At 40.0% G+C, this 72,089-nt stretch overlaps 1 long non-coding RNA gene across 1 annotated transcript; it reads left to right on the forward strand.

Moving 5' to 3' along the window:
• The first annotated feature begins 37,318 nt into the window (after positions 1–37,318).
• On the forward strand, positions 37,319–37,828 carry LOC121983011. The gene is made up of 3 exons (XR_006112360.1): positions 37,319–37,450; positions 37,553–37,619; positions 37,715–37,828. It is a non-coding gene; the product is annotated as an uncharacterized LOC121983011 (long non-coding RNA).
• The last annotated feature ends 34,261 nt before the right edge of the window (positions 37,829–72,089 follow it).

Raw genomic sequence — 72,089 nt, forward strand, 5'->3', positions numbered from 1 at the left:
GTTAAATCTAACTTTGATTATAAAAATAAATTAAATATTACCGACCAAAGTTTGAATGATTTGATAGCGGTTTATAGCAACATTTTACACAAAACGATATTAAAAGTATTCAGTATGAATGATTTGATAATTGTTCTTAAAAGTTAGAGCAATAAAAATGGTTAGTAGCAACATTTGGCATAGAATCATTGCTAAAATTACCCAATATTAGTAGTTTCAAGATTATTTCTAATATTTATATCATTAAGAGCGGTTTACAATGGTGGTTTATTCAAATTGATGTTAAAACTATATAATAGGAGCACTTTGAAAATTAATTCTAAAACAATGGAGCAATAAAAGCCTTTTATAATGGCACTTTACACAAAATGATGTTAAAAGTATTTAGTAGGAATATTTTGATAATTGTTCTTAGAAGTTAGAGCAATAGAAACTGTTACTAGCAGTGTTTGACATAAAATCATTGTTAAAGATACCCAATATCAGTAGCTTCAAGATTGTTTTTAAAAGTTATATCATTAAGAGTGGTTTATAGCAGCGGTTTAATCAAATTAGTGCTAAAGCTATTCAACAAGAGTGGGTGCAAAACCGTTCTGAAAAGGTAAGACAATAAAAATGGTTTAGTTCAAATTGATTCTATTGTTGGATTTCCAAGAACGGTGTTACAACCGCTCCTAATAAACCGCTTCTATATGAGTGTTTTTTTTTTTGTAGTGGATTCACCATCACCACCACTTGCTCCTACAAGTTATGGGCAAGATTCTCAATCGCTGTCTCCTCCACCACCTCTATATCCTCCATGGCCTCCACTGCCTCCTCCTCCTATATGTTTCGTATAAATGTTTCCATCACAACCACCATCTTCATTATAAGGTGTGTACAAAATTTACTAGTACCACCTCCGTTGCTACCACCACTACTGCCACCACAACCATAACCACCATCATCTCCTCTTATAAGTTGTGTCGAATATTTGCTACCCCCACCAACACCATCATCTAGTGCTTGTGTGTTATATCCATTTTTGTTTCCACCCTATGAATGTTGCAAAGAAGATCAACCAACGTCTCTATTTCAAGTGCACCTTCACCTTCACCTCTACCTCTTCTATCTAAAGGTTGTGTTCAACCTCGTCCCCCTCCCCCTCTTCCAAGAAGCTATAAAGAATCATCTTTACCCTTTAGCGGTTTGAAGGAAGCACCTTCACCATCCCCAAGTGAAGTTGGCCATACCACCCTTTTATCACCATCGCTTAAAAGTTTAAGGAAAGTGTTGGTGCAGTGATCACCAAACGATCGAACCTATATTTTGATAATAATAAAACATTCAAAATTAAGTTGTCTTATTATCTAACAAGTGTGATTGAGTTTGTAGGAAAGTCCTAAGTGTTTTTAGGAAAAAGTTCTAGTAGATAATGGGCAGGTGGAAAACTCTAGGGGGAGATAATCATAGGTGAAAACCCTAGGGGGAGGTAATCCTAGGTCCTGGGGGATGGTAACCCTAGGTTCTAGGGGGTGGTAACCCTAGGTTCTAGTGGGTGGTAACCCTAGGTAGAAAGTCTTAACGAGGTCGAGAACTTTGGGCGAAATCCTAGAGTCGGCGACTCTAGGTGAAAGTCTGGACAGGTCGTGGAACAGACGTCCAGCATGAAGACCTGAAGTCTCATGCATTAAGCAAAAGTCCAGTTGGTCTGGAGGACCGGTCTAGCAAAAGGTAAACTCTCCTAAGAGGAGTAGGTGAGGACGCGTTCCCCAAAGTAGGAATATATAGTAGGTGTCGGTTCGACCTAGGGTTTATGGTGAAATCCAAAAGTCAGAACCGGACAGTCCGAAGGTTGTCAAATGTCATATATTGCTTTTCTATTATTTGTTATTTGTCTAACTCTATTTTGCAGGGAAACTAATAATTGTGTAGGGTTAGTTTCGGTCTTGATCGGTCGACCGAATAGGGGATCGATCGACCAAATCTCCAAGCAAACAGATTGGATTTCCAGCGAGCTGATCGGGTTTAACCAAGGGATCGGTCGACCAAACCTGAGGTTCAGTCAACCAAACAAGTGGATAGGCGTCGATGTGGTCAAGCTGAGTTGATCGGACCAGATAAGTTGGGGATCAGTTGATCGAACGGTGGGATCGGTCGACCGAACGAAGACTTCTATTGGAGCAACATAACCTGGATGAGAAGTCAGGCTAATTCGGGTAGGATCGGTCGACCGATTCGGTGGATCAGTCGACCGATCAGAGTCGGGTCAAACCTGATCCCAAGATCAGTGGATTTGGATCATGTCTGAGGTGGCTATAAAAAGGGGTCTCGGCCAACACTTCTAGACAACCGAATTCAGAACTACTTACGCTCCTGAGTGCTGCTCCAAAGCGCTTCGACAACGTGCAATTGTTGCTCCAACAATCGATGAACCTTTAGTTACTCTTTTATTGTTGGTAACACAATTTCTTTTCATTGTTTTTAATATGTGCACTTGCATATTTATAAAGCCTTTATGAATTGATAGTAGATTGCCCAACGTAAGCGATCAATGATTGCAGGCCTTGGAGTAGGAGTCGTTACAAACTCCGAACTAAGTAAAACCAAAAGTGTCAACTTGGTGTTTGTTTTACTTGTTTTTTATTCTGCTCCGTTTACTTTGTGTTTTTCGAAACGAGTGAAAAATTCACGAGTATTATTCACCCCCTCCCTCTAGCACATCATCGATCCTACAAGAAGGCCCACCACCTCCTGGAGATTTTGGTTGCCTTCCTACACCACCACCTACCCCATGGATATTTTGAGCAAGTCCCACCACAGCCACCACCTTTTAGAGGATTCCCTAGAGGACTTCCTACCCCTTTACCATCACCCTTGTAAGAGCATCCACAATCGTTGGAGCTCTTAGAGGGCTCCTTCGTTACCATATCCGTGCTACGTGAAAAGTAAAAAAGTCCCATATCTCTCCACTATTAAAAATTTCTCAACAACTCCTTCATGGGTTCCACACTTTTCATTATATATATTTCTCATACCTCCTTTATATTTTATATTATATATAATTAATTTTTTATAAAATTTAAATTCATAAATTGCTAACATGAAATAATATTGATAATTAAAAAATTACATAAATATTACAGTACATCAAATAAAAAGATAAATTATAATAATATATAAAATAAATTTAAATACATATACACCAAGTCATATCTCTGTTTTATTTTTTCAATTATTTTCTCATGTATATGAAGTTGTCCGGTGTCATTTCACTAGTATCCTTCATAAAAATTTCATAATCCTTATGAAAGATCTCGGCTTTCCACAAAGTCATTATTTGCATGTGATATTCTTTAATATCTTGTCATTCTTTGTTCCATTGTGTTGCCTTCTATGATTTTGAATTTACCCTTCCTTTTCACTGTCTTTTGCCCTATTGGACAAATGCAGACTTTAGAGTCATCGATATCAACACTTGTATTTTGATTTGATGTTGAAATGTTCCCCCTGATTCGGATGTCCTTGCCTTCTTACTAGAGTAATGAGTAACTAATTGTGGAGCATATTTCTCGTACTCTCTGCGAACCCTCCACATATGCATATACTTGAAGTCCTTGTTATTGTTGTTGGCTTTCCACATTGTGTTCTCCAACAGATTCTCATCACTCCAACCGTTTTGACGAAGAGTATAAAAATTATTATAGGTTGTAGAAAATTCATTTACTATCGGTGCAAACCTATAGTAATATGATTTTAGCCGCTGATAAATTTTCGTCATAGATCTAGTGGGTTGATGCTTATTGTAGTAATCATCTATACGTTTTCAAAAAACTTGATCTTTCTAGTCATTACCAATGATTGCATTTTTTTTTTATAGTTGTCCATGACTTCGCAAGGACTACGTCTTCATCGAGAGATCAAAATCTTCATTTCGAATCATCTTTCTTTGGTTCAACTTCACACTCTTCTCCATCCAATAATTATCCCTTCCACCTTCTAGATGCTTTCTATGATTAAAGTCATATTCCTTCATTTGCTGGATAAGCTCCAGCTCATTTATTGCCAGGGAGGCATTTCTAATAGCTTGATCCTCGATTTCCTTCATCCAATGGCGTTTCTGGTGTTCCTTAGGAAAAATTATCTTCTTAGCAGTATCATGAATTAGGCCCTCATATTCTGTTAATAAGGGGAATTGAGTAGATTCCCCCAGACCTTCTTATGTCAGTACTGATACCGTCTCTTGATTTTCCATTAATCTGGACAAACTGTCTGCAAAAATGTTTAACTTGCCATCAATATGTTCGAAATTTACTTTTATCCGGTGCCTGTTATGAAATTTGTGAAGGCGATCCATCGTACTCTTGAAGGTTTATTTTGATAGATTTATTATGGAAGCTGATGATCATCTGACAATCTATTCTTAATGTGATCTCCTCTTTGTCCAGGAAATGAATTTTTAATGCGCTCATTGTCTCCATTGCAGTAAAGATTTCTGCATCAATTACAGATTTAATCGTAGGAAATTTACCATGGGCATAGGCGCATACCTTCTCCATACTTCTAGGATCAGCTTTCTTGGGCTTCCATTTGCACACTCCTCCCCACCCAATCATCGACCCATCTGTCTCTAGAATAATATAGGCCTTTTCAGGAGGAATCTCTAAGTCTGATAATTGTTGTACTTGAGCTTTAATCTGTTTTACAAGAGCCCAATCAGAAACTTTCATCCTTTTATCACCAGGAGGAGATGTCTTCTCATATAGTGGCCCAAGCTTTGAGCTTAGATTTGGTATATATGTCCTGGCGTAGTTTAAAACACTTAGCCATGACCTCATACCCTTCTTTTCCTTAAGCTTGTCATCGTGTACTTCAGTGATCTTTTTTTATGATATGTGGTTGTAACCATAACTTTCCTTCACCAATCTCTGCCCCAAGGAATTCAATTCTTGGTATTGCAATCTTGCATTTAGTTGGTGATAAAACCAACCCATGTTGCTGTTGGTTAGCCCTAAGAAAATTGTACCGGTTCCACTCTACAAAAAATTTTGTACAAGTGTCGAACCTTTCCTTAAATAACCTATTGTGTTCTTTATAAGTTAAATTAGGAATCGCAGACGGAACTTAACATCATTGATTCCAAATTTAACTTATCTGTTCTTAATGGTTTAGATTTGAATCGCAAGCGGAACTTAACACTATTGATTCAAATCTACCTAAGTTATTAATTCCATAAATATTAATTTCCAAAATTGGCTTCCAGGACTGCATGGCAAGGCACATGACCTTCTTGGATATGGGAGCAATCACCACCGCCTAGGCAAAGCCTTTTAAAGAAAGCTAATATTTATTTCCTTAAATAACTCTAGGTTAACCAAAAAGAACAATCAAATCACAAATTTGAAATAAAAAAACACAAACTCGAAAAAAAAACTATTTCGAAAACTCTAGAATCATATGCCTCTTGTGTGGTATTTCCATAAATAACTATACAAAGAAAACTAGTATGATGCGGAAAACAATTACTAGTTATACCTTTCTTTGTAAGCAAAATAACCTCTTGATCTTCTACCGTATTCCTCTTCTTATCTCGGACGTTGTGTGGGCAACGATCTTCCGAGATGAGAACCACCAAGCTCCTTATTCTCCAAGCTAGATTCGGCCACCAAGAATTCTCCATGAGAAGTAGAGGTCCGGCCACCACCACCAAGCTCCAAGGGATGCAAGGAACAAAACCTCCCTTCTCTCCTTCTTCTCCTAGCTAGAACCGGCCACCATCAAGAGCTCCAAGAGGGGATAAAACCGGCCACTAGAGAAGAAGAGAAGAGGAGAGGGAGAACCTCTAAGGGTCGGCCACACCAAGGAGAAAAAGAGAGGAAGAAAAGAATAGAGTTGTTCTCCATGAAGACACCTCTACCCCCACTTTTATAATCCTTAGTCTTAGCAAATAAGGAAATTTAAATAAAAATTTCCTTAATTCCTTTGCCATGAAAAAGAAAAATTATTTTAATTAAAACAAATTTCTTTTTTCAATTACAATGGTCGGCCACCTCTTTCCCAAAACAAGGAGAGTTTTAATTAAAACAAAAATTAAAACTTCCTAATTTATTTCCAGAAATTTATAAAAAATTTCTCTAATAATTTTTTCCTTCATGGTGGATTATATAAAGGAAATTTTATAAATTAAAATCTTTCTTTTAAACATGTGGATGATTTCCAAAAAGGAAAGTTATCTCTAAAAATTAAAATCTCCTTTCAATCTACAAATAAGGAAAGATATCAAATTTTTTCTTAATCTTTTGTAGAAACTTATAAAAGAAAATATTTAATTTTTAAACTCTCTTTTAAATCATGAACATGGTTCAAAAAGGAAAGTTTTTTCAAAATTAAAATTTCCTTTTAATCTACAAATAAGGAAAGATTTCAAATCTTTTCTTAATCTTTTGTAGAAAGCTATAAAAGAAAATATTTAAATTTTAAACTCTCTTTTAAAACCATGATATCCACATAAGAAATAATTTTAATTAAAAATAAATTCCCTTTTAATATGGTCGGCCAATCAAGCTTGGGCTCCAAGCTATGGCCGACCAATTAACTTGGCTCAACCTTTGGGTCTTGGCCGGCCCTAAGCTTAAGCTTCAAGCTTAGCTTGGCCGGCCCCTATAGGTTGGGTAAGAAGGTGGGTATGTGGTGGGTATAAATCTCTATATACAAGAGGCTACGATAGGGACCGAGAGGAGGAATTGGTTTTGGTCTCCCGATGAAATTAAGCTTCCCGTGTTCGCCCCGAACACACAACTTAATTCCATCAATAATAATTCATTCCACTAAAGAACTATTATTGAACTACCGCACCAATCCCAAATTACATTTTTGGGCTCCTTCTTATTATGAGTGCATGTGTTAGTCTCCCTGTGTTTAAGATGTCGGATGTCCACTAATTAAGTGAGTTACTGACAACTTATTTAATTAATATCTTAGTCCAAGAGTAGTACCACTCAACCTTATCGTCATTTCGGACTAAGTCCACCTGCAGGGTTTAACATGACAATCCTTATGAGCTCCTCTTGGGGACATTATCAACCTAGATCACAAGGACACAGTTTCCTTCTATAATCAACAACACACACTATAAGTGATATCATTTCCCAACTTATCGGGCTTATTGATTTATCGAACTAAATCTCACCCATTGATAAATTAAAGAAATAAATATCAAATATATGTACTTGTTATTATATTAGGATTAAGAGCACACACTTCCATAATAACTGAGGTCTTTGTTCCTTTATAAAATCAGTATAAAAAGAAACGACCTCTAATGGTCCTACTCAATACACTCTAAGTGTACTAGTATAATTATATAGTTAAGATAAACTAATACCTAATTACACTACGACCTTCCAATGGTTTGTTCCTTTCCAACTTGGTCGTGAGCTACTGTTCATAATTTATAAAGAACTGATAACACGATCTTCTTTGTGTGACACCACACAGTATGTTATCTATAATATAAATTAATTAAACATTTACATTTGGTATATATAAATGTAGACACTTGACCAATGTGATTCTTATAAATGTTTATACAAAAGCTAGACTTTTAGTATACACACCAACAATCTCCCACTTATACTAAAAGACTATGCTGCCATAAACGCTGCCATACACCTGATTCCCATCCATTCAACATGTCCATCAAAAGCTCTTGCCTTAAGGACCTTAGTGAAAAGATCTACAGGTTATCACTTGATGCAATCTAGGCGGCAACAACTTCTCCTCATTTATACGATTTCTCGTATTGGGTGGTACTTGCGCTCTATTGTGTTTACTAGCCTTATGGATTCATGGTTTCTTCGAGTTTGCTACTGCACCACTATTATTACAATAAATTGTAATAATCTTTGGAAAAACCAGAAATCATATCTAAGTCCATCTTGAGGTTAATGAGTCACTCAGCTTCTATGGTTGCCTCTAAAGCTGTCACATACTCAACTTCCATAGTGGAGTCTGAAAAGCACCTATGCTTATCACTCTTCCATAGTTATGACTTTACCTCCTAAAGTAAACACAAAACCCCGAGGTTGACTTACTATTGTCCCTTTCCGATTTGATGTTAAAATCCATGTAACCCATAGGGACCAAATTATCTGCCTTGTAAGCTAGCATATAATCTCTAATGCCTCTAAGGTACTTCAATATATGCTTTACCGCAGACCAATGTCCTTGTCCAGGGTTACTTTGATATCTGCTAACCATGCCCACGACAAAACAGATATCTAATCTCGTGCATAGCATACATTAGGCTTCCGATAGCCGAAGCATAAGGAACTGCCTTCATTTTCTCTATCTCCTTTGATGTTTTCGGAGACATCTCTTTAGAAAAAGCTACTCCATGCTGAAAAGGTAAGAAACCTTTCTTGGAGTTTTGCATGCTTAAAACGAGCAAGGATTGTTTCGATATATGAAGCTTGGGATAAGTAAAATATTCTTTTCTTGCGATCCCTTATTAGTTTGATCCCAAGAATATATACATTCTCCCAAGTCTTTCATATCGAATTGTTTGGACAACCATACCCTTACTTCTGACAATACTTTGATATTGTTTCCAACTACCAAAAATGTTATCTACGTATAGTACAAGAAATACCACCACGTTTCCATCACACTTTTTGTATACACAAGACTTATCCGGTTACTAAAAAATTCATAGGTTTGGATTACTTTGATAAACTGGATGTTCCAAGACCTTGAAGCTTTGCTTCAGTCCATAGACTGATTGAGCTTGCACACAGGATGCTCTTTGCCCTTTACAATGAACCCTTCTGGTTGCTTTATATGGATGCTTTCTTCAAGACTTCCATTAAGGAATGCTGTCTTGACATCCACTTGCCAAATAGATAAAAGAATCTGGATAAACTTAAGCATGGCTACCGATAAAATGTTTCCCTTTTTCAACAAGCCTTGCCTTGAAAGTTTCACTTTCCTGTCTATCCCTCTTTTCCTATTATAGTCTTATTTTCACCCAATGGCCTTTACACCATTTGGTGGTTCTACAAGCTCCCAGACTCTATTAGAATACATATATTCTAATTCTGTATTCATTGCTCTTTGCAAAGATGCTGCATCTTTATCTTGGAGTGCTTTGTCATATGTCCGGGGATCAGGTTCATGTCCACCAAGGATCAAGTCCAAAGACTCTCCCAAAACATGAATCTTTTAGGTTGTCTAACAACCCTCCCACTATGATGAGACACTTTTTGTATTATTTGTGATATGTGTTGTAGTTTCTTGTGATATTTCATCTTGTACAGTTGGTACTAGATTAGACGTGTCCTTTATTATTTTCTTAAGAACAAATTTACTTATGGGCTTGTGGTTCATTATATAGTCTTCTTCTAAAAATCGGTCATTGATGCTAACTATGACCTTCTAATTTTTAAGACTATAAACCTACTTTCGTTTATCTAGAATAACCCACAAACAAATGAACTCCTGTCCAACTTATCATTGTCTCTCTTCAACATATGTGTTGGACTACCCGAATCCGAATATGCTTCAAAATAGGCTTACACCTATTCAGCAATTTTATATGAGTAGAGAGTTCTGACTTGGAAGGTACTATGTTCACTTTTGTTTCCAGTGTATATCCTTAAAATGAATTTGGTAATTTTCTGAATAAATCATCATTGATCTAATTATTCCATAAGAGCCTTATACCTTATTTCTACTACACCATTCTGTTGGGGTGTACCAGGTGCAGTTAGTTGGGATTAAATCCTGTCTTCTGATAAGTGACTCCTAAACTCTCCTAAGAGGTACTCATTACTACGATTTCACCGTAGTGTCTTGATACTTTTACTTTGACGTTACTCCTCATCAGCCTAGTACTCTTTCAACTAATCAAAGCACTTAGACTTATGGCGAGTCAAGTAAATATATCCTTATCTCGAATAGTCGTTTATAAAAGAGACGAAATATTCGAAACAATCTCTTGCCTGGATAGTCAAAGGTCTACACAAATCAGAATGAACCAATTTCCAACATATCTTTGGCTCTATACCCCTTTAAAAGTTTCTTGGTTATTTTTCCTTCCAAGTAAGACTCGCAGGTTGGAAAGATTACCACTACCAATGAACTCAAGAGTTCATTGGTTATTATCCTTTGAATCCTACTCAAGTTAATATAACCTAGCCTTAGATGCCAAAAATATGATTGGTTCATTTCTGAATGTTACTTTCTCTTAAAGTTTAGAAAATGTGTTATTAATTTCCATTTATTGCATCGTGGGAGTTATTGGATTATAAATTGTCAACCAACGTACCAGAACAGATAACTTCCCTATTTTTCTTGATAACAAGTTTGTTATCAAAATAGAACATCTATTCTTTAATAGTTTAGAAACTGAAATCAGGTTCTTTCTAAACTTAGTACGTAAAGATAATTTCTAATAATCCATATTTTATTCCTATCAAAGGATAAACATCTCCCACTGCAACAGTTGCTATTTTACAGCAGTGCCCATGTGGACGGTGATTTATATAGTTGTCGGATTTCCTGGAACCCCTGCAATGAATTACAGACATAATTAGTGGTTCCTGTATCTACACACCAGGTACTGGTAGATAACACCACTAAATATGTTTCAACAACTAATAAAATACATCGTTATTGTTGTCAGTTTTGTGAGGACAGTCTACCTTAATGTCCAAGTTTTCCAATCATTACAATTGGGACTACTAAGTTTATTCTATAGTATAACAGCTAGGGGATTGATTAACATTTGAAAACCTAACAATCACAAAATTACTTGGTCAAGACCAACATTTCAAAATCCCCGTGAATTTTGTATGCCACGTTAGTGTGGACATATACAAATTCTAAAAAGAGATTTTATTGATTAATTTTATTATTTTGTCAACCTATGACAAATAAAATTAATAGTTGATCTGTGTTTGATCAAATATTTGGTCAAGACTCTAAATTTAAAATAATATTGATTCCTCTAATAATACTATTTAAATTTACCAACACCTCAAAACACCATGAATTTTGCATGCAACGTTAGTGTGGACGTATACAAAATCATCATTTGTAAGAGGAGGGTTTTACCCATTAACTATCTTGTCAACCTAACTTTATGACAAATAAAATTATCTCAAACATCGTTAATTTTGTATGTCACGTTAGTGTGGACGTATACAAAATCAATCATTTGTAAGAGGAATTTTAACCCATTAATTTTATTATCTTGTCACCCTAGTTTTATGACAAATTAATAGTTGGTCTCCCTTTGGTCACACAAGTGATAGCAGTGACTCCGTTGGGGAGGATACTATTAAATGTGTCTAAGTGTATACCATTACTTGATACTAAGTCCATTAAATAGAATTGTGCCCCTTCAGTTGGAGAAGATCACACACATCCTAAATAACTTCCTATAAACATCCATTAAGGAAGTTTGATCTAGTGATCCGCAAACAAACTCATCCGTTGTGGAGGGAGGCACTCAGAGCCAACACGTAAGCTTGTTGCATCACTTACAAACCAGTAATGGAGACCGTGGGATTAATATACTAATCCCTCTCCCACTTAGTTATTTAAGGTGAGGAATTTTAACCTATGCTAGCATATAACACATGCATACACACACATCACAGTAAATAAAAGCAATAAATATGGAAATTAATTTTCCAACTATTATGACATTTTCATCACTGTCCTCCGTGTGCTCTAACCCTAGCTGCTGCCATCTTTAGCCACCGTCATCGGGTCGAGTTGTCGCATCTATCTTGCTTCTTGTTCCACTGCGCCTCTGGTCCTCCGATAGCACCACGCCTCGCAAGAATACTTTCCACGACAAATATAGAATTATATATATATTGATCCTATATTCCATAAATGGAATGTACATGTAATCTAGATCGAAAAATAAAATCTAAAACCTAGGGCTAATATAGCTCCTGCTATATTAGTTATATACAATCATGCACACACAATTAAATGTCCTTGACATGTCCAAGGGTCCAATCACACACAATAAAAATATGTCATAATAGTTGGAGCCTGCAACCACAAAGTTAGCACATCCTACTATTATCCTGCCTAAACTATGTATGACATGTGTATAACCTATTTGAAAACCAAACACACAGAGGCAAACCCTAGCTCTGATACCAATTGTTGGTTAGTCCTAAGAAAATCGTACCGGTTCCACTGTATAAAAAATTTTGTACAAGTGTCGAACCTTTCCTTAAATAACATATTGTGTTCTTTACAAGTTAAATTAGGAACCGTAGACGGAACTTAACACCATTGATTCCAAATTTAACTTATCTGTTCTTAATGGTTTAGATTTGAATTACAAGCGGAACTTAACACTATTGATTCAAATCTACCTAAGTTATTAATTCCATAAATATTAATTTCCAAAATTTGCTTCCAGGACTGCATGGCGAGGCACATGGCCTTCTTGGATATGGGAGCAACCACCACCGCCTAGGCAAAGCCTTTTAAGGAAAGCTAATATTTATTTCCTTAAATAACTCTAGGTTAACCAAAAAGAACAATCGAATCACAAATTCGAAATAAAAAAACACAAACTCGAAAAAAAAACTATTTCGAAAACTCTAGAATCATATGCCTCTTGTGTTTGGTATTTCCATAAATAACTATACAAAGAAAACTAGTATGATGCAGAAAACAATTACTAGTTATACCTTTCTTTGTAAGCAAAATAACCTCTTGATCTTCTACCGTATTCCTCTTCTTATTTCGGACGTTATGTGGGCAACGATCTTCCGAGACGAGAACCACCAAGCTCCTTCTTCTCCAAGCTAGATTCGACCACCAAGAATTCTCCATGAGAAGTAGAGGTCCGGCCACCACCACCAAGCTCCAAGGGATGTAAGGAACAAAACCTCCTTTCTCTCCTTCTTCTCCTAGCTAGAACCAGCCACCATCAAGAGCTCCAAGAGGGGATAAAATCGACCACTAGAGAAGAAGAGAAGAGGAGAGGGAGAACCTCTAAGGGCCGGCCACACCAAGGAGAAAAAGAGAGGAAGAAAAGAATAGAGTTGTTCTCCATGAAGGCACCTCTACCCCCTCTTTTATAATCTTTGGTCTTGGCAAATAAGGAAATTTAAATAAAAATTTCCTTAATTCCTTTGCCATGAAAAAGAAAAATTATTTTAATTAAAATAATTTTCTTTTTTCAATTACAATGGCCGGCCACCTCTTTCCCAAAACAAGGAGAGTTTTAATTAAAATAAAAATTAAAACTTCCTAATTTGTTTCCAGAAATTTATAAAAAATTTCTCCAATAATTTTTCCCTTCATGGTGGATTATATAAAGGAAATTTTATAAATTAAAATCTTTCTTTTAAACATGTGGATGATTTCCAAAAAGGAAAGTTATCTCTAAAAATTAAAATCTCTTTTCAATCTACAAATAAGGAAAGATATCAAATCTTTTCTTAATCTTTTGTAGAAACTTATAAAAGAGAATATTTAATTTTTAAACTCTCTTTTAAATCATGAACATGGTTCAAAAAGGAAAGGTTTTTCAAAATTAAAATTTTCTTTTAATCTACAAATAAGGAAAGATTTCAAATCTTTTCTTAATCTTTTGTAGAAAGCTATAAAAGGAAAATTTTAAATTTTAAACTCTCTTTTAAAACCATGATATCCACATAAAAAATAATTTTAATTAAAAATAAATTCTCTTTTAATATGGTCGGCCAATCAAGCTTGGGCTCCAAGCTATGGTCGACCAATTAACTTGGCTCAACCTTTGGGTCTTGGTCGGCCCTAAGCTTAAGATTCAAGCTTAGCTTGGCCGGCCCCTATAGGTTGGGTAAGAAGGTGGGTATGTGGTGGGTATAAATCTCTATATACAAGAGGCTACGATAGGGATCGAGAGGAGGAATTTGCTTCCCGTGTTCTTCCCGAACACACAACTTAATTCCATCATAATAATTCATTCCACTAAAGAACTATTATTGAACTACCAATCCAAAATTATGGGCTCCTTCTTATTATGAGTGTGTTAGTCTCCCTGTGTTTAAGATGTCGGATGTCCACTAATTAAGTGAGTTACTGACAACTCATTTAATTAATATCTTAGTCCAAGAGTAGTACCACTCAACCTTATCGTCATTTCGGACTAAGTCCACCTGCAGGGTTTAACAGGACAATCCTTATGAGCTCCGCTTGGGGACATTATCAACCTAGATCACAAGGACACAGTTTCCTTCTATAATCAACAACACACACTATAAGTTATATCATTTCCTAACTTATCGGGCTTATTGATTTATCGAACTAAATCTCACCCATTGATAAATTAAAGAAATAAATATCAAATATATGTACTTGTTATTATATTAGGATTAAGAGCACACACTTCCATAATAACTGAGGTCTTTGTTCCTTTATAAAATCAGTATAAAAAGAAACGAACTCTAATGGTCCTACTCAATACACTCTAAGTGTACTAGTGTAATTATATAGTTAAGATAAACTAATACCTAATTACACTATGACCTTCCAATGATTTGTTCCTTTCCATCTTGGTCGTGAGCTACTGTTTATAATTTATAAAGAACCGATAACACGATCTTCTTTGTGTGACACCACACACTATGTTATTTACAATATAAATTAATTGAACATATACATTTGGTATATATAAATGTAGACACTTGACCAATGTGATTCTTATAAATGTTTGTACAAAAGCTAGGCTTTTAGTATACACACCAACAGTTGCTCACATATGTTGAGCATAATTTCTAGATGCTTAATATGCTCCTTTTCTGTTTCTAAGAAAACCAAAATATCATCAATATAAACAGCTATAAATTCTTCCATACCTTTAAAGCAGAAATCTATCTTCCTTTGGAAAACCGCCGGAGCATTCTTTAAGTCGAATGACATTACCACCCATTCATACAACCCAAAGGGGCAAATAAAAGTTGTCCACTCGATTGATGCTGGATCCATAGTGTTGGAGTGTATACTAAAAGCCTAGCTTTTGTAAACATTTATTTAAAATAAAAGAATCACATTGGTCAAAATCTATATTTATTTGTTAAATGTAATTGTTCAATTAATTTATATAAGTAGATAACATGGTGTGTGGTGTCACACTCAGAAGATCATGTTGTCGGTTCTTTATAAATTATAAACAGTTGCTCACGACTAAGATGGAAAGGAACAAACCATCGGAATAGTTATAGTGTAATTAAGTATTAGTTTATCTTGATTAATAAATTACACTAGTACACTCTAAGTGTATTGATTAGGACCATTTAGGTAAGTTCTTTTTGTACTGATTTAATAAAATAACTAGACCTTAGTTATTTTGGAAGTGTGTGCTCTTAATCCTAATATAATAACAAGCACATATATTTAATATTTATTTTTTTGACTTATCAAAGGGTGAGGTTTAGCTCGATAAATCAATATGCCCGATAAGTTGGGAAACGATATTACTTATAGTGTGTGTTGTTGATTATAGAAGGAATTTGAGTCCTAGTTATCTAGGTTGAGAATGTCTCCAAGAGGAGCTCATAAGGATTGTCATGTTAAACCCTGCAGGTGGACTTAGTCCGACATGACAATAAAGTTGAGTGGTACTATTCTTGGAGCTAGATATTAATTAAGTGAGTTGTCAGTAACTTACTTAATTAGTGAACATTCGTTAACTTAAACACAGGGAGACTAACATACTCATGATAAGAAGGAGCCCATAATGTAATTTGGGATTGGTAATAACTCTCTGGTGGAATGAGTTATTATTAATCGTGCACGGGATACTCAAGCTCATCGGAGGCCAAAACCAATTTCTCCTCTAGGTTCCTGTCGTAGCCTCATTAGAGCCTCAAGTCCATCCAAAAGACTCATCTTGGTGTCCAAGAAGGGTCGGTCCATTGCTTGGTGGCCGGCCACATCTCCTCTTAAAGGGCCGACCCTATTGCTTGGTGACCAAGCTAGTAGGGGCCGGCCATAATAATTCAAAAAGGGAGGGTTGTTTTGAATTTTTAAAATATTCTCTTTGTAGAAAACTATAAGTTTTAAAAGAGATATTTTAATTTTTAAAATTTTCCTTATTTGAATTAGGTCACATGTTTTAATAGAGAGTTTTAAAAGTTTTAAAACTTTCCTTTTTTAACCATCCTCATGGTTTAAGAAAAAAAAAAGGAAGAGAAGTTTTAAAATTTAAATTTTCTATCATCATGTTAAAAAAGAAAATTTTATAAGAGAAGTTTTAAATTTTAAAACATGGTTTTAATTTTTGAAACTTTCCTTTTTTAACATCCACTTTAGGAAAGAGAGCTTGTAAATTTTTATGAGAGGTTTTCTTCTTGTAAAAATTTTATAAAAAAAAATTAATATTCTTTCCTATAAGTGGTCGGCCACCTTGCTTGGTGCCCAAGCAAGGGGCCGACCAATAGAATTAAACCAAATCCATGATTTGGTAATTGATTCAATCAAGAGGAAAGAATAGGAAAAATAAAAAGGGAAAAGGAAAAACTAGAGGAAGATTTTAATTTTTGTAAAAATTCTTCCCTTATTTGCCTTGGGCAAGTATTATAAAAGAAGGGGTGAGGAGGCTTCATGAGATACAACTCCTATTCTCTTGGTGGAGACTCTTTTGGTGGCCGGCCCTCTCCCTTCTCTTTTCCCTTTGCTCTCTTCTCCTTGGCGGTGGCGGTGGCCGGATTTTAGAGGAAGAGGAAGGAAGCTTTTGGGTGGTGTTCATCTTGGAGGATCGTCACCCACATGACGTCCAAGGCGAGGCGAGGAATACGGCAGAAGATCTCGAGGTCATTAGTTTACAAAGAGAAGGTATAATTAGCAATTGTTTTCCGCATCATGCTAGTTATTTCTTTTCGTAAGAATTCCGAACACATGATGCATTAGATCTAGTTTTTCGAATTAGTTTTTCGAGTTTGTGTTTTCTTCTTTTTCGAATTTGTGATTCGATTATTCCTTTTGGTTAACCTAGAGTTATTTAAGGAAATTAAATATTAGCTTTCCTTAAAAAGCTTTGTCTAGGTGGTGGTGGTTGCTCCCATATCCAAGAAGGCCACGTGCCTCGCCATGCAGTCCTGGAAGCCAATTTTGAAAATTAATATTTAATGGAATTAATAACATAGGTGGATTTGAATCAATAGTGTTAAGTTCCGCTTGCGATTCAAATCTAAACCATTGAAAACAGATAAGTTAAATTTGGAATCAATGATGTTAAGTTCCGTCTGCGATTCCTAATTTAACTTATAAAGAACACAATAGGTTATTTAAGGAAAGGTTCGACACTTGACCAAAAATTTTTGTACAGTGGAACCAGTACGTTTTCCTAGGACTAACCAACAATTGGTATCAGAGCTAGGGTTTGCCTCTGTATGTTTTGGTTTTCAAATTAATTATGCACATGTCATACATAATTTAGGCAGGATAATAGTAGGATGTGCTAACTTTGTGGTTGCAGACTCCAACTATTATGGCATTTAGATATTGTGTGTGATTGGACCCTTGGACATGTCAAGGGCATTATTTTGTGTGCATGATTGTATGTATCAAATACAGCAGGAGATGTATTATTTTTGGAATTTTATTTTTTCGATCTAGAATACATGTACATTCCTTTATGGAATATAGGATCGATATATGTAAAATTCTATATTTGTCGTGGATCGTATCTTTGCGAGGCATGGTACTATTGGAGGACCAGAGACGCAGCAGAATAAGAGGCAAGATAGATGCGACAACTCGACCCGATGGCGGTGGCTAAAGATGGCAGCAGCTAGGGTTGGAGCATACTGAAGACAATGATGGAAAAAGGCCATAATAGTTGGAAAATAAATTTTCGTATTTATTGCTTTTATTTACTGTGATGTGTGTGTATGCATGTGATGTATGTTAGGATAGTTTAAAATTCCTCACTTTAAATAACTTAGTTGGAGAGGGATTTATTTTAATAAATTCCACGGTCTCCATTACTAGTTTGTAAGTGATGCAAACAAACTTGCGCGTTGGCTCTGAGTGTCTTCCTCCATATCGGATGAGTTTGTTTGCGAATCACTAGATCAAACTTCCATTTTGGATGACTATAGGAAATTAATTAAGAGCGTGTGATCTTCCCCATCGGAAGGGGCACAATCTTATTAATGGACTTAGGGTCAAGTAATGGTATACACTTAGGCACGTCTAATAGTATCCTCCCCATCGGAGTAACTGGTATTATTTGTGTGACCAAAGGAAAACCAACTATTAATTTTATTTGTCATAAAGTTAGGTTGATAAGAATAAAATTAATGGGTAAAACCTCCTCTTACAAATGTTTGATTTTGTATACGTCCACACTATCGTGGCATGCAAAATTCACGGTGATTTGAGGTGTTGGTTAATTTAAAATAGTATTGTTTGAGGAATCAATATTATTCTAAATTTAGAGTCTTGACCAAAGTTTATTTTTATGATTCTTAGGATGACTTTCAACCCACTAGCCATTATACTGAAAGAGAACAAACTTACTGGTCCCAACTATATAGATTGGAAAAGGAACCTGGACATTGTTCTTACTACTGAAAGCTATAAGTTTGTACTGACTGAGACTTGCCCTGATACACCTGACGGTGACTCTACCCTAGAGGAGATTGAGTATCATAAAAAATGGGTAAAAGATGATGAGATTGCGCGGTGTTACATTTTGGCATCAATGTCAAATGTATTGCAACATCAACATCAAGACTTACCAACAGCTTATGATATAATGAACAATCTCAAAGAACTCTTTGGGCACCAGAGTCGGACTGCTAGGCAAGAGGCAATGAGAAAATTAATGACAACCACCATGTTTGAGGGGACACCCGTAAGGGATCATATCCTCAAAATGATGACCTATCTGAACGAAATACAAGTTCTTGGAGGAGAAATCGATGGGGAAACCCAGGTTGATATAATTCTCTAAACGCTACCCAGAAGTTTTGAGCAGTTCCGCCTGAACTATAACATGAACAAAAGAGAGTATACGTTGGCGGAACTTTTGACAGAACTACAGGCAGCAGAAGGAATAAGTTCTACTTCTAAGCCGAAAGGCAAGAATAAGAAGAAACAGGTCTTTTCAGCAAAGAGAGTGAATAACCCTCAGGGACAAAAAGCTGGAATGAAGAAGCCGAAGGGCAAGTGCTTCATCTGTAAGCAGTCAGGACAATGGAAGGCGGCTAGTCCTCGTAGGAATCAGAACAATAAAGGTATATCTCATGCTCCAGTAGTTGAAACATGTTTAGCGGTGTTATCTACCAACACCTGTGTGTAGATACGGGAGCCACTGATCATGTCTGTAATTCTTTGCAGGGGTTCCAGGAAACCCGACGACTATTTGACTGTCTACATGGGCAATGCTACTAAGGTGGCTGCTGTTGCAGTGGGAGACGTCTACTTATCTTTTGATAGGAATAGAAGTTTGATTTTAAGAAATTATCTTTATGTACCCAGTTTTAGAAAAAATTTAATTTCAGTTTCTAAACTGTATTTGGATAGATATTCTGTTTCCTTTAGTAACAATGTTGTTATAAAGAGAAATAAGGTGATTATCTGTTCTGGTGCATTGGTTGGCAATTTATATACTTTAAATCCAATTTCTCTCACAAAGCAAAATATGGAAATTAATAACACATCTTCTAACTCTAATAAGAGAAAAGAACCTTCGGAGATGAACCAAACGTATCTTTGGCATCTAAGGCTTAGTCATATTAATTTAAGTAGGATTCAAAGACTCATAGCTGATGGACTCTTGGGTCCATTGGAGTTGGAAAATTTTTCAACCTGTGAATCTTGCTTGGAAGGTAAGATGACCAAGAGACCTTTTAAGGCCAAGGGGTATAGAGCCAAAAAAGCGTTAGAATTGGTTCATTCTGATCGGTGTGGTCCTATGTCTAGGACCATTGGAGTTGGAAAATTTTTCAACCTGTGAATCTTGCTTGGAAGGTAAGATGACCAAGAGACCTTTTAAGGCCAAGGGGTATAGAGCCAAAAAAGCGTTAGAATTGGTTCATTCTGATCGGTGTGGTCCTATGTCTATCCAGGCAAGAGGTGGTTTTGAATATTTTGTCTCTTTTATAGACAATTATTCAAGATACGGATACATTTACCTGATGTGCCGCAAGTCTGAGTGCTTTGATAAATTCAAAGAGTACAAGGCTGATGTGGAGAAACGTCTTGGTAGAAGTATCAAGACACTACGGTCTGATCGTAGTAGCGAATACCTCTTAGGAGAGTTTAGGAATTACTTATCAGAGGTCGGGATTCAATCCCAGTTGTCCGCACATGGTACACCCCAATAGAATGGTGTGGCAGAACGAAGGAATAAGACTCTTATGGAGATGGTTAGATCGATGATGAGTTATTCAGAATTACCAAATTCATTTTGGGGATACGCTCTAGAAACGACAGCGCACATTCTGAACTTAGTACCTTCTAAATCAGTATCCTCTACTCCCACAGAATTGTGGAATGGGCGAAAGCCTAGTCTAAGACATATTCGGATTTGGGGTAGTCCAGCACATGTGCTAAATCCGAATGCTGATAAGTTAGAATCTCATACAAAAGTGCGCGTGTTTGTGGGTTATCCCAGAGGAACGAAAGTTGGTTTATTTTATAGTCCTAAAGATCAGAAGGTCATTGTTAGCACCAATGCCCAGTTTTTAGAAGAAAACTATATAATGGACCACAAGCCCAGTAGCAAAATTGTTCTAGAAGAACTTAGAGAGGACACGTCTACTTTAGTACCAACAGTACAATATGAAGTACCACAAGAGACTGCAACACGTGTCACACATGATACACAAGCACCAACAATGCCTCGTCGTAGTGAGAGAGTTGTAAGGTAACCTGAGAGATTCATGTTTTTGGGAGAGTCTTCAGACTTGATCCCGGGCAAACATGAACCTGATCCCCGGACATATGACGAAGCACTCCAAGATATAGATGCAGTATCTTGGCAAAAGGCAATGAATTCAGAAATAGAATCTATGTATTCTAATAAGGTCTGGGAGCTTGTAGAACCACCTGATGGTGTAAAAGTCGTTGGATGCAAGTGGATCTACAAAAGGAAAAGAGGGACAGATGGAAAGGTAGAAACTTTCAAAGCAAGGCTTGTTGTGAAAGGGTACACTCAGAGAGAGGGAATCGATTATGAGGAGACCTTTTCGCCAGTAGCCATGCTTAAGTCTATCCGGATACTCTTATCCATTGTTGCTCATATGGATTATGAGATTAGGCAAATGAATGTCAAGACAGCTTTCCTTAATGGAAGTCTTGAAGAAAACATCCATATAAAGCAACCAGAAGGGTTCATTGAAAAGGGCAAAGAGCATCTAGTGTGCAAGCTCAATCGGTCCATTTATGGTTCAAGATCTTGGAACATCTGGTTTAACGAAGTAATCCAGTCATATGGATTTATTCAGTGCCCGGATGAGTCTTGTGTATACAAGAAGTGTAACGGAAACGTGGTGGTATTTCTTATACTATACATAGATGATATTTTGCTAATTGACAACAATGTCAAGGTATTATCGGACGTAAGGGTATGGTTGTCCAAACAATTTGATATGAAGGACTTAGGAGAATGTGCACACATTCTTGGGATCAAAGTCATAAGGGATCGCAAGAAAAGAATGTTGTGCCTATTTCAAGCTTCATATATAGATACGATCCTTGCTCGTTTTAGCATGCAGAACTCCATGAAAGGTTTCTTACCTTTTAGGCATGGAGTAGCCTTATCTAAAGAGATGCCTCTGAAGACATCAAAGGAGATGGAGGATATGAAGGCAGTTCCTTATGCTTCGGCTGTATGAAGCCTTATGTATGCAATGATGTGTACGAGACCTGATATCTGTTTTGCCGTGGGCATGGTTAGCAGATATCAGAGTAACCCTGGACAAGGACATTGGACTGCTGTAAAGCATATATTAAAGTACCTGAAAAGGACTAGAGATTATATGCTAGTTTACCAAGCAGACGATTTGCTCCCTATGGGTTACACGGATTCGGACTTCCAATCAGATAGGGACAATAGCAAGTCTACGTCAAGCTATGTATTTACTCTAGGAGGTGGAGCCATTGCATGGAGGAGTGTTAAGTAGAAATGCATCTCAGACTCAACCATGGAAGTTGAGTATGTGGCAGCCTCTGAGGCAGCCAAAGAAGCTGTGTGGCTCTGGAACTTTCTAATGGACTTAGATGTGATTCCTGGTTTGCCCAAGTTCATCACAATTTATTATGATAATAGCGGTGTAGTTGCAAATTTGAAGGAACCGCAAGCCAATAAGGCAAGTAAACATATAGAGCGCAAGTACCACCTGATACGATACATCGTCAAGCGAGGAGAAGTTGTCGTCACCAAGATTGCATCAGCAAATAACCTGGCAGATCCTTTCACTAAAGCCCTTCCGGAAAAAGCTTTTGATCGGCATATGGAGGGGATGAGAATCAGATGTATGGCAACAGATATGACAGCTTAGTCTTTTAGTATAAGTGGGAGATTGTTGGAGTGTATACTAAAAGCCTAGCTTTTGTAAACATTTATTTAAAATAAAAGAATCACATTGGTCAAAATCTATATTTATTTGTTAAATGTAATTTTTCAATTAATTTATATAAGTAGATAACATGGTGCGTGGTGTCATACTCAGAAGATCATGTTGTCGGTTCTTTATAAATTGATCCGGCGGTTAGAATAGGGGACCCCCATTCTGAGGGGTCAATGCCACGCGGGAGTCAAAAGGCCAGGTGGTCGATCGGAGAAGGAGGGGTCGACCTCCCGGCCGGCCGACCGGTGAATAGCTGATGGCAAAAGTCGCCTCGACAGAAGTCGGGGTTTCGACGCTCAATTGAACAATAGCAAAGAGCCGAGCGGAAGGCCTAAGAGAAGGTGACACTGCTAAACAGTCCCCTTAAGATAAGGGCTGGCCGGATGGACTCCCCGTCCAACCGGCTTGTCGGATGCCCTGGCCTGTGATCGGTAGAGAGGGACAAGAACATCTATGACAGCTGTCAAGTCCTATGGCTAGGCCATGCTCCAAGTCTGACAACGAGGTGTTCTGTTGTCCCATCGAAGACGTGCTTGGACTATAGCAGTATGGCGTCAGGTAAGCTTTCTGACAGACACATACCGAGGTGTGGGCTGCGGACACGTATGCGCCTCGGTGGACGTGTAGGAGCTCTTTCACCGCTCTATATAAAGAGCCTCATACTTCGCCGGAGGTTCGCCGGAGGTTCGTGCAACCAGTCGAAGATCCATGTCAGCCACTGGAGAGTGCCACGTGCCCAGCGTCCGTTGGTTCATCATTCGGACAGGATCAAATTGGCGCCGTCTGTGGGAACGCTCCTGCATCCGAACGGAAACAATGGACGAGACTGGACGACAACACACGGTGACGCTTTCCACGGAGGAACTCGACGCTTTGATCGAGTTGAGGGCCGCCAAGCTTGTGGAGCAAAAACAGAAAGCAACAGCCGAGCGGCCGGAGCAGCAAGCAACCTCAGCATCTGGTGGCCGAGCGGAAGCACCTCAAGCCACCGTTGCATTCCACCGGGCCCTATTCCGCACCCCGAAGCCGCACCCACTCATAGAGATCGGGGATCTTCTTCGGATGAAATGCCGAGACGAGATGACAGAAAAGGAAAAGCCCCTCGAGCGGACTCATCGCCCGAGCGAATTAATCGCCAATTTTTAGAGGCTATTTTACGAGACCCTCTGCCCAAGCACTACGTGCCTCCGACGATCGGCGAATACAATGGAACCACTGATCCGGATGATCATTTGGGCAAGTTTGATAACACGGCAACCCTGCATCAATACATAGATGGGTTGAAGTGTCGGGTTTTACTCACCACCCTATCTGGATCGGCTCAACGATGGTCTCGGAGGCTACCGGACGGATCCATCACAAGCTTCAAGGACTTCCGAACGACCTTCCTCCACCACTTCACAAGCAGTCGGCGCTATCAAAAAACCAGCGTTAGTCTGTTCGCCATCAAACAAGAAGCCCGTGAATCGCTCCGAGCTTACATCCAGCGGTTCAACAAGGTGGCAATGGATATTCCAACGGCCACCTCGGAGACCATGATGAATGCTTTCACACAAGGCCTCGTGGATGGGGATTTCTTCCGATCGCTCATTCGGAAGCCGCCCCGAGACTATGATCACATGTTACACCGGGCCAACGAATACATCAACGTGGAGGAAGCGCAAGCGGCCAGGAAAAAAGAAACTCCAACCGCGGAAACAGCACGCCGCTCATCAGCCGCCCAGAGGACCGAGGGCCGAAGCAATCCGCTCCCCCCATGCCAGGTCTCACGTGCAAGAGGTAGCTGCCGCCCGGCCCAAGCCAAAGAAGAAATGGACCCCGATGTTCTGCACCTTCCACCGGACGGATACGCACAACACAAGGGATTGTCGAAGTCTTCCCTTCGTGGCTCATCCCATTCCCCGGAATGGTGGCTGACGGTCTCCCTCAGTCGATAGGCGACAGAGAACTCATGAAGCCGATCGGACGCGAGCCGATAGGCGACAGCAACAGACTCCCGATCGACATCGCTCTCCAAGGCAGGAGAATCGCCGAACGTCAAGAGAACGGTCTCGACCATCTGCTCGGGAAGAAGAAAATAGAAGTAATACTTCCCAAGGCGAGATCAACATTATTGCTGGCGGGCCGACCGGAGGAGACTCCAACCGCTCGGCTGCAGCCGAGAGCGGGCGAGTGGACCCGAAATCAGTTTTGGGCCTGGGGACTTGGAAGGAGTTGAAGTGCCCCACGACGACGCTCTGCTCATCAAAGCGGTAATAGCCAACTACACTATTCACCGTGTTTTTATTGACACAGGAAGCTCGGTCAACATAATATTCAAAAAGGCGTTCGATCAACTACAAATCGACCGCGCCGAGCTGCTGCCCATGACAACCCCGCTCTACGGGTTTATGGGCAATGAAGTCCTGCCAGTCGGGCAAATCCGGCTGGCTATCTCGCTGGGAGAGGAGCCGCTCAGGAGGACACGGACAGCAAACTTCGTGGTAGTCGACTCTCCCTCATCGTACAACGTCATTTTGGGACGACCGGCCACCTTCCACGGAAGATCAAGTTCCCGTCGAAGACAAAGTGGGAGAAATACGAGGGCAGCTCGGCGATGCTACGTTGAAATGGTCCGAAGCAAATTCCGCTCGGAACGGATCGAGGTGAACGCTATAACCGAAAAGCCTTCCTCTTTAGTTTACGAAGAAAAGAGGAAGTGCAAATACACCCGATCGAAGGCCACGACATTCATCGCGTCCGATCTAGAGGCAAATCAGAAAGAGGAGGTGATCCAATGCCTCCGAAGAAACCATGATGTCTTCATGAGCTACCGAATTTCACCAAGTATTGCGCATGAGCTCCACGTCGGCCGGACTCGGCGATAAGGAGAAAAGAGATTTCAGACCGGCGAATGCCATCATCCGGAGGTGGAGAAGCTTAATACAAGCTCAGCTGGCTGGCGAGCGTAGTATTAGTCTCAAGTCGGGCAACAAGTGGAGAGTATGCATAGATTTTCGGGATCTCAACAAAGCATGCCGAAAGATTTTCTCTGCCCCGAATAGATCAGCTAGTGGACTCTACGGCCGGCTGCGAATTAATATGTATGCTCGACGCTTACCAAGGCTATCATCAAGTGCCGCTCGCCCGTGAAGATCAAGAAAAAGTCAGCTTCGTGACGGCCGATGGCACCTATTGCTATCATGTGATGCCGTTCGAATTGAAGAATGCGGGAGCCACATATCAGCGCTTGATGAATAAAGTATTCAGAGAGCAGATCGGGCGAAATCTGGAAGTGTACGTGGACGACATTCTCATCAAGTCCGTCCGAGCGGTCGATCACTTCAAAGACATAGAGGAAACCTTCCGAATGCTACGCAAATATGGAGTCAACCTAAATCCCCAGAAGTGCCTGTTCGGAGCAAAAGGAGGGCGTTTCTTGGGGTACATAGTAACCGAGCGGGGCATCGAAGCAAATCCCAGCAAGGTGAAAGCTCTACAAGACATACTGCCTCTAAGAAATACAAGGGAAGTGCATCGTTTGACCTGTCGGATAACTGCTCTGTCCAGATTCATCTCAAAAACCGCCGACCGGAGCCTTTCTTTTTTCAAAATCTTGCGCAAGGACAATAAGTTTCATTGGGACGAAGAATGTGATCGGGCGTTCGAAGATTTGAAGTTATATCTGAGCTCTCTCCCGGTATTAACCAAGCCGACTGCGGATGAGCCACTTTATATGCTCGGCACTAGTGAGGGCGAGAACCAGTGTATTTCCTTAGTCATATTTTAAAGATCTTGAATCTCGCTACTGGGCTCGACTGTACCCTCGGCGCCTTCGTCCATACTTCCTAGCGCATACCATCATTGTCAAAACCAATAGCCCGCTCGGACGTGTATTACTAAATCCTGAAGCGTCCGGGCGGCTCATCAAATGGACGACGGAGTTAAGTGAATTTGACATCCAGTACCAGCCCCGCTCGGCTTTTGTGACCGAGGTGCAAAGCTTGAGCCGGAAGCTATGTGGAAAATATTTGTGGACGGATCATCCTCGGCTCGGAAGCGGGATTGGAATACTATTGCTCTCCCTCAAGAAGAAAAGATGCATCCGGCTGGATTATAAAGCTACGAACAACGAAGAAGAGTATTTGCAGGCAGCATGGCATGTGGGTGTCGGTCGGGTAACGCTTCATTCGGATTCCCAGTTGGCCGTTCAGCAGCTCTCTGGTACGCTCTGCTGAAGCCTTTGAGAAGCTTAAAGCCAATTTTAGAAATCATTGTCGAAGATACAGTAGAAAATCAAGCGGTAGATGAGTTAGCCAAACTCATGAGCTCAATAACGCCGATCGCTATCAGCCAATTGAACAAGTATTGTTGGTGGCACACGCAGTATGGAAGGCCTTACGTTTCCGAGCGGCTGGAGGACACCCATCACGGAGTTTCTGCGCGGGCGCCACACCGTCCGATCAGAATGAAGCACAGGAGGAGGCGGTCGGTTCACACTCATCGGCGATCAGCTTTACAAGAAGGCTTTCTCACGCGCTGAAATCGTGAGCTCGGAGGACTCGACACATCCTCCAAGAAGTACATCAAGGATCTGCGGAGGACATCCGGGCGGACGTTCGCTAAGAAAATCCTATTGGTCGGGTACTTTTGCCGCTCGGACAGTGTCGACGTGCCTTTCATGCTGGAAGTACCATAACTTCTATCACCGGCAAAGGAAATGAAGGCATCAACCGTCTCATGTCGATCGGTGGGGAATGGATATCGTTGGTCCATTTCCTATGGCGACCGGGAATTTCTGCTAGTGGCGGTCGATTATTTTTCCAAGTGGGTGGAGGTCGAGCCGCTAGCCAGGATCACCGAACAGATGGTCAAAAGTTCATATGGCAGCACATCATCTGTCGGTTCGGCATCCCTCGCCGACTGATTTCCGGCAACGGGCGGCAATTCACAGGAAAGTTGCTCGAAGATTGGTGCCAAAGCTATGGCATCGAGCAACACTTCACGTCCATAGCATACCCCCAAAGCAATGGTCATGCTGAAGTAGCTAATCGGGAAATTCTTCGTATTTTGCGTGCTCGGCTCGACCATTTGGGAGGAAGTTGGGTGGATGAAGTGCCGGGCATCTTATGGGCCATCCGAACGACTCCAAAGGAAGGGGCAGGCGTCACGCCTTTCCACCTGGTGTACGGCGGCAAAGCGGTCATTCCTGTTGAGGTCGGCGTCGAGTCCGCCCGGATCCAGAGCTATGATGATGGCAACGCCGAACGGAGGAACATGGAGTTGGATTTGGTCGACGAGGAGCGAGTCAAGGCGTCCGTTCGGCTTATGGCGTATCGGCAGCGGATGAAGCAAAACTACAACCGCCGCGTAATCCCCAGATCGTTCCAGGACGGCGACCTTGTCTGGAAGAAAGTCAAGTCGGTCGGTGACGTCGGCAAGCTGGAAGCTCCCTGGGCGGGCCCCTTCAAGGTTATCGAAAAGCTCCGCTCGGGCGCTTACTATTTGGAGGATGAAGACGGACGGCAGCTGGATCGGCCATGGAGCGCGAATCACCTCCAGCCTTATCGAGCTGGATGAGAGGTGCACCGATGTAACTCATTTTTGTGTATATGCTAGTCGCCTATGTCCTTGTAATGCAGAAAGCAAAAAGATAAAATCACATTGAGCATTATCCGCCGAACGGCCTACTGCGTGAAGACCCCGTGTCGTTCGGCCGGGCGTATAATTATACGAGCCAAATGCTCGATGGCAAAGACCCCGTACCGTTCGGGCGGGGTGTATATTATTCGAAGCAAGATCGAGGTCAAAGATCCCGCGCCGTTCGGCCGAGAGTATGTTATTCGAGTCGGAGGCTCAATGAAGAAGACCCCATGTCGTTCGGGAGTATATAATAAAAATTAGCCTTAATAGGCCGTCAAGCTCCGACGTTAAATATCGAGAGACGAGCCGACGTCTATAAACGTCCGAGCGAAAGACCGTCGAGCTCTGACGTTAAATATCGAGACACGAGTCGGCGTCTATAAACGTCCGAGCGGAAGACCGTCGAGCTCTGACGTTAAATATCGAGAGACGAGCCGGCGTCTATAAACGTCCGAGCGGAAGACCGTCGAGCTCCGACGTTAAATATCGAGCGCGGTGTCTATAAGCGTCCGGCGGAAGACCGTCGAGCTCGGACGTTAAATATCGACGAGCCGGCGTCTATAAAGCGTCCGGCGGAAGACCATCGAGCTCCGGCGTTAAATATCGAGAGACGAGCCGGAGACCGCCCGGCGGAAGACCGTCGAGCTCCGGCGTTAAATATCGAGGCGAGCCGGCATCTATAAGCGTCCGAGCGGAACCGTCGAGCTCCGGCGTTAAATATCGAGAGAGGCGTCTATAACCGTCCGGCGGAAGACCGTCGAGCTCCGGCGTTAAATATCGAGAGGCGAGGCGGCGTCTATAACGTCCGGCGGAAGACCGTCGAGCTCCGGCGTTAAATATCGAGGCGAGCCGGCGTCATAAGCGTCAGAGGAAGGCCGAGCTCGGCGTTAAACATCGAGGCGAGGCGTCTATAAGCGTCCGGCGGAAGCCGTCGAGCTCGGCGTTAAATATCGAGACGAGCGGCGTCTATAAGCGTCCGGCGGAAGACCGTCGAGCTCGGACATTAAATATCGAGAGACGAGCCGTCGTATAAAGCGTCCGAGCGGAAGACCATCGAGCTCCGACGTTAAATATCGAGAGAGGAGCCGGCGTCCGGCGGAAGACCGTCGAGCTCCGGCGTTAAATATCGAGGCGAGCCGACATCTATAAACGTCCGGCGGAAGACCGTCGAGCTCAGGCGTTAAATAGAGAGGCGACGGCGTCTATAAGCGTCCGGCGGAAGACCGTCGAGCTCCGGCGTTAAATATCGAGACGATCCGGCGTCTATAAACGTCCGGCGGAAGACCGTCGAGCTCCGGCGTTACAAATCGAGACGAGCCGACGTCTATAAACATCCGAGCGGAAGACCGTCGAGCTCGGCGTTAAATATCGAGAGACAAGTCGGCGTCTATAAGCGTCGGCGGAAGACCGTCGAGCTGCGAAATTTCGAGACGAGCCGGCGTCTATAAGCGTCCGGCGGAAGACCGTCGAGCTCCGACGTTAAATATCGAGAGACGAGCCAGCGTCTATAAACGTCCGAGCGGAAGACCGTCGAGCTCCGACGTTAAATATCGAGAGACGAGCCGGCGTCTATAAACGTCCGAGCGGAAGACCGTCGAGCTCCCACGTTAAATATCGAGAGACGAGCCGGCGTCTATAAACGTCCGAGCGGAAGACCATCGAGCTCCGACGTTAAATATCGAGAGATGAGCCGGCGTCTATAAACGTCCGAGCGGAAGACCGTCGAGCTCCGACGTTAAATATCAAGAGACGAGCCGGCGTCTATAAACGTCCGAGCGGAATCATCCATGTGATACATTTCGGCGGTAAGAGCCGACCGACGAAAGAGCCTGTTCTTTAAGGCCAACATACGGCCGAGCGGCTCGCTTAGCAAAAATAAATGGAAAACCCCTTTGAGGTAAGATGCAAAGCAAAAGATGGTTAATAGGAAATAAAGAGGTGAGCATGTGAACGAGTAACATTCGCGCACCGAGAGGCTACGCAGTCGCATGGAGAGACGTTTTTTGAAGACAGTCGGCTTGAGTCCGTGTTAGAATATAAAGCCGAGCGGAGGAGTTTTAAAGAACACATAAAACATGACAAAAGAAAATTTTCTTGCCAAAACAAAAGTTGCAGGAACGGAAAGATGATCTATTTACGTCAAACGTAAAAGAAATTACAACAAAAATAAGTTTTGCCGAACGGCGATACAAAAAGGTTGATAAAAAACACGCCTCACGCGTCAAAATCAAAAAGAGCATCTGAAATGGCGCCCATCACGGTAGCCAGATCCTCTGGGGGGATGGTCAGCTCGGCGGGAAGGTGGCCTTTAGTCTTCAAGTAATCCACCGCCGCCTTAATCGCCTCTTCGAAAGTGAGGGAAATCTTGTCGGTGAATTTTTCTCCGAAGTCGTCCAAGCGGACAAATGCCCTCCTCACTTCGTCTGAGCGAGCCGACTCCCCATCCTGATACTCTTTGAGCGCGACTCGGGAAGCATCGTGGGCAGTCTGGAGATCCTTTAAATCCCCTTCAAATTTAAGCCGATCGGTCGAACGGCTCTCCTTCTCGGTGGCCAGAAGGGCATCCAGATCCTTGACGCGTTGCTCTAGCCCTCTGATCTCCACCTTCATTAGGTCCATGTCGTCGATGGCCTTGCGCTTCCGAGTGGTCGCCGTCTTGATTTCTTTATCCCGTTGTTTGACCACAGCTTCAAGCCGAGCGACCTCGCTCGCCAGATCGGAAGCACGTCTCCGTTCGGCTTCCAAAAGCTTCTTGCTCTTCTCCAAAGCAGCCGTGGATTGCCCTTGGCTTGCCTCCGAAAGTTTAATTTTTTTCATTTCTTCCTCCAGCTCAGCCAGTCGATTGCTGACTGCGATCTGCTCTACCCAACTCTGCGAATGAAGGCAGTTAAGTTAAAAAATAAAGCAGAAAGGCATACCCCGGTCGCCTGCTGCAGGTTACTGTCCCCTAGCTGACTGGGGGACATAAGCGCGACGCGTACGCGCGCATCCTCCCAAACTTTGGCGAGCGGACCGGTGAGGGTGATCTGCTGTTCGGGAACCGATGGCCGATCGGCAGCTAATAAGTATTCCTCCGAGGAAAATCTGAGGACAGTTTTAATCACCCTCGGGCCGCTCGAGTCATCTTGAGACGCAGCAGCATGGCCAGAGGGCTCGCCGATCGGGACCGGACGGTCGCCCAGTCGCCTAAGACGACGTAGAGTCTGAGAGGTGGAAGGTTGAGCCTCAGCGATGGTCGGCGGCAAGTCAAGCTGAGTCGGAGTGTGCTCCGAGGAGACCGCCTCAAAAACCACATGAGCCTCATCGCTCCGCTCGGAAAGCTGCTCCCCTGATGGAGGTTGTTGATCGGCTCGCTCTAGCCGATGGCGTTTACGAGTCACCAAAGGTGCCTCGTCAGCCGATCGGCCCTCCTCTTCGGCCTGGACAGATGTGATATGGGCCGCGGCCTCGTCAGTGGAGACGCGGGCGGCCGAAGCCTCGGGAGCAACTTGAGTTCCCTCGCTCCCTTCAATTGTTGAGCCGGCCAGAACCAAACCCCGTTCAGCTGCCTCTTTGTCCTTCACCGCCTCAATATTGGCGGCTTTCAGCTTGAGCTTTTCGGTTGCCTTTGCACGCCACATAACTTCAGCTACAGAAACAAAGAATAAATCAGTTAGAACAAAAGAAAAAGGGGAGATAAGAATCGCTTACTCATGCTGCAAGGCAGATCGGCTTGGATGATATCGTAGCGTTGGCCGACCAGCTGGTTGGCCGCATGAAGATACGCCGGATGGCTCTTGAATTTGCCAAGACCCGGTTGGTTCGGCACCGCCGTCTGCCACTTCGTTCGGAAGGTCGGCCGTTCGGGAAGACGCATAAAAAAGAAATGCTCCTTCCAATGCTTATTGGAGATCGGCATGTTGGTAAATAGGACGAAACCCGACCTAGATTGAAATATGAAGGTCCCCCACTCGGATTGTTTTGGGTAGAAGAAATAGTGGAAGATTTGGGGGTCCAAGGGGATATCGTTCAACTTGAAAAGGACTATCACCCCGCTCAGCAACCTAATCGAGTTCGGGACTAATTGGCCGAGCGGGAGTCGAAAGTGGTTGCATATTTGGATGATGAACGGATGTGGAGGAAAGCGCAGCCCGGCCAAAAATTGATCACGGAAGAAGCATATGGTGCCGGGCGGCGGATCATTAGGCCGATCGGAAGGAGTGGCTACAACTATTTCGTGGTCGGCCGGAATTTCATAAGTTCGAATAAGACGCAGTGCGTCTTCTTCATCGAATCGGCTCTCCATAGTCATATACCAGAGACCAGGAGCGCCGACTGTAGGTGTAGAAGTACTCGTCATGGCCGAAACAGAAGAGATATTGACAGAAAAACTAAAGGAAAATGCCAACAGAATGAAAAAGCAAGCAATACAGGAGGTGGGGAGCTGAAAAGGAGGGCTTACGGGTGCTAGAAAGATCGAGGAAAGGAAGAAGATGGCGAGCGCACCAAACAGGCAGGGAATGAGGATCGTCGGAGCAGAGAGAGCAGCGTGAGGGCGAAGTCGATGAAACAAGAAGGCGGCAGAGAGAATTGGCCGCAAGATTTACAGTGTTAGCGTCGAACGGCCGTGGCCGTCCGATTCAGGTCACGAAGAACGAGGTCATCATCCAGCCATTCATTTCAAACGGCTGCTGTCCCATCGGAGGTAACGCCACCGCCATACGCTGACAAGAGCAGGGTAACCACGTGTCAGCAGGATACAGGTCGCATTTAATGAACGCGCCTTACCGTGCGCGACGCACGTGATTAGCAGTAAGGGAAAGGATTTGATAGGAATTTCAAGGGAATACAAGGCACAAGCGAGACACCGCCGACCGGATGTGCATCTCTATGTCTAGCCGAGCGGACTAGTATAGCGGCCGTTATCCGGTCAGATCGGCAGTCCAGTCAGTCGGACTTCGCCTCCCTCGACTAGACTTGAGGGGGAGGCAAGTGATCCGACGGTTAGAATAGGGGACCCCCATTCTGAGGGGTCAATGCCACGCGGGAGTCAAAAGGCCAGGTAGCCGATCGGAGAAGGAGGGGTCGACCTCCCGACCGGCCGACCGGGGTTCCGACGCTCAATTGAACAGAAGCAAAGAGCCGAGCGGAAGGCCTAAGAGAAGGTGACACTGCTAAACAGTCCCTACATGGCACCCTACCGAAAATATCCCCAGCATATCGATGCCAACGGCAGGCCGGACGGGATGTGAGTGGACTCCCCGTCCAGCCGGCTTGTCAGATGCCCTGGCCTGTGATCGGTAGAGAGGGACAAGAACATCTTATGACAGCTGTCAAGTCCTATGGCTAGGCCATGCTCCAAGTCTGACAACGAGATGTTCTGTTGTCCCATCGAAGAGGTGCTTGGACTGTAGCAGTATGGCGTCAGGTAAGCTTTCTGACAGACACATACCGAGGTGCGCTATATAAAGAGCCTCATACTTCGCCGGAGGTACGCGTGAGACATCTTTGGAGCCACTTTTTTCACTACTTGCTTGCCTGACTTGAGCATCGGAGGGTCGCCGCCGGGAACCCCTTCCCGGCCCGACTTCTGTGCAGGTTCGCCGGAGGTTCGTGCAACCAGTCGAAGATCCACGTCAGCCACTGGAGAGTGTCACGTGCCCAGCGTCCGTTGGTTCATCATTCGGACAGGATCATAAATTATAAACAGTTGCTCACGACTAAGATGGAAGGGAACAAACCATCGGAATAGTCGTAGTGTAATTAAGTATTACTTTATCTTGATTAATAAATTACACTAGTACACTCTAAGTGTATTGAGTAGGACCATTTAGGTAAGTTCTTTTTGTACTGACTTAATAAAATAACTAGACCTTAGTTATTATGGAAGTGTGTGCTCTTAATTCTAATATAATAACAAGCACATATATTTAATATTTATTTCTTTGACTTATCAAAGGGTGAGGTTTAGCTCGATAAATCAATACGCCAGATAAGTTGGGAAATGATATTACTTATAGTGTGTGTTGTTGATTATAGAAGGAATCTGTGTCCTAGTTATCTAGGTTGAGAATGTCCCCAAGAGGAGCTCATAAGGATTGTCATGTTAAACCCTGCAGGTGGACTTAGTCCGACATGACAATAAAGTTAAGTGGTACTACTCTTGGAGCTAGATATTAATTAAGTGAGTTGTTAGTAACTTACTTAATTAGTGGACATTCGTTATCTTAAACACAGGGAGACTAACACACTCATGATAAGAAGGAGCCCATAATGTAATTTGGGATTGGTGCGGTAATGCGGTAATAACTCTCTAGTGGAATGAGTTATTATCGATGAACTTGAGTTGTGTGTTCGGGGCGAACACGGGATACTCAAGCTCATCGGAAGGCCAAAACCAATTTCTCTTCTAGGTCCCTGTCGTAGCCTCATTAGAGCCTCCAGTCCATCCAAAGAAAGGTCCATCTTGGTGTCCAAGAAGGGGGTCGGTCCATTGCTTGGTGACCAAGCAATGGCCGGCCACATCTCCTCTTAAAGGGCCGACCCTATTGCTTGGTGACCAAGCTAGTAGGGGTCGGCCGCAATAATTCAAAAAGGGAGGGTTGTTTTGAATTTTTAAAATCTTCTCTTTGCAGAAAACTATAAGTTTTAAAAGAGATATTTTAATTTTTAAAACTTTCCTTATTTGAATTAGGCCACATGTTTTAATAGAGAGTTTTAAAAGTTTTAAAACTTTCCTTTTTTAACAATTCTCATGGTTTAAGAAAAAAAAAGGGAAGAGAAGTTTTAAAATTTAAATTTTCTATCATCATGTTAAAAAAGGAAATTTTATAAGAGAAGTTTTAAATTTTAAAACATGGTTTTAATTTTTGAAACTTTCCTTTTTTAACATCTACTTTAGGAAAGAGAGCTTGTAAATTTTTATGAGAGGTTTTCTTCTTGTAAAAATTTTATAAAAAAAAATTAATATTCTTTCCTATAAGTGGTCGGCCACCTTGCTTGGTGCCCAAGCAAGGGGCCGACCAATAGAATTAAACCAAATCCATGATTTGGTGATTGATTCAATCAAGAGGAAAGAATAGGAAAAATAAAAAGGAAAAAGGAAAAACTAGAGGAAAATTTTAATTTTTGTAAAAAAATTTCCCTTATTTGCCTTGGACAAGTATTATAAAAGAAGGGGTGAGGAGACTTCATGAGATACAACTCTTATTCTCTTGGTGGAGACTCTTTTGGTGGTCGGCCCTCTCCCTTCTCTTTTCCCTTTGCTCTCTTCTCCTTGGTGGTGGCGGTGGCCGGATTTTAGAGGAAGAGGAAGGAAGCTTTTGGGTGGTGTTCATCTTGGAGGATCGTCACCCACACGACGTCCAAGGCGAGGTGAGGAATACGGCAGAAGATCTCGAGGTCATTAGTTTACAAAGAGAAGGTATAATTAGCAATTGTTTTCCGCATCGTGCTAGTTATTTCTTTTTGTAAGAATTCCGAACACATGAAGCATTAGATCTAGTTTTTCGAATTAGTTTTTTGAGTTTGTGTTTTCTTCTTTTTCGAATTTGTGATTCGATTGTTCCTTTTGGTTAACCTAGAGTTATTTAAGGAAATTAAATATTAGCTTTCCTTAAAAGGCTTTGTTTAGGCGGTGGTGGTTGCTCCCATATCTAAGAAGGCCACGTGCCTCGCCATGCAGTCCTGGAAACCAATTTTAGAAATTAATATTTAATGGAATTAATAACATAGGTGGATTTGAATCAATAGTGTTAAGTTCCGCTTGCGATTCAAATCTAAACCATTAAGAACAAATAAGTTAAATTTGGAATCAATGATGTTAAGTTCCGTCTACGATTCCTAATTTAACTTCTAAAGAACACAATAGGTTATTTAAGGAAAGATTCGACACTTGTACAAAAAAATTTTTACAGTGGAACCGGTACGTTTTCCTAGGACTAACCAACACATAGCTATCTGGTGGAATCCTGATTTTAGGTCGAATTTTGAGTAGATTTTGGAATTTCCCACCGTTTTTAGAATAGTATTTATCCCAGTCAAGCTATACTGATCTTTGTACGTATTGTCGTTTAGAGTCCGGAAATTAAATACCATCCTTTCTTTACCTGAGAGTATTTGCATTCAAGGTTCAGTTCAATTCACAGGTCCATATAACTTCTTTATTTCTTGAATCTCTCTGCATATATTCAAATTTGTTGATATTATTTAGAAAATTTTCTCTCTTATCTTTTTTCTTTTCAGAAGACAGATATACAGAAGAGTTTGCACAGTGTAAATTCTGCTTGTAACGAGGTAACAATTCTGAAAATCCTTACATTTTGTAGTGTACCTGATGGATAACTTCCTAATAACTTTTCATGTTCACAATTTGGATAAGCTAAAGGATATCATGAAGAAAAATTTCTTTCTCGGAAACACTCTAAATCAGGGAACTGCTAAGGTAATTTCTTGTATTTTTATATGAATTTTATTGTTAATTTTTCTCAGGGCTTCTTATTGTTACTAATATTGTGTAGGATGTGCAGTTGGTTTTCGTTTGGATAGCCTTCTAAAGCTTACAGATACCCGTGCAACCAATAATAGGATTATCTTTATGCATTACCTATGGAAGGTGTGATCTTGTGTTTTGTTAATAAGGATGAGGAATCAATATAAAAGGGCAGCTCGGTATACGAAGCTCCCGTTATGCGGGGTCCTGGGGAAAGATCCATTATACGCAGTCTTATCATACTTTTTACAAGTGGTTGTTTCCAGGATGAGGAATCAATATACTGTCCAAAATTTGTAATTACTAGGTTTCACATTGGATTTTAAAGTTACATTCTATGCATAGTTATTGAGTTCAGGTCCTTGCTGAGAAGGCTACACGACTTCTGGATTTCCATGAGGATCTTGTCAGTTTGGAAGCTGCGTCAAAGGTTTTGAAATCATGAATACAAGTATTTTGCACTCTTGAAGCTAGCAGTTCCCATGATGCTGATGTGCTACTTGTGTTTGCAGATACCATTGAAATCGGTGGCTAAAGAACAGCAACAGATCCTTAAAGGGTTAGAAATGGTTGAAATGGAACTAATAGCTTCGAAACATGATGGCCCAGTATCAGAAACTTCTTGCAAGGTACATCCTCCTACTTTCTGAATACAGGCTGCAGTAGATTGACACTGGATTTTTTGGCATCAACAAAGAAGTTTGTGTTTAGGCTTTGAAGGAGTTCACTGTGGTTGCTGCAGAACAATCTCGTATCCTTGACAGCACTATACACCGCAGTTGTATGCCTCTGAAACGTGGACTATGTGTTCATTGTAATATTCTATTACTTCAAATTTCTGATGTGAGCTATAAGATTTATCAATGCCGTTGAAACCTGACAGGGTAAAAATACGGATTCGCTGGCCTTATATTTTGGTGAGGACCCTATGAGCTGCCCATTCGAACAAGGTAATTTTATCCTATACCTTAATCTCTATTGATAGTTTGATACGATAACAAGAAGAAGAAATTGTGAGAATTCTTTTGATACTTTGAACATGCAGTCGTCTCTACTCTTCTTAATTTTGTACTGTTGTTTCGGAGGACACACGAGATGGACTGCAAGCAGGCTGAGCTCGAGAAGAAGAAAGCTCCGAAAGAAGCCGAGGAGAAGTCAAAAGAGGTGAAGTGTTGCACAGCAAAAACATCTAAAACTGACATCCATATCAGGCATTGCTTTACTGACCTGCCTATTGTTGTGTTAGAGATGCATATACATTATTTTGGCCAGCGAGCAATCTGAGAATTTGGCACAGCAGATGCCCAGAAGACTGCAGACTGGACTTCGCCTTTCCTACACATACATAATGTACACTGTTTTCAGTTCACCTTTCTTAAGAGAGGCAGTATTTTGGAATCCAGACAGGGGTGATTCAAACCACCCTTTGGTTCACAGTCTTCCCAGGAATTTTACCCGCAGAGTTCTTGGTCGGGGAGATAGGATAGCCTCTTGTTCTCAGCTTGTTCAACCGTTGAATTAGCTCATCCAATCCGATCAACATGTTTGCATTAGCTTCACACTCCAAGGGGAGATGCAATGCAATCTACTCCAGCAGGCGCCTTCACCTGCACCAAGCAATGGAAATCACATAGAGCAACACATTGCCAATGGTTCTGCCTCCTTCAGTCCACAGGAACTCAGTCATTCCCGACTTCTTCTCATCGAACAGATACACCTGAATGTTCATGCCGAACACGCCAACAATGTCTACGAATGCACTCACAATTAAGGTTGCAACAGATGGTTCTGCTTGTCATCTAACATTATGTTGCTGTAGCCCTCTGTGTCGCCGGCATACTCCTGCAGCTTTATTGATACAAGAATAAATCAGAATCGACAGAGGAAAATACAAATTTTGTAGAGAGATGTTAGCAAGATCCTACAACCCGAAATAAGCTGTTATGGTCGTAGAAGACAAGAGTTGCATACCGTGGATGAATTGTTCAGTGTGCTATCGTTCCCAAAAGCATTTCAAGTTCTTGCACATCAAGATTCTTGCTGCTGCTTCATGTAATGTAAGTACGAGTAGCTTGGTTATCACCATTGACTGCAAGGACTGCAGGCACGTGATAAGGACAACTAATATTCTTCACCCTGCTGATTAGTTTCAGTGTCAACGTCCTCTGATAAAATTTCAGCACATGCCCTACAAATTCAACAAATTTGCAGTAAATAGTTAAAGGAAATACCAAGCAATCACGGTCATGAGAAAGCATACCTGTCGTCATCTATGCCATTGCCCTGACCGTATAAAGAAGAATGTGAAGATCCATCAGAAAAATACATTTCCGCCGTATCTTCATCATCATCCAATGGTGTTCTAGTTCATCTCTAACATTCTCAATAAGCGTATTTTTTTTACCACAAACACCAAGCTATGACAAAACATAATGATGAGATGATTGAAATTTATATGGAACATTTCCTTCCATTGTACGAAGAACCGAAGAGGGCTAACAAGCCTGGAAAGACCATGATGAGCATTTTTTTAAGCATACTACATTATATGAAGATCAACTTAAGCAGAATACTTGCGCCAAACATTAAACATCTCGAGCACATTGGGTAATGACAGAGCTAACTTCAGCACTCTGAAGCATATATATAAATACCAGAAAAACCGAGCTAGACCAAGAAAAATAATATATTCAATTGTATATCTGATCATTAGTTTAGCAGAATCCTTGGCTTAATGGCTTCTGTGAGTCCTTTAATCAGAATAGCGTCTATTAGTAAATATTATAGTCAGTTGTCATTTACTTAGGGCATCTCCAATGGGAAGGAAGGTTTTTAAAGAGATCTGTGAAATGAAAAAGTTGAGATTTGAAGTTTGTAATTTAACAGTTGTAGTGAAATTTTAAAATCACTTTTTTTTTTTATTTCAAAATTAACAATGTGCGTAAGTAATTAATGATGAAAATTATAGATAGAGATATTGTGTGATTTGATAATGTAAGATCCATAAAAAAATTATAGAAAATTTTTTTGATTGAAAAGAAAGTGATAGATTTTTATATTTTTCTCTAGACATATTAGAGATTATAAAAAATAATTTTTATAAGACTAGCATTGTAGATGCCCTTACCTGATATCATCCTTAGCACACCTCCTCTTCCTCGATCCTCATATACCGCCACACTCTAGCTCCATGCAAGTCGGGTGGGTGTGGCGCAACAATGCAAAGAGGCGCCTTCACTAGACACATCAGCCTCCTCGCAGACGATAATGTACGTGTGACGCTTATGATGCCTCAATGCCCTTTCTAGTTAATTAATCATTGACTGAAATTCAATTACGAAGGAAGTCACCTATGCTCTCTCTCTCTTTCTCTCTCTCTCTATATATATATATACACACACACGTGTGATGCTTATGATGCCTCAATGCCCTTTCTAGTTAATTAATCATTGACTGAAATTCAGTTACGAAGGAAGCCACCTATGTTCTCGCGCGCGCTCTATATATATATATATATATATATATACTCCCGACTCTTATTGTATGACTATGCATGACTTTTTCTATAGCAATACTCCGTTACTATTTATTTTATTTTCCCATTGTAGTAGTACCCCGTCATAATTAAAAAAAACTATTTTTCTCTAAAAAATCCAAACATTTCAAACCATCCTTCGAACTCTCTTGTTTCCCTTGGTGTCACCTCACCTTCCAGAGCCGTCGATTACCATCTTCATCGATCAACTCCCTCGCAGCTGCATTACCTTATTGAGCCTGCCTATCGTCGTTCATCTGCAGTATGTTCTCGCATGTACGTGCCCTAAACATCTTTCTCCTCCATCCAAATGCTACAGTTTTAGAGTTTATATAACATTGTAACAGATACGAAATCATAATTACTATAATGCTCTTGTTTGTGGTCCTACCACGTTGTAACAGCTATGGAACCGTAGCTGTTATAAATTGGTAGGCACGTTGTACTTTGGTTCCGTAGCAGCTACAACATGCTTAGACCATAACGTTGTAGCAGCTAGGGTATCCTAATTGCTGCAAATAGCTACTACAACATTCTAGTTAGTATACTCATTTGCAATATTGCAAAGAAAATTACTTTGGAAAGAATTATTAGATCAAATTTTAAATTCTTTAAATTGTAATGCTTAAGCGATATCTTTAATTTCTGACAACTTGCGCAATATATGAGATATGTTATTATTTGAGTTACATATTGCCATGTAATGTTTAAAGCAAATTTGTAATCCAAAGCAGAACCTCTACTTTTCTTAATAAGCTTGAATCTTTGTGCTACAATAAGATCTAGTTGAGAACTTCAGATAATTGAAGAATCTAATATTCCCCAGCAATGGAAGAAAATGATGGCGAGGGGCAACTATACATTCCCTAAGTTGCATATGATCAAAAGCCAAAAATTGAGATGGAATTCTCATCAATAGAGGATGTATTTTTATTCTATAACCAATATGCATGAGAAGCTAGATTTAACGTAAGGATAAACAATAGCAAGAAAAATAATAAGACAAATGAAGTTGTCTGGAAAATATTTGTATGTTTTAAAGAAGGGCATACAAATTAAATGCGGTGGAATAAATTTTCAAAAGGTGATCAATGGATAAGTGTTAGAGTACGTATTGAAGTTAGAACTGATTGCATGTCAAAAATTTCATTTGTCAAAGAACAAACTATATAACCGTTGAGAACGAGGGGAAATCCCGTCGCTTAAAAACTTTTCTTTTCTAAACCAAACTTATCGAAAAATGAGTACGCAGTAGAATAGAAATATGGAAAAGCAAAAGAAAGAAGACAACTTCAATTTTTACTTGGTTCGGAGTCCAGACGACTCCTACTCTAAGACCTATGATCCCTTGGACCGTATTCATTGGGCAATCTATTGAAGATCTCCTCTGAGTTGTTTGTATTAGCTCTAGTACCAATTATGAGATGATTGATAGGTCATTTTGTATGTATCATATTTTATTAATTAATAAAAGGTAAAATTGGTTATTATATTTACTTCAATTCAGTGTCGAATGAATAAGTATAATAATGTCCTAGGATAGTAGGTTCTAATCTACAACATATCAATTGGTTGAATTGATTGTGGCATATTATAGATTTATATAGAACGTTGCTCTTAACTATTCCTAGTCAAACATTAATATACAAGGATAATATTAATACATTGAGATTAGCATGTAGGTCAATGGATGACTTAATTGTTGGTACAATCGACCTAGGTTTTGATGTGTGTGTCAAAGAGTTTAAGTTAGGCTTTCATATGTATTTGATATGTGTTTGAGTCTTGCAGGACTTTGTGAAACACATGAGAACTTGGTGCGGCCAAGTGTGGGAAGTTCATCCAAGGGCTCGGATCGTTGAGTTGGTGAAGGGTGGTGTGGAAGACATCTGAGGGACCGCAGGACAAGGAGCAATGGAGTGGAGCCGAGGGAAGTGGACTTCAAGGCAATGTGAAGGATGGCACGGAGAGGACCCGCGGGCTCGGGTGCATCTGAGGGACGAAGGCCAAGGAAGAAGACTTCAAAGGCGACTCCGAAAAGGATGAGTGTGTGAGAATGTACTGGGACCAGTCGACTGGTCATGGGACCAGTCGACTGATCCAGCTTCACAATATGCACAGAAGCATTCTGTGCTTGTCGGCTACAGGGACCAGTCGACTGGTCCTGAGACCAGTCGACTGGTACATAGGCGTTGGCAGAATGTGGCTTTCTGTAGAGAGCCATTGGCTGGGTCCAACGGCACACCAGTCGACTGGTGCTTGGACCAGTCGACTGGTGTTGGGGTTTGAGTTGATTTGTGATCAACTCTTTCCTCTTATTTAAGGGGAGCTTTGGGGGATTAAGGAGGTTACTGATGCATATAGATTAACTCCCATTTTGTGCCCAAAGCTCCCAAGTCAATTCTCTTCCTCCCAATCTAAACTCCATCTTGTAAAGAGGAAGAGAACCTTTGTGAGAGGTTTGCTTCACCGAAAAGGAGAAGCTTTTGTAGGACCGTTGGGCCGGCTAGAAGGGGGGGTTGAATAGCCTAAAAAAAATAAACAGAAAAGACCCTTCTCGAACTTTCAACAGAACACTTGCATAAAGTAAATTAGCAGTAAATAAAAAGCAGAAAGAAGAGACTCACAACTTGACTTGGTTACAACCAAGGAGGTTGTTAATCCAAGGAATGAACGTGCACTAAAATATCTCCTTCAGGCAGAGAAGCCTCTTACAGCAGTGAAAGCACAAAAGACAGAAGCTAAACTAGAACAGAAGCGCACAAGTGTTTGGAATGTAAATTTCTGAGTTGATTCAAAGCTTCTGGACCAAGGCTATTTTTATAGCCTTGGTCGGGGCGCCTGGAAGGGTTCCGGGCGCCCTGGGGGTGATAAATTTTATCCCCCAACGTTCAGATCGAGTTTTGACTCGATCTGGTGAAAATACTAGGTTCGGGCGCTCGAAAGGGTTCCGGGTGCCCCGGAGCCCAAAGTCAACAGTCGTTGACTTTTTCGTCCGGGACCTCTTCTCTGGTTCAGTCCCGCCTCGGTCCGGTTCTTCTCCTCCGGATCCGCTCACTTGGGTGATCTCTACCATCCGGAAAAGGGCTCACCCGAACCCAACTTCCGGTCTTCTCGAGCAGGCTTCCCTCCGGCTTCTCGTCCCTCGGAATCGCCACGTGTTTCCTTCTCGTCCGCCGGCGTACTCATCCGTAGTCTTCGTCCCTCAGACGCACCGCGTGCCGTCCTTCTCGCTAGCTGCGTCTCTTGCTCCCCGAGCAATCTTCCGCTCCGACTTTCGTCCCTCGGAACCACCGCACGCTTCCTTCTCGTCCACTGGGGTACTCTTCCGCAGCACCTCGTCCCTCGGACTGCCGTCCTTCTCGCTAGCTGCGTCTTCCGCTCGACTACTTGTGTTCCTAAGCTCCTGCACACTTAGACACAAGGTTAAATACACACAGGACCTAACTTAACTTGTTGATCACACCAAAACAACCTTGGGGTTCCAACAGCTTTAGCCGGAGATTGTCGGGGACTGATCCACCGAAGGATCAAGGGCTCGTCCACCTCAAGGACACGTCGTGGAGTAGGAGCATCATCTCCGAACCACGTTACATCGGTGTGTCGATTGGTTTGCGTTTCCTTTCGTCGTAGTCTTTGTATTTAGCTTTCGTATTTGTATTTCGTATTATATTTCCGCTGTGCACTAACAAATACGTAGAAAGCGAGTGATTTGGGGGTGTCATCCATTCAACCCCCCTTCTAGTCGGTCGTCCGATATCCAACATTAATCTCATAAGTTATGGATATGAGATATTAGGTTGACATATGAGTATATATTAGAGAAATGTACTGAATGATCCACCATGAGAATATTTTATGGATTGTTACATGAGTGTCATAAATATTATCATGTGACTATTGGTATGAATAGTCTTTAGACCTGAAGTCACTACGATTCCTTACATAAGGAGTTGTGTACTTTGGTATTGGCAAACGTCACCTATAATAAGATGAATTATAAAATCGATCACTGGGTATGCAATAATTTATGTGGAGGGATGTGAGTGATGTAGATGAGATTTATCCTTTCCATATGACGGAAGTGATATCTGTAGGTCTTTTGATTAGTAGGACACAAGAATGCATGACCATGCTCAAATGAGTCAATATGAGATATTGAGCTTATTTATATGAGTGTGTCTACTTAGAGATCTAGAATATAAATATTGACAAGAGGATGATGTGATCTATGCCTTATTGATCAATTTAGATATCAAAAATAGAAGAATTGAGTCATACAAGATAATAGACATGGAAAGATTAAGTCGGATTTCGACATTCTCGTCACTTGGGTAGCAATGATGTCTTTCTAGATTTCACTCATTGCTTATGTATTTAAAGTGATTTTAGATACATAGCCAATGTTATGAGAGCCTATTGAGTCACATACAAAGAACAAGTTATTTTGGAGATGGGTTCATATGATGGATCATTAGATTAAGTCTAATCCGAATTAGACTCATTAAGTTAGACTCAATTAGATCCAATTATTGGATTGAGTCCAATTCGAATTAGACTCATGAGGTCAATTTGGATTGATGAGGGTCAATGAGTTAGACTCATTGGGTGAACTCGAATTCATCAAGGAAGAGGAAAGGTCTTTTACATGAATTGATCATGTAAAAGAAGAAGACTAAAAGGCTCTTCATGCAAGATGAAAAGCCTCTTTATGAAAGATGACTGAGAGTCAATTCATGAAGGAAGATCAAAAGCTAAAAAGGGACTTTTGGTATTCCATGAGAGTACAAAGGTGATTTTCGGCCATTGAATGTGTGTGTGTTCATTTGCCTTCTTCTCCTCTTCTTTCTTCCACTGAAACCTCCTTTCTTGATTGCTAGCACAACCTTAGATGGTTTTCTTCTCCACTTCTTGAGTGCATGAGCCAGACGGGAAGCTTGTTCATGTAGATATCGAAAGAGGCACGGACACTTGATTGTGCTGAGATTCTAGTTGTCGGGAATTTGTATTCACACAACAAAGGTATAATTCCCTCTCATCAAACTTAGTATATGTGATTTTTCTCCTTCACATGGATCTTCTGGAGATGATCTAGTTTATTTTCCGTTGCACTTTCTATGCATTTAATGCACTAGATCCTTACATGAGTAACTTTCAAAGAAGAGTTCAGTTACAGAGATGAATAGAGAGTATAACAAAAACCTACACATCTCAAATGCAATGAACAAGAATAAAGGTTACCCAACATGAAGTTATGAGGTAGCTTGAGCTTGGAGTGTTGGAGATAACCTTGGCATTAAGATTTGAGGGCACATCGCAAAGCTACACTAAGTAGTAATTTATTGCACAGAAATTGATCACGATGTAGAGAGCAAGATGGGAGAATAGATGTTCACAACATCGATACTTTGCTTCTGTCTTCAAGGCTTTTTTTATAGCCGAGCCACTAGCTGATCAGATCCCACTGATCCAGCTAGCTTTCTGAAATTGCAAGTTATCCATCGACTGATTAAGGCAATCCATCGACGGAACCCTAATGAATTTGCTTGGGTTTGCATCCAACTTCACGATCTGATCCATCGCCAAATTAGCTTGATCCTTCGACTAAACCACTTTATATTAGTCAACAAAACCCAAGCTTTCCTTTTTGCTAGATCTAGCTAACCTGGCTGATAGGCCTGTTCTCCATGAAATCTACTGATCAGTCGATGGAATAAACCTATTAGTTGACGAAACCTTTTCTACCTTTTGTGCTCTGATCCGATCTGATCTAATCTTGGACAAATCTACGATTCATTGACTAATCACCTTGATTTGTTGACAAAACCATATTTCCAAGGATTCGTTGACGGTACCATCCTATCTGTCAACGGAACCACTCAGTTCTTGTAAGACAACGTTAGCATAGATATATAATATTTATCCAGCAAAATAGAGTTAGTACAGATATAATAATGATGCATAAGTATGACAGTAAGGACTACCTTAATCTTAACTTAGAAACATCTATTGGTTTCTTTAGTTGGATCAGTACTTAAGGTTTATCCCTATCGGAACACAACCTCATTGCACTCCCACCAGGAGCTTACCTTACTCACCTGCCAAATATCTGGTCCTTTAGACCTATTTGATCTTTCTTTACTCAGTATCTGATCGACTAATCCATTAACACTTTTCTTGTAATACTAAATTAGTACAACAATAATAATAGTAATGTAAAATAGTGTTGGTAAAATTATACTTAGGTTTACTAAAATTTGTTAGTCCGATCAACTAAAAATCATTCAGTAACATATCTTGGAGTTCACTCTTCTAAGACTTTTTATTATCTAGGGTTATCTCTCCCTAGGGTTTTCCACTACCTGACTTCACTCATTAAGAATTTTCATTACCTAGTTTTACTCACTAGGACTTTCCACTGTCTAGCTTCACTTACTAGGATTTTCACCACCTAGCTTCACTCACTAAGACTTTCACTTTGCTTGGAGTTCACTCTTCTAAGACTTATCATTACCTAGGGTTGCTTTCCCGTATGGTTTTCCTCTATTTGGTCACCTTAACCTACTTGGACTTGCTAGTCACTTGGTAGACTACTCACCCGACTAGGTCAACCTTGATCAAACTCCATTAAATATATTGTCAAACAATTATCAAAGCCCTAGAGGTCGATTGAACAAACACAAACTAGACTTAATTGGGTTGTCACTAACTTCATAGAAAGTCATAATCATTCACTCTTGATTCCTTTAAAAGTGCATTTACTATGCTTGGATCGTAATATTTTGGTAGCAAAGAAAGCTTTGACTCAACAATTTTTAGAGGTCAATGTGCCAACTTGTCAACAAATATGATTATTAGAGATAGAGTCTGGACGGCTTAAGCGAGTACGTTGTACCAAAAGAGATATTAGAAAGTTTGAGAAAGAGCTAAAGGATGACCAAAAGGGTATCGATGTTGAAACATGGATCAAGTTATTTGCATATGAGAAAGAGAAGAATTCAAATTTTTTTTCTTTAATTATAAGACTAATTCAGATAATAAATTTAGTAGGTATTTTTGGACAGATCATGTATCAAGGATGACATTCAGTGTATTTGGTACTGTAGTTGTATTTGATATGACATATAACATCAACAAATATTGGTCGATTTTTGCACCATTTGTAGGAGTTAATTATCATAATCAGACAATTATTTTTTATTGCAGCTTTATAAGTGATGAGAAAATTGAGTCTTTTGTTTGGCTACTTAATAAGTTCATAGAAGTCATGCCTAAATGTACACAAAATGTGAGTATCACTGATCAGGATCCTGCCATAATAAAAGTCATTGCCCAAGTTTTTCCTCAGATAGTGCATCGATATTGTCTATGACACATACTTAACAAATTTCAAGATAAATTGAACCCTTTGATTTTTCGTGACTATTATCAAAGCTTAAAGAATATCATTGAAAAGTTTACAACACTTGATGAATTTGAAAAATCATGGGAAGAAGTTATCAAGTGTGCTAACATAGAGAAAAATGACTGGTTATCATTGATGTACGAATTGCGACACAAGTGGGTGCCAACATATTTTAGCTATGTATTTTATACTAGAATGTCAAGTGGTTAGAGATATGAAGGCTCACATTCATTTTTCAAGAGATATGTCTCAAATAAGAATTCATTGATAGATTTTATTACCCGTTTTAATAGGATACTAAGACATCAAAGACACAATGAGTTAGTTGCTAACTATATTGATATGAATGAGCATCTCAAGATTAAGACAAACTGGATAATGAAAACTTAAATGGTTAAGTTATACACGAAAAAAAAATGTGGAGTTTCAAAGTGAAATGAGTGAGTCATGATTATTATGTACAATAAACATCTATAGGAGTTGAGTCAGTGGTTTACCATGTAATGAATTTTCAAAGCTATTCTTCCTCCAAACCAAGGATCCTCATGCATGACAAACAAAGTGAGTAAGTGACTACATATCGTATAACTGTAGGAAATTTTAATTCGATGTCATTCCATGCAGGCATATGTTAACTTTTTTTTTAATCAACGGAGTGTTTCATTTGCTTGATAAGTATATATTCAAGTGATGGACATGAAATGCAAAGGTTGGAGCAATATATGCTTTAGAGGAGCAAAATTTTATTGATGATCCATAAACATGTTTGATGTCAAGACACTCAAGGTTATCCTATAAAGTTTTAGTATAAATTGATGATTCATCTTTGATTGATGAGGGGACAAACTTCTTGGATGAACAATTCGATCGTATCTACAATAAAATTCAAGAGATGAACATTAGTAGAAAATGTGACAATGAAAGTCAAAGGAAGAAATTCATGGATGGGGCCCCTGTTATTCTTGATCATTCTTTAGTAAGAACGAAAGGATGTGGGAATAGATTAAAATCACCAAAGAAAAAGTCAACCTTAAAGTTCTGACTATATCGTGGATGTAGACATCGAGGCATGTCATATGACAAGTGCAACTATCCAATTTTATAAAAGATATATATCGATTAATTCTACATTTGTATTATATTTTTATTTACAAACCAATTATTTTTATTAAATTTTATAAATATGATGATGTATCGATTGCCAGATCAACTATATATAATCATCATAACAGTGATGACAACATATATGAAGAAGATTTGACATATCTAGGCAATGAATTTGATCCTTGGGGACCTAATATAGCTTTGGTCCATTTTGGTTAATTAAACATGTTTTGGGGATACTTGGTTAGTTGAGGGGTTCAAGTTGACTTGTCCCTTAAGATGTTTGACTTCCTTAAAGAGTGAGTCAATCTGATCCTCATATTTAGCTAACTTTTTAGATAAGCAAGCAATTATTCCAAACATTTTATTCTCTAAGGGTGAGGTTAGCTCATCTAGTCCTTCTAAACTACATATGGATCTATGACTTGAATCGGACTCAAACTCAGACTCGGATTTGATCTCGGACTTGAATTCGAGGAAGTTCTATTTTTTGCCATAAATGCCACGAGGCTTGATTGCTTCGGTTTCTCTACATCCGACTCTTTTGAAGGCGATCCATCCCAAGTGGCCTTGAGTGCTTTCATTCTTCTTGATTTTTTGGGTTTTTTCTCCTTCAAGTTTGGGCATTCATTCTTGTAGTGACCATTTGAGTTGCAACCAAAGCATGTTACATCATATCTAGTTTTGCTTGGATTTTGTTGTACCACCTTCTTTAGATCTCTTTGGGTAAACTTATTCCCTTTTGTAAATATTTTCTGGACCATGTTTATCATTTCTTATTTGTTGTTGGAGTTTGAGTCTAACTCACTTTCAGATTCTTGTATTGATCGGGTCTTAGTTTTGGCATCTTTGCTTTTATTTTAATCTGTAAACAAAGCAATACCTTTATTGGATTGACTAGAATTAGTCTTCTCATGTAATTCTAATTCACAAAATAGTTCATCTAATTTGATTATTAAAATATCCTTCGAAACCTTGTACGCATCTACAATAGATGCCCATAATGCGTTTCAAGAAAAAGAATTCAACACATACCTTATAATGCCTCGATTTTTGAGTTGGTGGCCGATGAGGTGGAGCCCATTAATGATGTCATTTATCATCACGTGTAGTTGAGTCACGGTTTCTCCATAAAATATTTTAATATTCAATAATTGATTTAAAAGAAGATCTTGTTTGGTTGCCTTCGAGTCGTATGTTCATTCATGCAACTAAACTCATAAATCCCAAAGTTCTTTGGTGTTCTTGAATGGACTGATCCTATTGAGCTCCTCCTTTATTAGACTGCATTGGAGAGTGTTCATTACCTTGTAGTCTATTTGGGTCTTCCTCTTCATCTCAAGATTCCACTTTTCCATATCTAGTGGTTCTCCATTTTCGCTCGGTGGTATGTAGCCCTTGTTGAGACTAAACCACATATCGATGACAAACTTTAGAAAACACTTCATCCTCCTCTTGCAATAATTGAAGTCTTCTCCATTGAAGAGTGGTGGGCGAACAGTTCTATAACATTATTGGTGGAAAATTGTCATTCTTGTTAAACAAGATAAACTAAAAGAGATTTCCAAGACTTGTCTTGGGATTAGTAGTGCGAGATAAAGAAAAGAATAAAATAAGTTCAAAAAACTGTTAAGTCTTTTCAAAGCAACTTTGCTCTGATACTAATTATAGGATCGTTGAATATGAGAGGGGGTGAATCTTGTTCATTTTAAAATCTTTTCTTTTTCGTCTTTTATAAAACTAAATTTTAAGTAGAATAAAAGTAAAAACAAAAGACAAAGTTTACTTGGTTCGTAGTCCAACGACAACTACTCTAAGGTCCGCGATTCTTGATCGCTTCTGATGGGTAAACTAATATAGTTCTCCTCTTTGAAAATTTTTGAAGAATAAGAGGTTTTGTACAAGAGATAAGTAGTTACAATAATATGCAAGTACAATAACAAATAGATCGATAACGAAGAATTAATCTTTAGTATAGGTTATCGGAGAACATCTCGGCGTAGTAGTAGAAAAACTTGCACGTGCAATAATAGCAGAGACAAGATGAAGCAATAAGTGATTTGATTTTGAACAGAGAAGTGATGGTTGACTTAAACCTGGTCTTGTTTTATAGGCACTGTTTAGTCAGTCGACTAAAAAATAGTTCTATCGACTGAACTTATTCGTCGACGGATCCTCCTATCCGTCGACTGAACTTTGCGTCTTTCCTTATTTACTCTAATCTGATCGATCATATCCCATATATCACTTTGTTTGGTCGACTGATCTAAGTTATCTTTCAATAGAACATGTGGCCTTCCTTTCCTGTGCAATTTGATATGATAACTATCATTACCTTTTATGGATTGGTCGACTGATCATGTTGATCCATCGATGGAACCAGTTGTTTACCATTTTTGCTTCGCCGTGATATGATTGTTTGCCACGATGGTTGGATCAGTCAATTGAAAATATTTATTCATTGACTGAACAAATTGTATACCATTTTAGTTGGACTTCGATCTGATTTGTACTACATTAGTTGGATCGGTCAACTGAACCACAAGATCAATCGAATGAACCCTTGGTCAACCTCAAACTTTATTTATCTAAAAAATAAAATTAGCATAACAAATAATAATAGTAGTCCTACAAAATAGAGTTAGATAATAGATGAAATAAATGCATGAGTGTGACAATTAGGACTCTTGATATCATCTTAGGAACCTTCATTGATTTCTTCAGTTGGATCAATGTCTAAGGTTTGTTCCGATTGGAACACGACCTCATAACTCCACTCCAGGAGCTTACCTTAACTTACTCACCAAATATTCAGTTTTTCAGAGTTTTTTGGACTTTATCTGTTCAGAATCTAATTGGCCTGCTAGGGTTCCTGATTCGATCTCTAGTCCTCTCTGACCTATCGAATCCACCTTACTAGATGTCCGATCCACTTGACCCATCTAGACTTCCTACTTGATTTCCACTATCTGTCAAGACTTCGATTGTCTAGTATCTAATCTAGCTGACCTACTAGGACTTTCTAAGTTGGGCATCTTACAAGCTTGATCAATCCATTAGATCATTACAAGACTTAATTTGAACCTTTGAGAACATCAAAACATAGGTTCAATTCTGGTGCTCCTTACACCAACAATAGTAGCTACAGATCTATAGCTACTAAACCTCTTTGTACAAGGGTAAGGTAGAACTTAATACCCACCATTAAACATTAAAAGTAAAAGTTATAATACATACAAAAGATGACTCAAAATATTTGTTATAACATAAACCAAAAGGAATATCAACAAAATAATCCTAAGGCTTTACCGGCATATCGGATGACCTCTGTTAGAGTTGCATTAACTTTTGTCACTTGTTCATTCAACTTGGCAAGTGTGGTAGGAGTCTTTTCTAGTGTTTAAAGGGTAGCCTTCAACTCTCTCACCGCTTAATTCTGCTAAGGAACCATTAGTGTAGAAGGACTTGCTAAAATGTTCGGAGGCACAGAGGGGCAAGAATCTTCCCAAGACCCCATAGAAGTGTCAAAATTTGAATCATTGAGCACTATTAGGGGACTAGAAGAAGGTCTTGGTTTCAGGCAATTTAAAACGCACCATGATTTGCGAAGAGTCTGGAACCATGATCAGAAGGTGAAAGGTCAACATACACTAGGATGTAATCTTTATACTGGTGTGAATCTCATCAATTCTACAGTTATAGCCTATTAAATGCAAGAGAGGAGAAATTTAATTCAAGGAGTTGAAACATTTTTCCAGAGTTATAACCTATTAAATGCAAGAAAGGAATTAGTTAAATTTAATTAATCAAGACCATGTTTTAGCAGCTACAGACTTGTAACTATTACAATGTGATTGGACACTCTTAGGGGACCACGTTGTAGTAGCTACGGTTACGTATCTACTACAACACAAACTTAACATCGTAGTAGCTATGGACTCATACCTTCTACAATGTAATTGAACACTATTAAGAGACCACGTTATAGTAGCTACGGTTCTATAGCTACTATAATACAAACTTAACGTTGTAGTAGCTACGGATTCATAGCTACTACATCGTTATTGTACAAATACAAACTTAAAATTTAATACAACTAAATCAACATCATGCGAACAATATCATATCACACTTTTTTATATACAAATATACAATTTAAATTTTTTCCATTGATATTATATAGAAAACAACATTACATAAACATAGACTTTCAATTTTTGTCTATCATAATTTTATGTCCAACCCTAAACCTAACATTCATTTCAGATTGTATTAATTTAGTTGATCTCTAAAATATCAAACTCTCCTCATAGCGCATCATAAAAAAAGCACAATCTAACTTGCAAGATTTTTTTTTTAATTTGTAAGAATCTAATTGCAATCAAGAATATGATACATAAACAAAAACTTATGACTTGTTTTGTGTGGAGACATTTACTTGAATCATTTCAAACTTCCTATAAAAAATATGTGCTAAACCTCGATGTCATCTGTAAAAGTATGACCAGTTGAGACTCTTAAAAAACTTCACTTACACATAAATGATATTAGTAATCAATACATATCAAAATCTTGTTGTAATAGAATATAGAACTTAGTACTTATCGTTTTTTCAAAGATAGCAGTGTAATTTTCTATAGTACCTAGAGAGTTATAATGAATTATTTGACATTCATCTAGGTCTATGATCGATAGATGTTAGTAATCATCTTCATTATTAAGAGGACAAAAGATATATTTAATGAAATTATCTTCATCACTTTTCACAGTTTGGTGCAATGTGTCAGCATGCATCATTGAAAACATATCCTACCTAAACACGAATAATTTTTAGTAGACTAAATCCAAGAAAAAATAAATAAGATTAGTTTAGGTAGTCAAATACTTACCTTAAATCCAACGCCGCAAAATATGAATGAGTAGTATGGTGTGTTAGAGATTTTGACTTCATTTACTAAAATTATAAAATATACATTTATGCAATCACCATTAGAGTACTTAGTCAGTCCAGTCAAATATTGCCATGAAAGATTTCAACTCTAATGAGAAAATAGAGTTGGATCATACTAGAAGAACTGTAAACCTACATAAATAAACACAAACATAATAATAAATTATCACTATTATTATAATATAAATTATCACTATTATTATAATTGAATAATATTCACAGCTTCTATAATTGTAGCAACTACGAAAAAGTACATTAAAATGTTATCAATGTTGACCATGAATTTTAATATTCAACTATTTTCAATGTTGATAGTGAAATTTAACATTCAAATATATTATTGTCCATACAACATGAAAAAGATGAGAACATTATTATTCTTGTTTTAACATACATCTATTAAGACTTGAACCAATTAATTATCATTGTTATACATATTTATGTAACTACGTTATCAACTTACTCACTTTAATTGACTGAGCTTCAATAATACATCAACTTCCACAACATCTTTAATTTTCTTAAAACATATCTTCGTACATAGACAAACATGTCATTGAGAATTAATAAGAAGAAGAATTAACTACAATCTGTTGGACCCGGGTGCGACCGACAAGATGGAGGTGAATTACCTAAAATAGGAGTTAGCGAAATTCTCTTGCTTGGAACTTTAGCAAGGAAGTTATTTAAGCACAAACAATTAATATTAAAAGAAATAATAATTTTAAAAAATAATAAGAAGGCTAGGATTTTACTTGATTACAACTTAAATACTTGTTAATTAAAGACAGTTAAAAAGCTTCATTCAAAAAGAATCTCCGTTGTTAAAGGTGGAAAAACCTCTTACACTCTTTAATAGCTCAGAAATTAATTAGGAAATGAATACAAAAGTTGTTTATTTCCTATCTCCAGTGGGTTTTTTATAGCCTCTTGGAATGAAGTATTCATTGGTGTTCGTCGCTCGGAGGAGCCTCCAAGAGGATAGACCTTATCCTCTAGCGATAGGACTTTATCCTCTCTCAACGACTACTAGAGGCGCATCCAACCAGCTTGAGGGTGCCTCCCATGAAGGCGCGAGGTTGCCTTCCATCTTCCTTGAGGGCACCTTCCATGAAGTGGCATGAGGACGCCTTCCATCTTCCTTAAGGGTGCCTTCTATCAGTCAGCTTGAACAATTAACCTTCAAGAAAAGTTAACTCTTCCTTGTTCTTCCTTTTGGGTGATGCTCCAAACATCCAGAGTTGAGCTCACCCGAACCCAACTCCGACCTTCTGCTCGAGCAGACTTCCTCCCTAACTTAGCTTGATTGACTACATCAAAATCAACTCGAGATACTTACAATCTCTTCTTTTTTAATGTGTATCAACCCAAGTTAAGTTAAGATAATAAAATAAAATTTTCAATTATTAAATACAAAAAATTGCAAAGAATGGAAATATGTAGAATATATCTCCCCCTTAACTTAACCCCTACATTTTCTCCCTCTTTGATCACATCAAAAAAAATAAGGGAAAAATATGAAAACTTATAAAAAAAAATTGGAAAATTTTCTTGGGGGTTAAAATAGAGTTTTTCAAGAATATTGCTTTTTATTGAAATTAATTTTCAAAAGTAAAAAATTTTTGTTAATTAAATCTCAGTTTTGGAGAAAAAATAAAAATGATTTTTAAGTTTTGGAAAATGCCAAAAATAATTTTGTGGTCAAAAATAAAAATTAGGACAAGGAAAAAAAAATTCATAACAAAATTATTTTTATTTAGACCAGAATACTTATTTTTAAGCAGAAATGACTTTTTGAATTTAAATTAAAAATAGATTTTTAATTCAATTTTTTTCTGATTTTTCTCAATGTTTAAAATACAATGGTAATTTACAAAATCAAAATAAAAAATTTCAAAATTAATCTCCAAATAAATTTTAAAATTTTAAATTTATTTTTTGATTAAAAATCCATAAAAACTCAGATAATCATCAAAAAAATCTCGAAAAAATTTAATCTAATAGAAAATGAATTTGATTATCACATAAAAATATTTGAATAGGAAACATGAATAGTAAGTATATGAAATAATTAATTTTCCTTAACAATAAATAGATTAAACTAAATTTTTATTTTAGCATGCATAAAAATTAATTAAATCAAACTAAATATGATTTAGATACCCAATATAAGTTTCTACTTACTGAATTAATAAGATAAATTTTTAGAATAAATTTTTGAGTCACTTTTCTAATTTGGTCCCTATGATTCCTAATGTACTAATTTAAACCTCCATTATTTCCAAATTTTGAAGATGAAAAGTTTGAGCATGCATCATTCTTTTTAAGTAATTTTATTGCTCTTTTAGTTTATCATTTTCAATTTTCAGTTTATTCAAAATTTTCTAAGGGACATAATTTAGCTAAAATAATTTTTAAGTCTAAGTTTTCCTTTTTAATTTATTATTATTTGTTTTAAGTTTGCATAAAGATTCTGATATTAATTTTATACTTTCATAAAGTTAGTCAGGAGAAAGAAGGCATACCTCATTTACTATGTCGATCTCGAAGTTTGACTCTCCCCCTTTATTATTGCTTTCCTCTGAAGTAGCTCCCCATTTGTTGATGCTCTCCATTTGGTGACTCGCCAAGTCCTTCGTTGAAGCTCTCTGATATTCCATTATCATTTAATTTTGACGACGATTACTAAAATACTTGTTGTTGTTGCAAAATAAAAAATTGTAACACTGGAAATTAGGTACACTTTCATCGGGATTGTTCACAATCTACTCGACAACCACTTGACTAGAAATATATCTCAAGGGTTTTTGTGAGTTTGTCAATCCTCTACCGCCATTGACTAGAAAGCAAATATGATAGCTTGGACTTATCATCTAAATGATGCATTTGGAGGAATGATAGTTTGTCCTTTTCATCTAGTATGATTTTAATTTTTTTAGTAAAATATTATCAAGTTTTTATATTTATCGTGTTATTAAAATTTTAAACAAATATGAAATGTATTTGCAGTTGATAATAAGTGAAGACTATTATTAGTGTATATGGAATAATACTTCATATGTTTCTCGTTTGGTATGACATTCAATCTTTTAAATTATTTTCATTAATTTTATATTTTTATTGTTTATTTTACTTACACAAATAAATGCATTGTATTTTTAGGTGACAAGTACATGGATTTTGATTATAATTTATGGTTGAAGATGATTCATATTAAGTTAGTTGACTTTTTATTTTACAATATTTTATTTGTTCTAAAACTTAATGTTTTGAGTGCTTTTTATTAGTATTTAGCTAGTTTTGGAATCAACACTTTTACATTAGTATTGCATTTGTAAATTTGACTCAAATGATTATTAGATGAATAAAAATTCAATGGCATGTGATGGATGTCATAAATTGTGATGAATGGTAATTATGTGGTGGATGAATTGGATGTAAATTTTTTCTATTCTATGTGATGGGTGAGTTGTGATGATGTGTAAATTTTGAATTAAGATTATATATTCTGAATAAATATTAGTTATAAATTTTAATGTCTTTATAAATTATTATAACTGATATTTAATAGTGTCATTATATATTAGTTAAGTATCAGTTAAGGCGATACTTTAAAATGACCTTATAAATTATCTTTCCTGACATTTTCAATTATCAGTATATCTCTAGAATTATGACACTTTTAAAATTAGCATAAATATATTATAATAACATTATACAAAGTCAGGAATAATAGAGGGCCTAAGCTAACACTGCACATTAATACATTTTTTATTGATGTCACCATAACTTTAGTGTCACTAAAAGTATACTATAAGGGCATTTATGTGTGTCTTTAAAGACTTTATTCCTATTAGTGATTTCCTTCACTTTTGAATAGTTATCTTTTACGTGTCCTTCTTCATTGTAGTTGTAGCATCTTATTTTCCTTTTTCCTCAAAGAGGTTTCTTGGCCTATAACTGATAGACTTAAAGAATTTTAAAAGTTTTATTACCATCTATGCATGCTTGTCTTCGTTCGCTGATGAGTCTGAATTTGGTTCATTCTTCTGGGCTTGCAGTGCTAGGTTCTGAATTGACTCCTTTTCTTTTCTTGAGTTTGCATATTGAGATTCATGTAATTCGAATGTAGAAAAAATGTTTTCTAGTGTACTTATCTCTAAGTCCTTTAAGATGTAGTAGGAGTCGGCAATTGATGTCAACTCTGGTGTTCTCGAAAAGGCATCGAATGTGTATTAGAGAGAGCCCCGATTAGTTACCGTTTCTCCGACGTTTGTTAGACCGGTGATCAACTCCTTGATTCTTGCATGTAAATGAGCTACTGTTTCTGTCTTTTCCTTCTATAGGTTCGTCAGTTGATTTCAGAGCAGATCTCGTTTCGCTAGCTTGCCTCCAAGGTTCCTTCATACAACTCTAGGAATTTCTCCCAGAGTTCATTGGTTGACTCGTAGGCACCGACCCGCTTAACTTCCTGGGGTGGAAGTACATTCAGCAGGTGGAATTCGACTTGATCGTTCGCTACGAAGTTGGCTTGTTTCTTTTTGGTCCATAAGTATTCTTCTTTTTTAACTCCCTGCTGATCTTTAGGTGCTATAAAATAGTATTGAATTATTAAAAGAATTTCAAAGTCTGTTTTGAAGAATACCTTCATTCGATTTTTCCACATTGCGAACTCTCCCTCGAACTTTGGCAAGTGAATGCTAGATCCGGCCATCGTCTTGATGTTTTAGCCGGTAGTTAATCCTTCTGAGACAGTTGGACTCTAATACAACTTGTTGGACCCAGATGCAGCTAACAAGACGGGGTGAATTGCCTACAATGGGAGTTAGCAAAATTCTCTTACTTGGAACTTTAGCAAGGATACAAGTTAATTAAGCATAAACAATTAACATTAAAAAAAAATAACAACTTAAAAAAGTTGTAAGTAAGAAGGATAGGATTTTTATTTAGTTACAACTTAGATAGTTGTTAATCCAAGGTTGTTGTCAAGCTCCACTAAAAAAGAATCTCCTTTATTGAATGCAAAGAAACCTCTTACACTCTTTAATAGCTCAGAAATTAATTAGGAAACAAATATAGAAGTTATTTATTTCCTAGTTCCAAGAGGATTTTTATAGTCTCTTAGGATGAAGTATCTATTGATGCTCGTCGTTCGGAGGCACCTCCAAGGAGGTCCAAGGTGCCTCCAAGAGGATAGAGGTTATCCTCTAGAGATAAAACTTTATCCTCTTTCAACGACTACTAGAGGCGCCTCCAACCAGTTTGAGGGCTCCTTCCATGAAGGCACGAGGATGTCTTCCATTTTCCTTAAGGGCACCTTCCATCTGTTAGGATCTTAGATGGCTAGAGGGGGGTGAATAGCCTCTTAAAAACTTAAACACAAATTTCTACAAAGAAACTTGTTAGCACAGCGGAATTAGGAAACTAAAACAAGGAGGAAACAACCACACTAACATCTGATACAAACTTAAATCCGTGTCAACATTAAAACAACAGTCAGGTCAGATTGTATCAACAATCTCCCCCTTTTTGTTGTTTGACAACACGATTTAAGTTTAGATCAGAGATGTTCTTATTTTCATAATTTTAGGGGAATCAAGATCCTCCCCCTAAGATGGATACACCACTAAGTCAATAACGGGAATCAAGATCCTTCCCGTTATCTTTTCCCTTAAAATCAAGCCTTCATACATCTCTAAACTTAGGTATCCTCTCCCCCTTTGTCAAACACCGAAAAGGTGCAAATGAGATGACAAAACTCAAAAGGCTCCCCCTTAACCCATACTGTCTTTTTCTTAATGCACCTAGAGTACCTTCTAAGTGTATTATATGACAGTAAGAAAGAGATAAGATACAACCAAGTCATGGCATAGGAACAGCATATTAATATGAACTGAAGTATAAGGAAAAGCAAGAAATAGACAAATGAATAGCAAAAATATATGAGTAGCAAAAGTATCCAGGTCAGACAAAGATATCCAACAAATAGTATCCAACACAGACAGGCAAAGTGACACACAGAATGTATCAATCAATATCCTCAACAGGAGGAACCTCATCATCATCTGCGGGAGGCACGTAACCCTGAGGCGGCATGCTGGAGCTCGAAGGTGGATGACCCGAGAAATGCTGCGGAGGACTGCGTAAGTCATCGTAGCGCTGGTCGATCCGAACGCGCAGTCCATGGAGCTCAGCAGCCAGTAGCTCATCGTGCTGATCGAAGCGGCTCTCTAGCTCAGCGATCTGCCAGCGCAGATCAGGATCGGCCTCATCAGCAGCAGGAGGAGGAGCAGCAACCTGTCGAGGAAGTGCCTGTGGTAACTCTCCCAGACTTCTCCCATCCTTCCACCGAACAGCCCCATTCTGTCCCAAGATACCGGACTTGGAAAATGCCCGTTTCCCAAGTCGGCAATCCTGTCTGACCATCTTCACTATCCTACCCTTAGACACATCTATCAGAAGGATCTCGAACCAATCTGTAATTATATGCTCATAAGGCATATAAATGGTGGAGCTGCTAGGCTGAGAATATGAGATGATCGAGGAATAGATGCTGGACATAATGTCAAAGTCGAGACGCCGACGCAAACCATAAAGCATCAGGCAGTGGTATGGTCGGATCTCTGCTAGAGGTTTGGATGTGATTGGAAGAAGACAGTTTGTGACTATCTTAAAGAGAATATAGTCAGGAGGAGATAGTCTCAGAGCCGCAAAAGTAGGAAACTCGACATCCAACTCATCCAGTCCATCTGGTCTAGGATGACCGAAGAAGTACTCATAGATGGAATCAGGTGAGACATCAAATGGAGAAGGTAAAGGATGGGGTAAATCAGGATAAATGGAAAAAAGATCTCCTGAACACATTCGGAAACCTAGATACCCAAAGAATTCTACGATGGAGAAATCGATAGTTCTTTTAGCAACTCTGGTTCTATAAGCACCATCACTGCCCTGATGAAGATTGTTGTAGAATTCAGATACTAGGTCATAGTTGATGACCCTCTCTAGGTAAACTAACGAGTTAAGTTTGTAATATGCCAGGGTTTCGGATACAGAGGGACAAAACTCATCCATGTACTTTCGATCCACAGATCGACATGGGAGCAGCTTGAATGTCCTCTGTTGAAATGCTTGTTCAAACTATCGGTTCGGGAATCTTGAAGAAGAGGAAGGTTGAGGTCGGGAGGGTGCCTGGGACTTGGATTTCTCAGCAGATGACTTAGACGTACCCTCACTGGCTGATTTCTTCCTAAATAGGTCAAAAATGGAACATGGTCGGGGCAAATGGGAGTCCACAGGAGCCACAGAGTCGAGAGCCGAGACAACACACAGAGATACACTGTGAAAAGAAGCTAAAATGCCAAAAATAAATAGATTTCGGGGAGAAAGGAAGTTACCTAGGCGCCATTTGAGGCTTTCGGAGAAGATGGAGAGAAGAGTCGGGACTGAGGAGTGGTTCAGCTAGGGTTTTCGGCGTGAAATGAGAGGAGGAAGGATTGGGGGAAGTTAAAGGGGGTGATCAGATCATAAGATTGGACGGCTGTCTGATCAGGAGAAATCCTGACCGATCAGGGAACGTCCTGATCGGTCAGGGAGGGTCCTGATCGGTCGTGGAGACCGATCAGGGAACCTTCTGATCGGTCCCCGAACAGATCAGAGGTGGATCAGAGGTAGGAGCCTCCTGATCGGTCGTGGAGACCGATCAGGGAACCTCCTGATCGGTCCCCGGACCGATCAGAGGTGGATCAGAGGTCGGAGCCTCTTGATCGGTCATGGAGATCGATCAGGGAACCTCCTGATCGGTCCCCGGACCGATCAGATATCGAACAGAGAGGTGTAACTCTCCTGATCGGTCGTAGAGACCGATCAGATATCATCCTGATCGGTCCCTGGACCGATCAGTGTCTGATAGTCAGTGATTTCAGTCTCTGAAATTCGTATCGAAAGCTCTGAAACTTGGTTCAACAACTTCCAAGTTCAGAACCTAGGATCTGAAGAGCCCACAGATTATATTCAGTGATACCAATGAATATTTCCTAATGATGAGCCCTAATGATTTGGAATTATTTAGGGCTCGAAAGTTTCAGACACTTCATAAAAAATGTGTTGAATCTCAAGGTTTCAAAACCAGAGAAGTTTGTTTGGTTTGTTTGCTGAAACTATGATCTATAGTGAACCAAGGTAATAAATCTGACTCAGGCTATCGGTTCAAAATATATCCTTGCTATGAGTAGTTACAAGTTTGTCAAAATATGTCAAGGTTTCTTCACCAACTTGTCCTATTTTCAATCAAAATCAGGAAGATATCAATCAAGGGTATCAATCAACACATCAACAAGGTTAGATGATTTCTAGACACAGGTCCAACCAAGATTCCTTGGTTGGAATATATGAGTAAGATCTAGGAGCCAAATACACATGAATTATGTAATGGCCTTCCCCATACTCAATTTATGTCTCTTCAACCTAATTATTCAAGGGATGCATGATACATTTTGAATAATTTGGTTGATCCTAGCATCTCACCCCATATTTAGCAAACAAAAATAATTTGTTAAACCTTATAGTTTGTGTGAGATGTCCCCAAGTTGCCCAAATTAATTTCCCAATTTCTCTTGTAGTTTTAGTTGTCCTTATTGATCATGATGTGGTCAAAATGTCTTATTGAGCCAAACACATTCCCAATTCCCTCCTTAAATGACTAAATTCATTTTCCGGAAGGGGTTTGGTGAAAATATCGGCTAGGTTTGACTTTGACTCAACATATGTGAGTGCAATGTCTCCCCTAGCTACGTGATCTCTAATGAAGTGATGACGCACTTCAATGTGTTTGGTCCTAGAATGATGGACTGGATTTTTCGTTAGGTTTATTGTGCTAATGTTGTCACACAACACTTGCACTCCTTTATATGAAAGTCCATAATCTTCTAGAGTGTGAATCATCCACAACAATTGTGATACACTCTCTCCCATGGTAATGTATTCAGCCTCAGTCGTGGAGAGAGCAACACAATGTTGCTTCCGACTTGACCAACTAATCAACGATGAACCTAAAAATTGGCAACCCCCACTAGTGCTTTTCCGATCCAATTTGCATCTAGCATAATCGGAATCGGTATAGCCTATCAAATCAAAAGAATCCGTACGAGGGTACCACAGTCCTACTCTAATTGTGCCCTTGAGATATCTTAGAATTCTCTTAACTGCAGTTAAATGAGATTCCTTAGCACAAACTTGATATCTAGCGCACATGCCCATAGCAAAAAGTATGTCCGGCCGACTAGCTGTGAGATATAGAAGACTACCGATCATGCTTCTATATTGCGTTAGATCAATTGATTTCCCACTCTCATCATTGTCAAGACGAGTATTTGTCGCCATTGGAGTGGATACTTCCTTAGAGTCACTCATTTTGAATTTTCTGAGCATCTCTTGAGTGTATTTCGACTGATGGACATAAATTCCATCTCGAATTTGTTTGATTTCAAGTCCAAGGAAGAATGTCAATTCTCCTACTAGACTCATCTCAAACTTACTTTCCATGTGAGAAATAAATTCATTCAAATAGCCCTTGTTATTTGAGCCACAAATTATGTCATCGACATACACTTGGGCTACGAAAATGTTTTCACCATCTCTACGCAGAAATAGTGTTGGGTCTATTTGGCCTCTTACAAAACCCTTTTCTAGTAAATATGTTGACAACCTTTCGTACCAAGCTCGTGGTGCTTGTTTAAGTCCATAAAGTGCTTTCTTGAGCTTGTACACGTGGTTTGGAGCTTCGGTATTCACAAACCCTGGTGGTTGTTCAACATAGACTTCTTCTTTAATAAAGTCATTTAAGAAGGAAGATTTAACATCCATTTGATAGAGCTTGAAACCTCTATGTGCAGCAAAAGCTAGCATCATACGAATGGACTCTAATCGGGCCACGGGAGCATAAGTCTCATCATAATCGAGACCTTCGACTTGACTATAGCCCTTGGCTACAAGTCTTGCCTTGTTTCTTACAACTTCTCCCTTTTGATTTAATTTATTTTTGAAGACCCATTTAGTTCCAATAATGGTGGTCTTCTTAGGTCTAGGAACTAAGTCTCACACTTGGCTCCTTACAAATTGACCTAACTCATCTTGCATAGCTATGATCCAATCAGGATCGCGCAATGCCTCATCAACTAATTTTGGTTCAATCTCTGAAATCAATGCGACTTCATTAGACTCATTTCTAAAGAATGACCTAGTCCTAACCCCTTGTTGGATGTCTCCCACAATTTGGTCTTGGGGATGACTAGTGGCTATCCTAGATTGTCTTGGTGTTGGTGGTGCCTCATGAATGGTCTCACTAGACACAGGCAAGGACTCAATGTCAGGCAAAGGATCAGATTGAGTTCTTTGTTGCCTTTGCTCATCATCATCAGAGTCAACTTCGACTCTTTCTATGTTTTGATCATTCAAACTTAGCCTTCTAAGTTCAAATTGAATTTCTCCTACATCCCTTGATTGATCATTTAAGTTAGGGATTTCTTCAAAAGCTACATCAGAGGACTCTTCAATCAATTTAGTCCTATTGTTGTAGACTCGATAGGCTTTGCTGGTGAGCGAGTACCCGACCAGTATCCCTTCATCAGCCTTGGCCGAAAATTTTCCAAGATGGTCCTTGGTGTTCAAAATAAACACCTTACAACCAAACACCCTAAGATGTTTAATTGTAGGGGGTTTTCCAAACCAAAGTTCATGGGGAGTCTTTCCTAAAAATCTATGTATCAGGATTCGATTTTGCACATAGCAAGCTGTATTTACAACTTCAGCCCATAAGTAACTCGGTAGTGAGTACTCATTGAGCATACTTCGTGCAGCCTCTTGTAAGACTCGGTTGTTTCTCTCCACAACCCCATTTTGCTGTGGGGTCCTTGGAGTAGAGAACTCATGCCTATATCCCTTTTCTTGACAGAATTCTAAAAACCTATGATTTTGAAATTCCCCACCATGATCACTTCTAATGGTTTTAATTGTTGTTGATTTTTCATTTTCAGTTCTTCTACAAAAGGAAATAAAAATATCTATGGTTGGATCCTTAGTTTTCAAAAAGAAGGTCCATGTATACCTAGTAAAGTCATCAATAATCACTAAACAATATCTACTACCATTCAAAGAAATGACACTACTACAATCAAACAAGTCCATATGCAGTAAATCTAAAATAGTAGAGGTACTTACAACGCTTTTACCTTTATGAGTTGCTTTTGTTTGCTTACCCTTTTGACATGCATCACATAGTTTTGTCTTTTGGTACTTGATGCTTGGTAAGCCTCGCACTAACCCTTTGTTGACTAGCTTCCGGATATTCTTCATGTTTACATGAGCCAACCTCTTATGTCAAAGCCACGATTCTTCTTCTTTTGACATGAAACACTTAGCAAGAGCATTAGTAGCACTTTTAAAAGAAACTTGATAAATGTTATCTACCCTTGTGCCTACTAGTACCGTGTCAAGTGTGTCAATGTTTTTGACTAGACATTGACTCGAATGAAACTCAATTGTGTAACCCTTATCACACAATTGACTGACACTTAGGAGATTAAAAGTCATCCCCTTGACTAGAAGGACATTCTTGATTTGGAGATATTCGGATATATGAATGTCTCCAACCCCTATAACCTTAAGGCTATCATTATTACCAAATGACACATTACCTCTATTTTTGTTTTGAATGGTAGAAAATAGTGACTTGTCCCCGGTCATGTGCTTGGAGCATCCACTATCAACAAACCAAGTTGATAGACGCTCCCCCTTTACCAATGCCTACAAGACACGAAAGATAGATGTTTTAGGTATCCAAATCTTGGGACCTAATGCATCTACAATGAAAGACTTAGGCACCCATGCCTTTGTTACCTTCTTCCTAGTCTCATGAACCCTAGAAACATGCGATCTATGAAATTGGGTTCTTGACACTAAAGAAATAAAGCTAGACTCCTTAGGTTGGTATCCTAATCCAACCTTGTTGTAGACCGCCCTTTGGGCATTTAGAATCATGTCTAGGGTCTTAGAGCTAGTTGAGAATTTTTCAAGCATTTTCTTGAGTTTCTCAACCTCACCCTTCAAGGCCTTGTTCTCATCCTCAAGGACCTCTAGACGTAGGTCATCAACCTCATCTTCCCTAAGGGCCCTCAAGTTTTCTACTTCTTCTTTTAATGATTTATTTTCTGTTTTTGATTTTTTAAGCAAGGTAGACAAGTGTGTAATAGTCTTATAACATTTTTCTAAGTGAGAAGAGGTTACCTCTTCATCATCCGAAGATGATGAAGCCGCGGCTGAAGTGCTTGAGTCATCACTCTCGGACTCGGACTCCTCCCTTGCCATGAGTGCCAATTGCCGAGTACTCTTCTCCTTCTTCTCTTCCTCCTCCGATGAGCTTGAGGAAGATTCATCCCAAGTGGCTTTGAGAGCTTTCTTCTTCTTGGCTCTTTCCTCCTTCTTTTTGGCCCGTTCCTCCTTCTTGAGTTTTGGACACTCACTCCGGTAGTGGCCTTTCTTGCTACACTCATAACATGTAACATTAGTCTTATCGATATTTTGATTATTAGGTTTACCTTTTCCTTTGTATCTTCGGCTTCTTCTCATGATCCTCCTCACGAAGTTGGCCATCTCGCTTGATGATGATCCGCCTTCATCATCAGACTCGGAGGAGGATGTAGATGAAGAAATCTCTTTCTCCTTCTTCTTTTCCCTCTTTCTTCTTCCATCCTTGTTCTTTGGTCCTGCAACTAAGGCAATACCTTTCTCTCTTTGACCTTTGTTAGCAAGTTCATGAAGTTCCATTTCACAAAAGAATTCGTCTAATTTAACAATGGAAAGATCCTTGGAAACCTTGTAGGCATCTACCATAGATGACCACAAGGCATTCCTTGGAAAGGATTTAAGAGCGTACCTTACTAGATCGCGATTCTCCACGCGTTCATCCACGGAATGTAGACCATTGATGATTTCCTTGAACCTCCCATGTAGTTCACTTACCGTTTCGTTTTCCTTCATGGTGAGATTTTGTAGTTGATTCAAGAATAGGTCCCTCTTGGCTATCCCAGAATCTCGAGTTCCTTCTTGGAGCTCGATAAGCTTGTTCCATAAATCTTTTGCACTCGAGAATGGACCTACCTTGACGAGTTGGTCCTTGGCAATCCCACATTGTAAGGTGACTACCGCCTTGGCATCGGCTTGCCCTTTATGAGTTTATTCGGTAGACCACCTCGATGAATCGAGTTCCTTACCTTCTTCGTCCTTCGGTGGTGTGAATCATTCGTTGACCGAGAACCACATGGAGATATCAGTCTTGAGGTAATACTCCATGCGGCTCTTCCAATACTGGAAATCTGCTCCATCGAAGAAGGGTGGTCTGTTGGTGCTGAATCCTTCCTTCATGGCCATCTTCTTGCTCCTTTGGATGTTAGTCCAGATGAAGAGCACCAGGCTCTGATACCACTTGTTAGGATCTTAGATGGCTAGAGGGGGGTGAATAGCCTCTTAAAAACTTAAACACAAATTTCTACAAAGAAACTTGTTAGCACAGCGGAATTAGGAAACTAAAACAAGGAGGAAACAAGCACACTAACACAAGGATTTACGAGGTTCGGGGATAACTTGCCCCTACTCCTCGGCGTGTCCGTAAGGTGGACGACCCCCTCGACCTTCGGTAGATCACACCCGGGAAAAATTCCGGCTAAAGATCCTCCTTCTCGGTGGAGTAACCTCTCCACAAAGTCTCAAGAAATATATATGTTAAAGCACAAGACTTACAGAGCTCGGTGGCAAAGAAGAATGAACTAACGCTTACAACCACGCGAGGATCAGTGGAAACAGAGAACTCACAGACAGCAGTTTCTCACACGAGAGCTCAAGAACTTAGCACACCTCTACGATCAACAGAACTTTCTTTCTTTCTTGTTTTTTTTCCTCTCGCTTTTTACTGCTTCTTAAGCCCCTGTCCTCTGCTGTCACGGATCGTGGTCAATCTGCACAGAATCATCGCTGCAGCCAATCCCTCTTCCTCCTTACCTGGTTCTCTGAACTCACACCAATGAAATCACTGTTGGTGCAACATCCCTCAGGTCAAGGTTGACCTAGTTGACCAAGCTTGAGTCTTGGTTTGGGTTTCGATGTTTGACAATGCAAGGTTGATTGAAGAAGAGTCAAGTAGGTCAAGGATGACCGGATACTTGACTGGGAAGTCCTAACTGGGATGTTAGGCAGGAGGAAAATCCTGGTGAGTGAAGCCAGGTGAAAGACCTAGTGAGTGAAGCTAGGCAATTGGGAAGTCCTAACTGGGATGTTAGGCAGGAGGAAAATCCTGGTGAGTGAAGCCAGGTGAAAGACCTAGTGAGTGAAGCTAGGCAATTGGGAAGTCCTAGTGAGTGAAGCTAGGCAGGAGAAAAATCCTGGTGAGTGAAGCCAGGTGAAAGACCTAGTGAGTGAAGCTAGGCAATTGGGAAAGTCCTGGTGAGTGAAGCCAGGCAAGAGAAATCTAGAAGGGTCAAGGTTGACCAGACATCTGGTGAGAGTCCAAGTAGGTCAAAAGGATTGACCGGATACTTGGCACGAGAAAGAAAAGTCCAAGTAGGTCAGAGGGACTGACCGGATACTTGGCAAGAAGAGAAAAGTCCAAGTGGGTCAAAGGGATTGACCAGACACTTGGTGAGAGAGTCCTAGCCGGTCAAGGGTGACCGAATGCTAGGTCTTATGTACCAACAAGTCATGGTTGACTAGATGTTGGTTTAGGGGGCTTTGGACTTAGTTTTGGGCAAAAACCAACGTTTGGATTGATCCGTGGATTGATCCAGCAAGGTTTGGATTGATCCGTGGATTGATCCAGCAGGTTTGGATTGATCCGTGGATTGATCCAGCAGGTTTGGATCGATCCGTGGATCGATCCAGCAGATCTGGATCGATCAGTGGATCGATCCAGAAGATTTGGATCGATCCGCCGATCGATCCGGTGAGTCCCCGCGAACAGAACCCCTCTGGATCGATCCGTGGATCGATCCAGAGGTCCCAATCGATCAGTGGATCGATTGGGACGCTGCTGCTTCGCGTGATAAGCGCTGGATCGATCCGTGGATCGATCCAGGCATATTTCCAGAGCACAGAGGCGCTCTGGATCGATCCGTGGATCGATCCAAAGCCTCCCCGATCGATTGGGAGCAATCCAATCGATTGGGATTCGACCGTTGGCGTCGTTTATAGCTGTTGGCGTGCGATTCCTTCGGTACAACTTCACCGTTTCATCTCAGATCTTCGCCAGCTCCTCCACAGCACTCTCAAAGCTCGTGATCGCCAGTTCTTGAAGGTTCTTGGAAGCTCTCCGAGTCAAGAGGCGGATCAAAGGCAAGAAGAGAAGCTAGGGTTAGGGTTTTCTGCATTCATTGTAAGCTTTGTGCTTGTATTTTGTTTCTCTTTCCTTCTTCTTGTACCGAGAGTCTTGTAGGGCTTCTCCGCCCTCGGTAGTTACCGTAAAGGAGTGTTATTCATAGTGGAGGGTGTGTGTGTTGGTGTGGATCCTTGGATTAGTCACCTCTTGTGAGGTGGATACCAAGTAAACCAACCGTGTTAGCGTTGTGTGATTGTTTCTTTGTATTTCCGCTGCACATCTTTGAAGGAACAAGCACCGCCGAGCACCGAGCGAACGCGACGAGCTATTCACCCCCCCCCCCTCTAGCTACTTTTGGTCCTAACAATCACAGTCTTCACTGGTGTCTTCTGAGCTCGAACCAATCACCAGGAGTCAAGCGGATCGCAGCCAGATCACACCAGTAGCCGTTGATGCTTCAAATGCACCATGCGCCGCGAATCACAGCAGAAAGGTCATTTGTCGTATTCCTCTTATGGACTTAATTTGAAATTAGGCTTGGAATGATACCTGTGATCCTGCAAACTCAAAAGCTAACAGCACAGAGGATTATATCATATGAATCAGGCAAATTAAACGCAGTGAAGGAATCGCAGAAACAAATCTGATTGTGTGTGGATCGGTCACCAGACCGATCCATGGACCGATCAGGACATATCCTGATCGGTCCACAGCTTGTCTGATCGGTCGTGGAGACCGATCAGACTGCGGGTGGATCGGTACGGGGACCGATCCCCTGCCTTCTTCTCTTCGCAATACTATCTCCTGATCAGTCTCCAAGACCGATCAGATTGCACTCAGTGTGCTACTGAGTGTTTCCTGATCGGTCTATAGACCGATCAGATTACTCTCAGTAGCTACTGAGTGTTTCCTGATCGGTCACCAGACCGATCGGGAAACTTAGTTTCACTGGATCGGTCTGCCGACCGATCCACTGTCTTATGTATCACTGGATCGGTCTGCCGACCGATCCAATGTACCATGGAATGTCCACTTAGGTCCCTATCTGACCTAAATCGGAGAACAAACTACCGAGCCCTCTTCGACTTCGTCCGGTCCAGAGAACGAGCTACCGAGCCCTCTCTGACCTAGTCCGGAGAATGAGCTATCGAGCCCTCTCCGACTTCGTCAGGTCCAGAGAACGAGCTACCGAGCCCTCTCTGACCTAGTCCGGAGAACGAGCTACCGAGCCCTCTCCGACTTCGCGTGCCAAGTTTCCAACTTGGACTTTTCCCTTCCACTTGATCAACCTTGATCATTAATCAAACCGAGTTTAATTAACATTTGATACAAACTTAAATCCGTGTCAACATCAAAACAACAGCCAGGTCAGACTGTATCAACACCATCTTCCTTGAGGGTGCCTTCTATCAATCACCTTGAACAGTTAACCTTCAAGAAAGGTTAACTCTTCCTTGTTCTTCCTTTTTGGTGATACTCTGACCGTCCAGAGTTGAGCTCACCCGAACACAACTCCGACCTTCTCCTCGAGCAAACTTCATCCCTGACTTCTCATCCTTCAGACAGCCACACTTGTTCTTCTTGCTCCAACAGTGTACTCTTCCACATCTTCTCATCCCTCGAATGCACCAAGCTCATCGACTCACTTTCCGTGCAATCCTTCTCGTCCGCTACATTTTCCGCTCGACTTCTTATTTTTCCTAATCTTCTGCACACTTAGATACAAGACATTAAATAAAACAGGACATAACTTGACTTGGTTGACCATATCAAAACTAACCTGGGATACTTACACAATCAACTCTACTTTCAATACTTTGGTTTTGAGCTTCTGAATCTCAGCAAGTTTGATTTGTTGATTTGATGAAACTATGGCTTCACTTTTTGATGGGATAGAGACTTTTGGATCTTCATGATGAACAATATCTTTGCCTTTCTCTTTCCCCTTATTTGTTTGTTTTCTAGCAATTATTTTTCTTTTGGGAGCTTGTTCAAATTTTGTGGGTAGTGATCCAATACCCCTTTTGGCACACCTCTTTATTCTTATATGTGTTGGCATATTAGACTCTATGACCTCTTTATCAGGGGTAGGGGTTGCTGGTTGCTTTTCTGATACCTTGCTCTATAGCAGCTTTTGGAGCTCTATATTTTATTTTCTTATTTAGCTATGAGTATGTCTTTTATAGCAAAAATTCTATCCTTTTCTCCTATAGTCATGTCCTTCTTTATTGGTGCAATTTGTACTAATAATCTAACTCGGATTTTGATGAATGACAAGTGGATTAAAGTTAGAGTATTTTGTGGACTAATTACTTTATCAAGTGTGCAGGAGTTGATGGGTTTGAAGGATCTAATACTAGGCTAAAATCCAGCTAGGTCCACAGGACCCGATAATTGGTGTGAAGTTCAGATAGGTCCACGAGACTCTATATCTAGCGGGAAGTTCGGTTGGGTCCATGGGACCTGACAACCAACCGAAGTCCAGTTGGGTCTGTGGACCTAACAACTGGCGGGAAGACCTAGTGGGTCAAAGGCAAATCAAGCGACTGTAATTGGTAAGTAAGAGATAAGCAACTGGATGATGGATCAGTGAGGACACATTTTTAGTTGAGGGAACTATAGGTATCGGTCCAACTTAGGTCCATTTGAAAAACTTAAGCTGAAACCTTGACTAGATCTTGGTCTCAAGGAGATATGATCTAATTATTACTAATTTTATCGTAATTGTGCTAACGTTGTTTAGCTGGATAAATATGTTTTTATTTGCTTGAATTAACCCTTTTTGTAGGAAAAAGGTGGCTGAAAAAAGGGAGTCCGGGCCCCCAGAAGGGATTTGGGCGCTCGGACTAGGTACGCTCGGGCCAGTGTCATAGGCACCCAGGTGGTCCGGGCGCCCAGAGCTGGTCCAGGCACCCAGACTAAAAAAGTTATGATCCAGGCGCCCGAAGGGGGTGTGGGTGCAGGAAGTGGATAAACTTCGTGGATGAAGTTTCGACGAGAGATCGCCATATCAGCAACGGTCCAGGCATCCAGAGGAGTTCCAGACACCCAGAATAGGCCTATA

Source organism: Zingiber officinale, chromosome 5A (assembly GCF_018446385.1).
Source record: "Zingiber officinale cultivar Zhangliang chromosome 5A, Zo_v1.1, whole genome shotgun sequence".
In the NCBI taxonomy this organism is placed as follows: Eukaryota; Viridiplantae; Streptophyta; class Magnoliopsida; order Zingiberales; family Zingiberaceae; genus Zingiber; species Zingiber officinale.